The 72,089-nt window shown below is 41.5% G+C and overlaps 2 protein-coding genes across 3 annotated transcripts in view; both read right to left on the bottom strand.

Annotated features, from left to right (window-relative positions):
• The window catches only part of GCM1 (glial cells missing transcription factor 1), a 7,075-nt gene extending 4,026 nt beyond the window's left edge, over positions 1–3,049 (bottom strand). Inside the window, exons 1-3 of the mRNA XM_008495649.1 lie at positions 2,951–3,049; positions 908–1,160; positions 1–12 (exon numbers count right to left, since the gene is read on the bottom strand). The exon at positions 1–12 is cut by the window's left edge and continues 101 nt beyond it. Of these exons, the coding sequence (XP_008493871.1) occupies positions 1–12; positions 908–1,160; positions 2,951–3,049 (364 nt within the window). The remainder of the gene's footprint in view (positions 13–907; positions 1,161–2,950) is intronic.
• Positions 3,050–23,161: 20,112 nt separating this feature from the next.
• On the bottom strand, positions 23,162–62,463 carry ELOVL5 (ELOVL fatty acid elongase 5). 2 transcript variants are annotated; one of them, XM_030447771.1, is made up of 8 exons: positions 62,365–62,463; positions 41,292–41,357; positions 39,935–40,122; positions 31,115–31,192; positions 30,073–30,244; positions 28,483–28,607; positions 26,527–26,661; positions 23,162–25,077 (listed from the first exon to the last, which is right to left on the bottom strand). In XM_030447771.1, exons 2-8 carry the CDS (start codon positions 41,347–41,349, stop codon positions 24,946–24,948), a joined length of 888 nt encoding a protein of 295 aa, XP_030303631.1. In that variant the 5' UTR covers positions 41,350–41,357; positions 62,365–62,463; the 3' UTR covers positions 23,162–24,945. The 2 variants fall into 2 exon arrangements, with proteins under 2 accessions (XP_030303631.1, XP_030303632.1); XM_030447772.1 differs by lacking the exon at positions 62,365–62,463 and adding an exon at positions 61,537–61,961.
• Positions 62,464–72,089: the final 9,626 nt, after the last annotated feature.

Genomic DNA, 72,089 nt, shown 5'->3' with positions numbered 1-72,089 from the left:
GACAGCATTTCCCTGGAAGCAGAGATAATGGGAAATATTTTCCATGTAAAACCAAACACATTAATCCTGTGTGATATAAAGAGTCATTGGTGGTGGATTGCCATTTCTGGCTTAGAACTCAGAAACTACCCTGAAAAAACCTATGCAAAAAACTTTCAAATGTAAAAATCTATAGAAACAAACTAATAACAGTCTTTATTCTGTTCCATTATCATAATTTTATCATTTATTATCACTATTGGTTTTAGTTGCTTTTAACTTGGCAGTGTCTGGAATGTTGTGTGTATTTTTGTCTGATTTTTCTAGAGGACATCACTCTGACCTCAGCGAGTGCTTGAGCAATAACTCTCTTCAGCCAAATTGTTCATCAGATCCAGAAAACAGTATGTGCTAGCTCTGCTGTGCTATCAACAATTGTTTGGGATAGCCCTGTTAGGAATGTGCATGGAGCTCATATTCTCTATTTGCAGCATCTGGTAACATGACTGTGAGGCCTGTTTTCCAGTCATCATAGTTTATTCTGCAAGATTTGCCTATCGAGTTACTTTCAAGCCTATTCAATGAATCCAGCACTGACATCAGCAGGAACAGCACAGCAGGAAGCTGCCTGCACTGCACAGCTTTCTCAGTAGCCTCACTCATGGGCCTGGAAATCAATCTCTAACATCAGAAACAGAGATTAAAAAAGAAAAAAAAAAACAGCCAAGAAAACAAACAAGCAAAAAAATGTCTCTTTCAACAGTAAGAAACATAAAGTACACGTTTTCCAAAATCACTAGTTACATTTGAATACAAGGAATGGGAGCAAAAAGTTTGCAGAATCCAAAGAGTATCCTCTGCTTGGATTTCTTTTATGTAATGTTCACTTATGAAGTGCTGTCCATTGAACAGCCACATTCATACTCACGCTGTTGTTTTTGCCTAGCTTTATCACATATGGCTGGTCTTAGGTAGATCTTCCTCCCATCCCATGTTGAGCAGTCATTGCCACAGACCACCACCCCAAGGCAGGACTTTTTTAAGATGCGGGAGTTGTGGTTGTTTGTGTTTCTCATTGCCCAGCTGCTGTGGTGCCTCTGAGCATTTTTATCCTCTGAGCTATAGATATGTTTTACGTAGGAATCTGGCCATTCTTGAAACCAGTCTGTTTGTCTTACATCCTGCAGAGAGACCAAAATAAGATGTGTTAGGCTGAAGAAGAGATTTCATGCAGGAACCCAGTAGACCTGGTTCGCTATGCGGTGTTCTCCATAACGTGTTCTCTAGCCCGGGTGACTCCAGAACCCTGGCAAGGGATGCTGGTTGGCAAGAAGGAGTGGTGGAGCAAAGACATTAAAAAAAAGACACAGCTCTGAAACATCAGGAAAGCCTGGCCAGGAGGCTGATCTCACTCACCCACAGGTCAAGCTCAGTGCAAGACCTCCCAAGGAGAGGAAGGTGGAGTGACTGATGTAAAAGAGCAGATACTTTCCTTGCAAGCAGCACCCACCCCCTGACTAACTTCTGTTAGGTTTTGTAGCAGAGATCCTGCTTTGTCTTTCAGGCCATTACACTGGATCATTTGGCTTGATTTGGCTTGACTTGCTGGATAAAGGACAAATACTGGGTCAGACTGAGACTATTTGTAGGTCTTAAGGTATGAACTTTGTTTTGTTTTTGGAGCAACTGCTGTGAAAGACTTCCATGGTTATGTTTTTGAAGACCAAAACAAAAAATCTTGACATCCTGGTAAGGTTTTGTTTTCATTATTATGGACTAAGAAACAAACAAACAAACCCAAGAACAACACTGTAAGGAACAATAAAAATAAAACTCAATGGAAACTCAATGGGAAAAAAAAAAGAACTCAATGGAAAAAAAAAAAGACCCAAGCACACATCACCTCAGTAGGTAATGTCAACACAGCAAAATGCAGTACACTGTAAAGCACCTCACATACCTGCTGATGCTTTTAAGGGAAAAGGCCTTGTAGGAGTACAAAAATTGGTAGGAATTTCCTTGGAATTTCCAGCCACTGAGAGCCACTACAGCAGCAAGGAGATCAGCTGAGAAGAGAAAAACTCCTTTGCTCCTTTAGGAGCCATCAGATAGTGTTGGGAAGGGTGTGGAGGAAGCCTCCAGGCTGAAATGCAGGTGAAGGTGACCTTGGTGTGGAGAGCAGGAAAGGAGGCAGTCTGGGACACGGAGGCTTTGGGCAAAGAGCCGTGGCATAGTAGGGAACAGACTGCGATCAGGTAGAGAAGTCAGGGTAGGGAAAGGAAAGAGCTGGATGCTGAAGACCTGAGCAGGAGGAATTTGGCACAAATACATTGAGGTAAGAGACAGGTAGATGACATTTGCATGCAGGGTGCTGTGTGCTTCCATTGGAGACCGTGGTTAAAATTCCTAGAAAAGATTCCGTGGTTAAAATTCCTGGAAAAGGACAGAGAGAGGGAAAGATCTTTATTCTGTCTCTTGGCAAAGATCTTCAAATTCAAAGAAGGCTTCCATTAGGCTACCTCTGTGTGGACAGCCAGCCCTCTTGCCTGGAGTCTCATTTGCAGTGAGGCTGAGCACGCTGAGTTGCAAGGCAGCTGCGGGTGCTGTGCTCGCTTCTCTTAAAACACTACCCAGGGCTAAAAGCAAGTCCTGAACATCTCTAATTGAACACCCACAGGTATTTTTTCCCCTACTTTCTCTGCACCTCATCTACCAGTGGACTAGAAAGGCAGCACGCTGCAGCATTGTTATTTTTCATGTATCAGCAGCTCTTTCAATAATACATTTAAGAAAATATACATTGAAACTCCAATATTTGCTCCATACTCTCTAGACTTCCGCAAATTACTGTCCCATACCTCAATGTAGCAAAGAGAGCAAAGGCACTGAGGTGCAGTTGCTGATTTAATATCAGCAGTGAAGTAGAAATGATGGTCAGAGCTGGATAAATTTCTAAGACACAGACACATACCTGGGGAAGTTTGATGTCATTGATATCCCAGCTTGTCATTTCTCCAGGGGAAGCAGATTCCTTCTGCTCCATAACAACATCATCTGCACATTTCAGCATTTTTTAATTCCTTCCCAAAGTCAGCAGGAAAGTTTCTCCTGGCTGCTTTTGAATTTGACTGGCTGTCAGCACTCTCAAGCAGTTCACAACCAGGAAGCTGTTTCCTGAAGCTAAATGGTAGAGAGGCTGCTCATTAAAGATAAAAATCAGTGTCCTCCTGCCAGAAAAACTTGTTCCATGTAAAGTTTTGCAAGCCAGCAATGCAGTGGAAAATATAGCTGAGAGACAGCCTGTAATGTTAAAGAGACATCAATAACTGCAAGCAAATCGTGCCTTTGTCATCTGTTTTGTTTTGCTCTGTCTCCTCTCATACCAAGTTTATAGCCTTGTAACTCTGCTCGCAGGCTCTTTGTACATCTGATCCTACTCCTGCTCAGTATTTCCAGAGCCAAACTGGCTGAACAGCTCAGTGGCTGCTAAAGGGCTCTTTGAGTCACTACTACCCATTAGATATTTCACACGTTACACGTGACAAAGGTGAGCAACAAGAAGGGATGGCCACATCATTTCAGATGAAATGGTGCTCAACCATTTCAAGTATTATTGGCATCTCTGAGAGCTTACCAGCTGCATGAGGGAAGTGCAAAAAAGGAGGCTGGGCTACCTGATTTTCTTATCTCAACAGCAGACTGAAGGTAAAACCCCCACCAAGGTATGTTTGCTAAAACCAAGAGTTTTTTTCCTGAAATCCTGTAAAACATGTGGTTGCTCTACTCTGAATTTCAGCATCAGCCAAGCCTAATACTATATCACCAGGGAGTTCGTGCATTAAAATTTTTTTGAGGTTTGTTTCCTTTAGCAAGGAGAAAAAGGTGAATCAGAAAATGAAGAGACCAGTTTTCTCTTTCTGGGAACTGGGAAAGCTTCAGTGCTCTCAGGAAGATCACTATAATTTCTGCCAATTAAGGATTTTTAAAAGACTACTTAGTAGTAGGAGAAATGAAATCTATTTGATGAAATTTTATTTTATAGACTTTAGTATGCATAGTTTATTTTATTTCTTTCTCTCCATTAGCATGTATCTTGGAAAGTGACTTAGCCTTCGTGCCTTTAGTTTACTCACTTACAAAACCCCTGTAATCTTAATTTCTTATGTTATAATATCACCTCTAAAGAAAGAGTTTGCAGAGCACTGGAGGCTTTGGGCTGTATGGTTTGCTGGCTCTATTCCTTGGCTCAGGCTGTAGTGGTGGGGGAGAAAGCAAGCTATGGCAGAGCATCCCCTATGGAAAAGCACCCCACAGAAGGATGCTGGGGAGTCAGCACCAGTGTGCTCAGGAATATGAACTGAGGCTCAGTCTCAGAGGGCAACTCACCCATCACACATTTGAATAATATGTTAATAAGAGGAGGAGGGAACATCACTGCTAAGAAATACAAGCAGCTGAAAGAAACATCAGGGCTTCATATATTTTCATGTTGCACTGTGATGAAGATGCATATAGTAAGGTCAGGACAGCCAAAGTATGAGCTGCATTGGAAAAATGAGTTGAATTTACTAAACAAATGAGCCTCAACTATTATGTGCTGTAAAACATGAAATGAGTTGTTACATAATTCAAAATGATAGTCTCATTGCTTTTAAAATTACTTTTCAAAGTGAGATGGCTTAAGAATAGATTTTTTATTTCCTTCTTATCAGAGAAAATTTCTTATTTTATGTTGTATTGCTAGAGATTAAGCAATAATTAAATAAACCTTAAAATTTAATGAAATACACAGATATTTTCAGAACAATATGCAGAAAAAATGAAGTTACAGAGAATCATCCATATTCATCTACTTGCAGGCAAAGGCTGAACTCTGAGCATTTTAATATGCTGATGTGTTATATGATATTTCTGATTGTCATTTGTGTAGTTTTAATTACTAAAGTGTAGCAGCTTTATAAATTTGAATTTCTGAATTATTTTTCTTTCGTTCTTTTTCCTCTCCCCTCCCTTCCTCTCCTGTCTCCTCATGAAAAGGACCAAGGGACCCATAGGAGCAGGTCAGGAAACTGAGCAGCCTGCTGGAATACAGCATGAGAGCCGTGAGGATCCATACATATTCGACAGTGTGCAATGATCTCAGTTTTTCCTCTGTGCCAACTGAACAATACTTCGGTCAGATGCATTATTCTCATCTTCTGTCTACTTCCCTGGCTGTTTCCAGCAGACAGATTGCAGGAATGATTTCCCAGAGGCTTTGCCATATGAACTTCATGTCCACACACTTGTATCACATACAGCAAATACCTCTGCCAGGTGTCTCAGTCCCTTGTCTTGAGGAAACTGATATTCATCCACCAGTGGATTAGCTCCCAAGCAGTGTTCTCAGCTGATAGCCTGGTAGTTATATGACTGGCTTATCTTTTTCTGCCACATGAAGAGCACAGCTCCAACCTAATAGTCTGGGGCCTGAGCTCTTTTTAATCATCTCTTTAGGATGCTTGACTGTATGCAAATAGATGTTGCACTTTATTTTGTGGTAGCACTTTATGAAGTCTAATGAGTTCTAATGCTTTGGCAGTGAAGCTTTCTATTTACTTTATTGATCTCTAATTTATTATTTTTCTCTTAACATTTCAGACATTAAATCATGTGATGTTCTAGACCATCCATTTACTTTCTCAGCTAAAATTCATGGTAGGTATTCCACAGATGCAAAAACATCATGGTAATATCATAACAGGATTAATATTGGAATTCTGTGGTGGACTCAGGTTTGAATAAAATTTTGGTTTATATTGTGACAACTGTATAAATTATCTGGTTTGGGTTTTTTTTTCCTTCATGAAGGTCATAAATTCACATGCTTTAGATGAAATCACTGGCCTCTATTGTTTACCAGTTTTAATTGGAATACTTTTTGTGGGTCTTATGCCTAAAAATTGCAGTATCTTAGTGGAAATATTAAAATGTAATATATAAATTATGTTAGTTTATAGCCATTCTGCTTTCTTATTTTGCTAGTTTTCAGCCCAGTACGCTCATTCATGTTGCCTCTTGATCCAATTTATCTTGCCTTAGCATCTGGTACAAATACACTTAATTTTGCTGTTTTGCCTGTCATGAACACCATATGCATGCAAAATCTCAACTCATAGACTGACACTTGCTTATTGAATGTAGTGCTTTCCTCTTCCTTGCAATTCTGTAATTTTCCCTTCTGTGATTTAAAGACAGTTTAATTACTAAGAGTTGTCTTCCATGTCCATCTGCTACAGAACAGGAATTTTTTATATTGTTGTGATCACTGCTTTCCTTGTTACCTCTCTGTTGTCACAATATTCATTCTAATTTTTGTGGTTTCGGAGCTAATTTCTGGTGTGTCTGATGTTTTTCAAGGTCAGGTGAAGAATCATATCTACTGAATTCATCTGCAGCTGCAGGTAATCCCAAAATAAATTCCTATCATTTAATCATGACTGAACGTCAGAACAACCACTGTTTCTGGTATAATCAGCTGGTGTGGTGATCCTACATGCACACTGTGTTCTCTTTTCTACAGACTGCATTGTCTCATAAACTTTTGTTCAAGTATAATTAGAAAGCTTTAAATAATTTGGTCTGCTATACATTCAAGAATGAGAGGAATTTTTCCACAGACTGAGCAACTGAAGGAGCACCCTATGGGAGAAAATGAGTTTCATTCTGGTTGCTTGCTTTGCAACAGGACGTTAGCTTGCTGTATTCCTGAGAAAGTATAGATACTCTTCCAATTGGGCTGGGCTCAGAATCCAGGGGATCAGTGGAAAGTATAATAGTGACACAAGATCAGGTCTTTTTTCAGTTTTGGGAGTGCCAGATTATACTTGATTATCTATTCGATTCTAAATCCTGTCTCTGGTGCTCTTAGGTGAGAGGAAGCCCAGCTTTAATCCCAGGTTTGGCAGTCTGGTGTAGTCTCTGGAGATGGTTTCTGTCAGCCCTTGGAATCCCTCATCACCCTCCATGCCATTGGCCTCATCTGATCCAGCCCAACAAGAGCTGCTCCAATATCCTCTATTTTCTCCTTGGCCTTCATAGGAGTCCCCAGCATCTATTTCTGCACATCAATAACAAAACTTGGTGAAGGCTAACTTCACTTTTGCCTTCTGGGAACCAGAAACAAGCCAGATCCAGACAGATATGTGTCCAACTGCATGGGCAGTCCCTGCTTGTACTGATGAGGTGGTCATCATTGTCTCTTTCTTTGACAAAATTATGACCAACATGCTCTTATTGGATGTCCATCTATCTGTTAGCGCATTTCTTATCTTATCAAGACCATCTTGGAAAAATCTACCCTCATATAAAATTGGCCTCTCCGTGCTAACATATCTCACACAAGAGTAGGGTGGGCAGGTGAATTTCTCAGGCTTCTGAGCTGGTGTTTGATACCTGAGATATCCCCAGGGCAGGAGGTTACCCATGGTTTGCTTTCCTCTACAAAAGGCCTGTGCACCTGTATTCTCTCCTGGGCCTTCCTGGGCCTCACTTTGGTAGTCACAGACATTTTTTTCCTGGCATTGTGGGTTCATATTTGCACATCCGTAACTCAGATCCAACAACAAAATGGCTCAAGACAACACTTTGTTCTCCAACAATCCAGTAGGCTCTACTTCAGCTAAAGCCCTCACATGCTAACAGATGAATTTCCTAGAAGTGATGACAGCAGCATTGTGTCCTATGTCACGTGTCTTGTCCCGTTTTCTTTCCTCACTCACACCTCTCTTATCCCCCAGATAAATAGAGAACACACAATACAGTATCTGCAATAACTACAGCTTTTCCAAATTGTTTTCTTTTATAGAGTAATAGGCAACAAAACTAGTAGCTCAGGATGCCTGAATTGAGGCTGACTATCCCTATTTTTCCTTGAGTCACGTTTGCAGAATGACTGCTGTATCAAGCACTCGTGCAACCTGAACCCAAAGCTCACTGAAAGCTGGGTGTGTCTCTGGGTATGACTCTATAAACCAATGCAGTTGGTGAGGTACTGAAAGCTGAAAAAGGGCATTACCAGGTTACTCTGCCAAGATTGCTGAGCTCTGCTGGCTGTAGCTTCTCTGTCTTGCACTACATCATGACAGGGAGAATTTCTTTCTACCTTTCTGCTCAGTATGATGGATATCAGACCAGCCTTGATATAAAAATCCATTCACATGAGTCGTGTGGTATTGCACATTGTTCTGAGTCTGTTCTGAACAAACTGCTTCTCTCTCAGAAGATGGACCCTGTGTTTGAAACTAAATACAGTACAGTTTTCAGCATATCTAATAACATGGCGCAGCAATTTTCAGGTAATCTGATGACACGCTCCAGCGATTGCCTATGTATCCTCTATCATGCTGCAGCATGGGCTGCAGCAGGAGTTGAATAAGTAGCACAGGGTTTCATTACACCTCATGCTTCTACCAGCACCCAGGGACAAGCCTGTTTTTTATTTTCTCTGCATTTCCCTTGTCCATTTGTCCTTCACAGAGATGAATGCCAACAGCTTTTTCTGCCCAGGCTGTTACTTAACCAAAGGCTCTGGGCTTACCACTGTGACAGCAGCGAGGGGGGACACCATGTAGCATGATCCTGGCCCCAGAGATTTAGGGACCTTGCTATCAGTGTTGCCAGAGAAAAGCAGAGATGAAGGACAGAAGGCACTGCACAGTGTGCATTGAACAAATGTCCTGAAACCCCAGACCTTGACCCTGGTTCCCCTCTGTGGGGTCATCAGGAACAGGAAGACAAGGCATGAAGAGCAGCAGTAGAAGCCTGGAGGGACATCCACAGCCCACAGCCTTTGTTTGGCAGTATCTCCTGCTGAGTGTGTGATGTTTTTTATACATCTTGATTTTATGGAAAAAACCATACCTGTGGTGCTGGATGGCTCACTCCAAAGAACTGAGACCAAAGTAATTTTACAGCTGCTTTCTGAATTGCCTTTCTTCTAGTTGCACTTTAGCTAGGTGCTGCTTTGGAGACAACCTAATTCTGTAGCAAAAACGCTTTTTTTATTGTAGTTGTGAAAATTTTGAAAATAAGTGAAAATTGCTTTTAACACCTGGTCCCTCTCTTCCCCAGTAACTTCAAGGCTGCTAATGTTAAGTTCTTGCAAAATGAGAATGTCAGAGAAAGTCATGATGTTCTTGTTTATTCCTTCCACGGTATGTGCATGACTCCAATTCACCTTGACAAAGGAAGCAAATGGATCTGGAAAGCTCCATAAGAAGAATTACATCTTCAGGAGTGCTGCTAAAGTAGTGGTGCCCTAGTGCCTCTAAGTAGCTGAAGTTTTCATACCTGCTTTGAATGCATTCTGCCTGCACCCAGGTCTGACAGAAATTCCCACTACCCCTTCCTCACCAGCTGAGCTCTGCTTTCCACATGGACTGGCTTTGCAAGTGATGGTTTCCACACTTGGCTGCTCTTCACCCACTTAATTTTGCTGATCATACTCATAATTTAAAATGTAAAATACTTAGATATCTAAGTGTCAAATGGGTACAAACAAGAGATTCTCTTATAAATTCCTTTGCACACAAAGGTGATGTCTTCTAATCTTGCTGCCACTGTGCATGTTTGAGACATAAAAAGTTTCTAATACCTATTGTCCCTTAAAGCAGTCAAATCATCAAAATTAATTCCTGGAAATTTTGGTACAGAAAAAGAGAAAAGCAACATCAAGGAAAGGGGCAATAATGCCTACTGGCATTAAAACCTGCTCCTGCAGCTTTTCTGAGGGACATGTGGAAAGTGGTGATTGGGACTGGTTATTAAGCTTTTAAGAAGTAACCATCCCAAAGGTGGAGACTGATGCTTCTTTTTTAAGCCATAAAACTCACCTATTTGTATGCAGAATATTTGTACAAAGGGAGTTTTCAGATGTGACTACATCAACCAATACAACATCTACTAGCCACATACCAGTGACCAGAAACATTAAACTGCTTGGAATGCAAAGGTTAAAGGGTTACCCATGCAGGGAAAGCTGCCTCTTTCACTTGGATTCAGCAAACTCATCAAAAGGAAAAAAAAAGTTGAATCAGTCATCTCATTCACATCAAACATCTTAGAATTCTTAGAGAAAATAATCAAATTCTGTCATCTTAGAGAAAATAATAAAATAAATGGCTGCATTTGGGATAAACATCTCCCGTTAGGATAATAACCACCATGTTATGCAACACAGAAGGAAAACATGGCACAAAGCCCTTTCCCATCTTGTGGGGAAAGATGGGAAAGGGCTTTGTGCAAGTGCAGAATGCAGTGTGTGTGCCCTTACACATTGCTTTCGTTCCTTTTCTGTCACTGTCCTTTGCAACTTACAGAGAAAGTTCACAAGGTAAAATGACTTGCAACCATCTTTGAACCCTTCCTTGGATAAATAGTCCTGGTTAAAGTGCTTTGGGGCAGTCACCTCCCTGTTCCAGTTTTTCTACTTCCCTTTCTTCCTTGATATTGGCTCTCTGTTAGAATGCAAACCAGAATTTTGCCACAGTCTATATACAGCAGGAGACTTAGCCTGACCCTCAGAATCTTGAGGAAATAGCAGTTTCCACAGAGGCAGCACAGAGCTCCCCAGAGTGCTGCAGGTGCTCCAGTGTAACTTCAGGAGCCAACTGTCATGTGCATAGGGCAAATTCCTGTTTGAATCAGGTGGGAACTGGAAGCAGCAACTCCTAAGCACAAGTGTGAAAGGGATGATTATAAGGTGCTTGGGTTGTCCTGGGGGCAGGCATGATCTTCTTGTTTTGGTATTAGTAGTTCTTGTTTCATGTGATGTGCCATCATATTTAGCATAGCTACAGGAAATTTAAAAATTGCTCTAGAATCTTAAAAGTTAGGAGAACAAATTTTGAAAGTCACCTAAACTCACTGTGTAGCTGAATAACTTCTTTTTGATCCAAGCTGTATGTAGTTTGTTTTTCCTGTTTTGCCTTAGGGTGGATTTTTTATTTTTTAGAGGAAAGTGCTTTGACATTAATAAATAAGAAATGGACAAATACGTTAGGGAAGATCTCAAAAATTACTCGGGAAAGTAAACACTACACAGCTAAAATATGCTTCACACTTCTCAGTGGTGGCTGAGTACCAACCTTAGAATGATTTGAAAATATCAAGAACAATTTCCCAACTATTTTCAGAGAGGTGAAATGAACTGTGCGTGCTGAGATCATTAACAAGCCCAAGAAAAGTATTCAGTGCAGTTTCCCATCTAGTAGATTACTCTGCCTCCCCAGCAGTCTCCAGAGAGAGCCTCTGGCTTCTTCTTAAGGTCACTGAATCATTTCACTACAATAAAATGATCTCACTAGCTGGAAATGTTGGAGAGCCTCAGCCTTGATATATCCATGAAACACTTCAGTCTCTGTGCTCCTGGGTGAGAATGCACCCTGCCCAACCAGCCCACTGCCCTGGCCATTTTGTTCTTTGTCCTTTTTCATGTTCTTTTACTTCCATAAGTGCATTAAACCAGTAGTTGTCTGTGTATTTAACATGATGTGCACAGAATCAGAATAGAAACAAAAAAAAAAACCCAAAAAAAAGCCTGATCCCACCCATCACAGTTCAGCCTCCCTTCTCTTGGGAGCCTTTGGCTTTGCCTCTTACAGGCAATCACAGGAAGCAGTCAGCAATGTGCCTGTGGAGCCCTGACAGCAGGGGGACAAAGTGTCCTGGGGCAGGAACAAAGCTGTCTGCCGCTCCACTTGAAGCTTGGAGACAGCAAGGATTGATAGCCAGGACACTGAAAGGTGTGCCAGCTTGAGTGGATGACATGCATGGCTTGCCAAACCATGTAATCAGTAATAGAAGGAGCTGTAAGTCCCATCAGCCGAAACTCTTGTCATGTCAACCCTCTCCAAGCTGTGATGCAGCAGAGAACAGACAAAGAAGAGCAACATATCCTTGATAAATGCCCTTATTTCCCATGATAAGAGTTAGCAGGCTGTTCCCTTGATGAAACAAATTCCAAAAACATCACCCTCAAGCTCTTGGTAATATTTTTTCTCTTTATCCCAAAATGTGCAAGACTTCTTGCTTTGTCTGCTGTTTCATCTTTGTAACTTGCTTTTTTCTCTTTTTTTGAAGTTCAATTCCCTGTTTGACTGAATCCTTGGAGAAGATAGGTTCAAGAAAGCAGCATTCCTTTGGTAACAAAGTAGTTCAGTAGCACTGCTTACAAACCAGGCTGTTGTCACTTCTTTTCTTATATGCACTATATATAGCACAGGTGAACTTTGTTGTGGTCCTTGGGAGGCAGAGGCTTAAAATGGGGAGGTGTTTCCCTACCTGTAGGAAGCAGAGTGCAGAATAAAGAATTAAAGGAGCAAATGGACTACAAGTACAATCTGAATCTTTGGTAAAATGTTAAGGTAGCTGCACAGAGACAGGACAAAGAGTAAAAGAAGTGAGGATGACTGGTCTACCAACAGTTATTAACAGAATTTATAATATGCAAAAATTAATATGGGGCTGCTTGTCCAAGTAGCTGAGTTTTATTTCTTTATGTCTATCTTTTAATAAGAGAAGAAAATCAAGTTAATTTATCAATGTCTGTGCAAAAAGTCTGAATGGTGGAGCCTAACATAAACAAAACACTTGAAACAGATGTGCACAAAGCGTGAGCCATCACTGCCACATTTTCTGGATAGTGTCCTTCCTGAACTATCAAGGTGTCTGCTGAGGAAGATCCTGGGCAGAAGCCCCCCCAGCCTATGGAACATCCACTCAGACTGTTAAAAAGGTCAAGCTAAGTTTCAGGTATTATGAAAATTGTGATTTAGCCCTCCTGAGTGGCACTTAGTTGAAACATTCAGGAAGAGAAGACGTAGCTCTGGAGGAGACTTGCTGGTCCTGGAGCAGGACAGCCCAGAAGCATTAACTCAATGAAATTTAAAAAGAGAAACAGGTGCCAGCCTTTGAATCTCAGCAGTGCTCAGCTGGGATAGTGGGGGGAAAAACGAGGACATGGTTGTGTCCAATTATTTCAAAGCTCTTTTATAAAAGTTCTGGTTTCAATTTTTTCCTCTTTATCTATGCAAAGAAGTTCATGTGCTATGAACTTGTCACCAGCTTTTCACTGCAGCAGCTCCTCTGCAGGCTTGCTTGGCTGGGCTGAGGCCAAGGTACTTCAATTTTTAGGAGGAACAAGTCTGTTGCAGCTGCTTTCCCCTGTAAACAAGATCTCAGATGTCTGTCCCTTCTCACTCTCTCCACTGCCATAATCAGAGTAATTTGTGTTAGAGGGGCCCTTTAGAGATCACACATCAGGCTGCTCAGGACATGACCAACAGAAATTGGCACAACTCCAAGGATGGAAGTTTCACAGTATTTCTGTGAAGCCTGTGCCAGTCGCTGACCACTCTCATTGTGATGGATTTTTTTTCCTTATACATAATCTGAATTTCCCTTGCTGTGATCTTGCCTTTGTCATTTCATTGTACCTCTTGATCTCCTGCTGTGCCCCTCCAAGAGAAGCCCACTTTCTCCTCTGTAGCTGCAGCTAAAGACAGCAATGAGCTCTCCCCCTTTCCTCTGCAGCTCCAGCTCCCTGAATCTTGATGCTGTTTGAGAGATCTGGAAACAGATGCTTTGCCAGTAAGTATCTTTGAAAAGTGAGGACAATTGAAAGACTTCAGCCATCTTCAGTGCAGACAAACCACTTCAAAATATCTCAAGTTGCTTAAAAGCCCAGTGGAATCAGGGAAAAAAGGTCACCCCATTGAACATTAGTGGGCTAGGTATCCAGCATCACTCAAGTAGAAGTTAAAAGTGATGCTGCACTTATTCATTCAGTTCTTATGCTGCTAGGGGCCCAGTTAGGATTTGATCTGGGATCTTCAGTTTCAAAGGACAGAAGAGTCAATCCAGAATGTCCTCTAAGTTTGTATCTTGCAAACCTCCTAATTTCCCCACCAGATTATATTATTTTTAGAATGTGTTCAGTCTCCTTATGACTTAGTTTCTTCACATTATACCATCAATGATTAACATATAACCTTTCTCTCAGGAGGAACCTGCATCTCAACAGCCAGCGAAGTTATTACTGTTCTGCTACTCAAGTGCACTTCTGCACCAATCATCAAATATATTAATTATCATTATTTTGAGAGAAAACTGCTACGCTGAAGCGATTTGATCTTTCAGCAGTTGGGGGACAAGGCTTGCTTTACAGCTTTACAGGAGGCATGGCAAACATCAAGCAGGCTCCCAGACACCTAAGACTGTGTGTCCACTTTTATTAATGGTTTTGTACTTCTTGTTGGAAAGTATTTTTTGTGTTGTGCTATGATCACATTGGCAGAAATGGTAACATTCAATTTTTTCCACAGGGGAAACCCCCCTTGGTATTGAAAAAAAAAAACCCAAACAAAACCAAACTGAAAAATATCAGCTAAAAAAATTGTAAGGAAATTATGTCTTAAATGCTCAGTGGCACCTGGTGTTCAGGTAATAGACATGGTATTTCCTAAGGAAGGGTTCCTGGGCACTGGCTAGACCACTGCAGTGAGTACATCTGAAGAGACAGCATTAATGATGCAGGAACACCACAGAGAAGACAGAATGAAAACTTGCTCTCAACTGCCAGACATCCTCCTTCCCCCGGGGGTTCTCCAGCAGGGCACAGTGCTGAGGATTGCCTCGGGGAGGTCACTGGGACTGAGGAGAGGAGGAAGAACTAGCAACCATTTTTCTTCTCTCTCATTTCCCCCATACTCTGCTGGTTTTCATTTTTCCCCAGGATGGGTCTCATGCTAAGATCCCACTGCCCAGAACGGAATCCACTTGCCAGGAGAGAGATGTTCCCCTACAACTCTCAGTGAGCCAAACTTCTCCATCTGAAAGGTGTGAAGGGTTAAACTGACCACTAAGACTTGTGGCACTTGTTTCAACATCAGTATTGAGATGCTCTGCAATGTCCTCTCAATGCCTACCAATTTCTCCCTCTACAGATGTTTTAAATGATCCTACTCAGCATGACCCACTGGGGCTGGAGACATGAGCTGTAAAATGCAGAAGAGCTTTCAATATGCAAAATATTACCTTAGTAATTTACTTACTTATTACTTATTAAGTAATTACCTTAGTAGTTTACTCCAAAAGGTAAGCAAATATGTAGTTGAAGTCCACCAACAGCTTTCTGTAGAGATGAGGAGAGGCAGCATCATTGCCAGCTGACCTAGTAATCATTTGACCCAGACCAATGCCTTGAGAAGCAAAATCATGCCTATATGGTGAACATGGCTGTTTGACATAAGGCCAAAGAGAGACAGAAGTAAATTCAGAGAAGGTATGACTTAGCGCTGCACAGAGGAAACCTACCCTTGCATCAAGCCTGAGCTGCAGCTGCTCTAAAGAAAGCAAGGATAATTTTGGGGTATTCATTAAGCACCCACTGCTGACACAGCCAGCAAATGCAGCCCATCAAAATACTGATCTAGTGTCATGCTCACATCTATGCAGAATTTCCTTTACCTTGCTGAAAATGAAAGCCATTCAGTTCATATTCCCCGGTTTGTCTTCCTGTCCCACATCTCAAAATTGCCACCAAGGTGTCCTTCTTTCTTGCTTGATAGAGTCTCTCTCCTCATTACGTTTTTCTTCTGGCAGTTTGTTCTGCTCACTACAAAAGTTTTCCACTGATTTCTGTTCCTCACTTTCTCCTAAATACCCTCCTGCTTTGCTCAACAGAAAGGGGCTGCTGAGTCTTTCCCCAGTGCTTCATCTGTCATCTCTAGACAACTGCTGGATTGTAATTAATTCTTTATGATAATTAACAGTATTAATAATTAATGATTGATTAACAGAACCAAATCCCTCCACCCCTCACTCACCATGCTGTTTTAGAAGCTCACTCTTTCTACACTCCTGTTACTCTGCACATTTTTTGACGTTTGCTCACAGGTGAGTCAGTCTGATGCTCACAGATGCTGAGGTGTCAGTGCAGGGAGGATGCTTTGTGCTGAAATGCAGGAGGGCTGCTGTGTTGGCACCACCTTTCCTTCCTGGTCCTCTTTCATGGACAAATATTTTTGGTTTTGCTCACCCAACTTTATCTACTATAAGGCATGATAAATACTGCATGCTATTAAATAATTACTGGCTGGACAGCTGGTGATGTATTCTGTTAACAACTGTTACCTGTTAAGCTTTAATATAATAATATACTGGATTGGAGATGTGGGCTGAGTTTAGTGAATTTATCCTTTTTTTTCTTCCCTGTTTAAATGCTTACATTCACCTTTACATATAAAACGCTCTAAAATAGTCCTGGGTATCAGGATATACAGATCTGGTAATTTTAATCAGAACAGCTCCCATTTTTCCCCGAAAACCAGTGCTCCCAAGGTTATTTGTGTAACCAAGGTCAGACACTTTGTAAAAGCCAGTATGTAGGATGCATTTGCTTTTAATCTCCTCTTCCTTTACAACCCGTTTCCACACTAGGAAGAGCTCTTGATTACAGAGCCTTTGTGGCAGTGAAATAAAGGGCACGATGCTATTTTATTCTTATGTCTGTTATGCAAAATTAATTATACTCTGATCATCCGTACTACTCGGAACTCCTGTGCAGATGTTTCCAATATAGGCCAGGAGCACTGTTTACTTAATACCTACCTTTCTGTCCAGTCCTTCTCTTTTAAAAAGGGGCTAAACCTGGTGTTTGAAGAACATCCTGCAGTGCAATTGCAAGGATAAAGCCTCTTCCTGTGGAATCGACATCACAGTGGAAATATTTATACGCCATCCTCGCTTGTAGTAAATGCCAGCGTGTTTGTCACTGGTATCAGCTCGTTTTTTTTATTAAATGCTCCTGCTTTCCCCTTCCACCCCCTCGCACCCCCCCCCCCTAGCAATCAGGCATCATCCTGTCCCCAGTTGTCACCTCACAGGTGCCACCAGGAGAGGGCATCGCTCTGTAGCGCATCCCCTCGGGAGCACAGTCCCCGCTCCCGCGCCTCTGAATCTAACGAGGTTGTGTTTTGGGTTTTGTTTGTTTTGGCACTGTTTTGGTAGGGTGAGATGGATGGGGTTCGGTTGTGAGAGGCTTTGGGTTGGAGGATGCTGGTGGTTCTTTGTTTGAGGGCTGTTTTTTATCTTCCACTTCATAAAGTAAAAGTCTCACGCTGATCCTTCTTTAGGCAGCTGTAGCCAGGTAGCTGGTCCCACACTTTCGGTGATTTCTGAAAACCCTGTACCTCATTCCTTTCTACCCTAACAAGAGCTAGTTGTTAATTATTCTGATTTTCCTGGGTTGTGAAGGAACTTTAGGTAAATATCAATATTGAAAAAAATGTTGACAAACTCTTACCAAATTCCCTGGCCTGGTTTTAGGAGTCCCCACTCTTTTAAAAAAAATCTATGTATACAGCTTTATAACAGTGGGAACTGGCAGCAATTCTTTCCATTTATTTAGTATAGAAATCAGAGACAGATGTAAAGATCACTTCTTAGCTCTCTACTTAAACCTCTGAGGACAGAAGGGTCTTTCTTGTGATGACTTGCAAAAATCTGTACCAACAAATTAAAAAGGAAACAAAGCTAAAAATAGTTAGCTGATAATAGTTATGCCATCTGTATGCATGGGAGGTATTTCCTGGTCTTTTTGTCAAACTCATCACTATTCTACTGAGCAAAAGTGCATTTGCAAAGATGTCTCAAGTAGCTCAGCACACCAAGAGCTCTCTCTCCAAACTCCAAGTGCTGTGGCAAGCAAAGCAAATTGATAAATTAACATCTTCTCTGAAGGTACAGAAATATCTTTGGGACCTTGACCTAGGAAGGCCCTGAAGCACAGAGATCCTATTGATTTAAAGGAAGCAAGATACTTAGGTTAACAGCATAGGCTACAGATTTTTTTTCTTTTTTTCTTTTCAAAAAGATCCTGTTTCTGTTATGTGAGCAGAGATTCTGATTTCCTACAACAGCTGGTAAAATTGAATGATAACATTTAGTAAACATTTGGCTTCTAGTGGCAGACAGAGCAGCTCCTGAACATATTCTTCCTGCTTGCTAATTGGGAAGAAACACCACATGTCTTATCAGCTACACAAATTCCATGAGCCCTTGCTTCAGTATGCACAGAAAAAAATTCACTTTGTTTCACTTTAAATAAATTACACGTAATTTATCATCACATAGCATTACCTCTGGAAATGCTGTAAATACCCACTCAGGACAGACTAAGAGTAAGGGTACAATTGTGTCACAGGGGCTGTGCATTCCCCATTACATCAGCTCAGGAGCAGGAAATGCACAGGGGGGACCACTCACATAGGATTGCATTTTTACCTCAACAGATTCAGTCTTTTGAAGTTTAGCTATTTCCCAAATTAAACACCATCAGTTTTGCATTTCTTGCTGTCAGATCATCACTGTTTGAAAAACTAAAGCTCTAGCTGCCTTCAAAAGATGTCAGGCAATTCTTCTACTGAGGAAATTCAGGGCCTTTCTGCTGACCACAGACTTCCTCCACACATGGTGTCATTGCAGTACCTTCTCAGAGCAAACAGGAGATTCCTCCATTGCCTTTAAGGAATTATGGGGGATTCCTGGAGAAGGCTTTATCTTGAATTAGACTTGGAAGAAACAAGGTTAAAAAAAAGCAAGCAATTGCTTCACTCCAGGGAGCATGTTTTCCCAGACTACTACGAGAGTCTCCTGCTGTACCGTAACAACCAATTCTCTTTAGATTATGCTTTCTGGTGCCATGACACATCACAGCCTTTGACAGATCTTCCTTACAGCTGAGGAAACTGCCTTCTGCCCAAACTGCTAGAGCTGTAAAAACCAGTGCCTAAGTGGGATGGGGTGACCTTAGCCAGCTGCCAGACGCCCACCCAACTGCTTTCTCTCCCCCCTCCTTAATAGGATTGGGCTGGGAGGAATAAGATTAAAAGATTGTGGGTTGAGATAAAGACAGGGAGGTCACTCACCAGTAATCGTCATGGAAAAAACAGATTTGCTGAAAATTAATTTATTACCAATTAAAAGAGAGCTGATTGGTGAGAAACAAAGACCAAAACTAAACCAGCTTCTCCCAGACACCTTCTTCCAAGGCTCAGCTTCACTCCTTCCTCTACCTCCTCCCTGCTCCAAGTGGGCTTGTGGTCAGAACATCTCTCTGCTGTTTCATCCTCCTCATGCTCTAGCTTGGGCCCTTCCCGTGGGCTCCAGACCTTAAGGATAAATTTGGATCTCACAAACTACAGTTCCTCAGGGCATGTTCACAATCTCCACCATGTGGTGCTCCACAGGCTGCTGGGTGGAAATCTGCCTTGGTGTGGATCTCACCACAGGCTCCAGGGGAATCTGCTCTGGCACCTGGAACATCTCCTCTCACCTTGGTGTCTGCAGGGGGATTTCTCACACTTCATCCTCGCTCCTCTCTCTCCTGGGCCAAGTTTTGCCCTTTCTTAAATATAGTTTGACAGAGGCACCAAAGGCTGCTTTTGTCAGAATGAAGAGGAGGACACCAGGGAGTCTGGGACTGGTCAACAGCACGGTGGCCACTGTCCCATCTTTAGGCAATCCCCCTACAACCTCTGTGCTGCTTGTGGGAAAACTGCTCCAGAGCCATATTCCACTAACAAAGTCCCTCTACCAATTTCTTGCTTAAGTTTACTCTTGAATAAGTTTATTCTTAACTATCTTATACTCATTTGTTTTGTGTTGGTACAATTAAAACAGCTTGTTTTCCTTTATGCTGCCTACTATCACGGTGTCTGTGTAGGCTGCAACTACATTTCTACTCAACCTTGGCCTTGCTACACTCCCATTTTGCAAGACTTCTCCATTTCTTTGACCATTTGAGTAATGCTTCTCAATGGCTGATCTTTTAGAATCAATTTTCTTAAGAGCAGACGACCACATTAGGGGAAAACCACGTATGCATCAAAAAAAGTCCCACCAAAGCCTCACCCTCCCACTCTATCACATCCCTCTTTCTACTAAAACCTTGCTGATAAGCAAGAAAAATTTTTTTTTTCCTTCTCTCTTTTCATAGCAGGAGCTCCAAGCTGTTGAACAGATGCTTCTTAAATAGCTTTCCTTCTCTCCTCTTCAGTAAATTCCAATTAAAACTTCCATGAAAACAGCTGAAATTCTGTGATGGTCCCTAAGGGGATTTTACACTAATCCAGTCTCCTGTACTCCAGACATCAAGGTCATCTGGTCATTGCTGTGGGATATGTAATCTTCCGTGGCACCAATACTGTTTCCTAATGTTGTCATCTGCAAACATCACTACAAATATTCTTACTTATTATACCAAAGTCATTATTTTAAACACTGCTAATGGGCCTTGTTCAGGCTGAAAGCATTGACACAAACCATCTTGTCATCAGTTTGACCCTTCCTTGTCCATAGATCCTGTTGTTGGTCACCACTCCCTTTAGTTTAGATAATAATTCCTGCAATTAAAAGTGGTACCTATTCCAGATGGATGGAAGCTGTATTTCCTTTGTCTAGATTGTCCTACTGTTTATTAGACAACAATATGAGAAAGACGTGTGAACACTTCCAGAAAAGCTGTTATATTTTTTCTCATTTTCTGTTTACCTCTTCATACTCATTCTTCCCACATATTCTGAAGGTTTTCACCATACTGAAATCAAGACTATCAAGCCTAACAGTTACCAAGTACTACTTCCTACATTCTTCCTATAGAAAATACATCCTTGAAACACAAGCCAAGTGATTCTTCTCTGAATTCCAGCTTGACTGACTTGAACAAAACACTTTTTTTTTTTTTTCTGTTAAACTGGACCTTTGTTACTCATTTTCCTGCTGAGGTGATTTTAGCACCTTTGACTTAAAATATAATGCTTCTGATTCTGTCATGTCACACAAACCCCTTGGGACTCTAGCTTCCTCTGCTCATCCAAATTCACTCTACTAAAATGGAGAAACATACAGATCTTGTTTTATACATGTGTTTAAATTAAATGGGTTGAAAGTTGAAAACTGAATTCAAGTTTGCTTTTTACACCAGTTCTTGCAACATCCTGAGGACTACAACTAATCACCTTTGTTGGTTCAGTAATTCTTGGCAGGAGGGTGACAATGACAATGTAAGTTAATCTTCTGTACCAACACAACTCTCAGCAGCACCTCTCTAACACAGCATTTCTACTCACCCCCTGTACTGCTTTGAGGGGATACCTAGCAGAACCTGCACTCTCAAGATAATTTGGCCTCTGATTGGCCTTCCTTTCACTAACTTGCTTTCAAAACTAATTTTTGAATAACGCATACCTTTTAACAACATACAACATCCTGTACAGCACACACTCATTCCTATCAAGTTACACCTCAAGACAGCTACCAGGTATCAGAAATAGAGGCAACCCCTGAAGCCTCCATTAGTTTGAAGCTTTCAGGGATTCTTTGCCCCAATTTTGGTGGCAGAAGTTCTATGAGAGGCTCCAGTGCTTACTTAGTATCTGCCTTGCATTGGTAAAATACACACTCAACCAAAGATTTCCTGGATTTCCAGAACTGTTCACTGGCTTTGCACTACCCTCTGCCAACTGAGGAATCCCAGTGCCCGAGTGACCCCAGGCCAAGGGTGACTTGCACAGGACTGCCATAAGAAAAGCTATGCTCTGGGCATTTGGGCTTAACTTTCCCATTCACAGCTTCACAGAATGTTCACCTCCCTCTCCATCACTTGGACTGTAGGGCCCAAGTACAGCAAGTCAGCTCAAACTGCACAGGACCTTAAAATAACAATTTGAAGCTTGGTTATTCACTCTTTGCAAATAGGTACTGAAGTGTTCCATTCTCCTCAGACAAATTGACAGGATACCTCTCCACTGTGTTGGCAGCAGTCTCCACCCTTTATAACTAAAAAAATCCTTTTAGAGGACTCTTTTATAATCCCAAGCACCAATCACAGTTATATTTCTTAGGAAAACTCCAAGCAATTAGGGAATTGAGGTGATCCAAAGGCTGTTGCTTGCCCAAGTCAAGTAACACACTGGAAGCCAAGGCAAATAGGCAGACCCAAGGCTCCTGCCTCAGTCCATCAACTTGGCTGTCAGTTATGGTGGAGTGATGTCTGATCTATCCCCTGGATCTATCTATCCCCTGCAGCTCTGACACTTTGCAGTTGCTGCTGAGACTGTATAATAGTACCCAAACCCCACAATGTTCTACTTGCAGGCATAAAAAAACCCTACTGATAATATACATCTTCTTAAGACCACATCTCCTACCAGCTTTGGACAGTTGGTGGATCTGTGTGGTCTGCATGATGACAAACGATGACAAAACCACCATATTTTGTCACTGTGTGCTACTGACCTTGAAGGGAAGGTTGGGAGCACAGCAGCCCAGTCTCTGCTGACTCACTGGTGAAAAACAGGCTGGTGTTGTGGCTTCTGCCTTCTAGATACTCCCTGTAGATTTGTCTTATCATTCAAAGAACTGTGCCTTACTGAGCCCTGCTTAGAAAAACACCCAATTTTTAAGTTTAAGTCACATGTATGGGAGACAAAACTGTCTTAGCAGGGATCTTAGGCAGTTGGAGGTCACTCAGAAGGGGAGACCGGTATAGAATGAAACCTCTGTGCCTTTGAACAAAGTGCAAAACCCTTTTCCCTAGTCTAGGCTTCTTGTTTTAAGAGCCTGCAAATGAGAAGACAGACAGATATGTAAATTATCCTATTTTCACTAAGTCCAGCACCAAGCTATCTCGGCTTGTTGCAGTGGCCTGATTAAACATGCAAATCTGAGAGGGCTCAGAAATGGTAACGCAAAGGCAAGGAAAACTATATGGAAATTGCAAAAATGTTCCCATTTCTGAGAGGTGTATTATTCCCATTTTATGGGCAGGATATCTGAGGCAGAAAGTCCCTCTCAGCCACGCTAAGCTTTGGTCCCTGGCACTCAGCACTCGTAGCCATTTGAGCTGCTCCACATTCAGTGAGTCAGTAATCCCACTGGGAGGTTTAATCTAAGTTTTTCTACAGCCAGGCAAGGGAACAGCACTTGGTAACAGCCAAAGGTTTCTGTAAGGAATTTGTTACCAAATCTCTGGTATGCTGAATTTCTCTGAATATCTGCAGCTCTCCTTCCATCATGACAGCTCCTCCTTGGCCTGATATAGGATGGAGCAATGCACTGAATCTGTAAAAACCCACCAGAATTCAGGCAGAGATCATCAAAAGTGTTTTAATGATTAAACCATGTCAAACATTAACAATGTAGGTATATTCAGATGAGCCAAGGGTTTATTTCTAGCACATTTAGACAGCCTAATTTGAACATTATAGCTGCTGTACTGAGCTATGTAAAGACTCTGCAACCAGTACCTAGAAATGAAGACACACGCACAAGCTGTGATAATGTAAACATAACAGACACTGTCTCCTTCAAAACAAGGAATGAAACCCCATAAGGCTAGTAGAATTACTTAATTTCCTAAGAGATGTGCAAAAATTTTTAAAAAGATTTAATCTTTAAAAAAAATTTAAACATGTTATAACTGGCATTTATATAAATATGAAAAAACAAAGAATTAAACTTGAGCAATGACCGACAGAATGTCTTGCGCAATTCAATTTTTCAGAGCTTAATGAATAAAATATTCTTAAGCCAAACTCCACCACGGCAGATACCAGAATACCAGCAACAGATTTTAGCCTTGTAACCAACTCCTCATATGTGCAAGGCAAGATTTTATAAGGAGGAGTAACTTTAACACGCACTCAAACCAGATCCTCCTGTAACAAGCCAAAACATTACTGGTGATCTACTCAACTCACATTACAGAAACAGACATTTCCAGCACATATCAATAACATTTGAAAAACATTAGGTATGACTTAGACTGTTTAATTTAGCTTGTCTGGGAAAAAAACACGATTGTGTTAGGCACATTTTACAAATTAACATATGCTTCATGAAGAACAGTACAGAGACCAACTAAAATGCACACAGTTTCATCAGAAAAGCATCTTTCTGTCATCGTTTTTAAATACACTTTCAGATGTGTCACAGACTTAAACAGTAGCTCCTAAAACGTGGATATGGCTATGGTAATAACACTTGAAATTCCACCAGTTTCCATATTAAAAACTACTCTTTATTTAACATTGAGGATTTATCAGAACTAAGGAAAAAAAATAAAGAAAAGATGGGTCCACCCTGTATATACTCTAACCCTTAGAGACAATATTTAAATATTACTGGACTGTGTAAGCGCCAATCGATTTTACATTAGTGACACACTTCAAATAAAAAAATAAGATCTATTAAAAAGGTAAAACAATCTGGTTTGTGACTCTTTAGTCAGTTAAAGCCAAATACACAAAACTAAATGTGCCACTTCCAATTTCACTGTATTATGTAGGAGATACGTAACATTGTGTATCACATACAGAACAGTAAAATGCTCAATGGATTCTTCTAAAGTGACTTTTTAATAAAAAGCCAGACAACTGAAAGGTTGAAACATACCCTAATTTTGAAACCAGTAATAAGCTTTGGGCCCTGCTTTTTAATTTAAGGCATGTGTGTTTATCTACTGAAACCAGCATCATACAAATTACATCTACAATCACATGCATGATCTACAGTAAAAAAAAATGGAGGTTTAGATTACAGTGTTTTCAAATTGTGAATCATAATTCAGCACCTATCATATTGACTAGTAAGGCAACAGCAGTGTTGGATACTATGATAATACTCCCTTCCACAGTCTATAGCGGGGTCAGTGACAGCCCAGAATTATTTTAAAACTTTAACCTACTTTTATGTTCTGTATACAGTTTCTAGGGTGTTTGCACTGGTTAAGTCCTACATAAATCACACTATTCTAGGCAGGAATAGTTACAGTAGCTGTTAGAGTATTAGTGCACAACTCTTATTGTGCTTACAATCAGATGATTTCGTTGTTGGGGTTATCAAAATGGGTTTTCAGTTTGGTCTTCAATCCTTCCTTTGTTTCCTTTGTTTCACATTGTTCTCAAGGGAAGAAAAGCTGTTTGTGTATCCATTCACAGTGGCCGTGGAGCCGTTCTGATACTCTTTCCTCCTCGAGGATGCCTTCTTGTTGTAAGTCTAGAATATACAGAAAGACACATGGTTTTGCTTAAATAGATATAAATAACTGCTTCCTCACAGTAACTCAAGAAACTCACAAGTAAACTTGCATCCATCTTTTTAAAAACCTCATGCCGGTGAAAGAGTCTAACAAGCTCTAGGATTTTTTGTGTGAGCCTCTACTATGCTTTTCATTCATCACAGCAAGAGAATTAGTTCAGTGGAAAAGAAAAAGCCTTGGTAGTATGACAGTAGCACTGACAGTGTTACATTAACAGTGTATGAGAATGAAGGGAAATGGGTTTATGAGCAGATATGGCAGAAGAATATACTCAAAATGACAGGCAAGGAAAGAGGCTTGATGCACAACAGGTGACTATCTCAAACAATGCCTGAAGAGGCAGGTAAACAAGATCAGTGAGGGAAGACAGAAATGTGAAAGGAATTTGCACTGGCTGACATGGCAAGCAAAACCTGACAGGATCAAGGAGTTTTAGGACAAAAAAAATTACATTAAAAAAATATACATGATTAGACTTTGTGAGAGAGGCTCAAGCTTCCTGACAAGACCATATTTCCCAAAATATCTGAATGTGAATGTTAAATGGTAAAAAGTTAAAGTACAAGTAAAATTGATGAAGAAGGTCAAGTGATATCTAGAATATATCATCATGTTTAATTAGCATGTTCATGTACAGCTAGTGATATGAACCAGGGGACTCATTTTAAGCAGTACTGGAAGATCAGAAGGGGAAGCCTGCTGTTTCTCACCATGAATCACTTATTAGACCCGAAATGCTCAGATCTTTCAGTATTTAAAATATGCAACAGAGCTTGCTCGTTTGGGAGCAGTAGGCTTTCTTGGTTTGATTTTCTGAAGATGAGAACTTTTTTGCAGAGAGCTTGATGATGAACTACTCAGAATGCCACATGCCACATGTCTGTTCAGACACAAAACTTATTTTGTTTTGTAGAAACACAACTCAACCCCCTAAATTTTCCATATGGAAATACAAACATATATCTCTAAAGGTGAGTCCAAACCAGGTTTCTGTATGCTGGGAGTTTCCTTGGATACAAAACAAGCATTTCCCCTTGTAAGAGCAGAAATGAACAATTCCTTTGGGGTGCTTCACAGGTTCACAGGCCACTGTTTTGTTTAAGACTGGAAAGATGTTTTTTAGATAAAGTTCTTCCTATCCCTTATATGAAGTTAAAGTTGCATTAGTAAAACACATTTTTGATGCCCCTGCTTACTGCAACTGCTAATTGTTCTGAATTTAAGATACAAAACATCAGAGGACTTAAAATTGGATGGCAGAAAAACAAGTATGGTATACTTTAAGAACATATGTATGTTACTGGAAGATAGAAAAAGGATATTTGAAGCATATTTTTCTGTATACAGCTCTCCAATAAAATACAGCGACCAGAATTCTACAAAGAGTTAATAAATTCTACTTTTACCTGAATATAGAAATTTGTGAAGAGGATAATCAAAGAAATCATATAAGAAATCTGGAAATACAGCCACCCCTGAGGAAAAGCACATGGCCAAACAACACCACAGCTGGTCTGGAAGATTGTCAGGACAAACTGAGTCTGGAGAGAGAGAAAAAAAGAGAAATGGAACACATTAATAAAAGGAGGAAAAAAAACATTAGTGATCAAAATCTCATTAGTTATTTCCAAAACAATGAAAAAATATGTAATACTCTGACAAGTTTATCTTCTCTGTCTAACTAACGTTGTAAACTTAGTTAGCAGACATTCAGGTTGCAGCAGACATTGTTCCCCTTCAAGCACTGGAGTAATCTATGTGGATTTACTTGTACATATAGTAAGGAACAAAGACCATCTTCTTTCTACTGACAGCCTATTGGGGTTTGACTTCACTATCCTAACAGAGTAAACACGCATCTCACTGCTTCAGCTGCAAAAAATTTGTGGTCACTGGGTGTACCCACAGATCCTGTGATCCTCTTCAGCAGACAGGGGCTGCCTGACATATGCTTCCAGTGTAACATTCTGGGGAGAAAAGCTTCAGAAAAGCTGGGGAGGTAGAAGGATAGGCTTTTTATTATTTTCAAGTATCTCTTTTGGAAAAACAGTTTGGGTTTAAGTGCTGCAGAGGGCCTTAGGCAAATTGCATCCTTACATGAAGGCTACCAGATTAGGGAATGTTTATTTAAGAAGGGAAAGACTGCTGCCCTAACTGCTGTGCATTGGGAACAGGCTGGGAAGTGAAAACAGCAGTGACAATAGCCAGAGGAGCAACCACAGCACCCAGACACTTGCACTCAGTAGCACTCAAACAACCACAATGAAGAATAGAGCCTAAATCTGGAAGGAAAAAGAAAAACAAACCAACCCACAAAGAAAATACCTTTGCTCCCAGCCCCCCCTCCCGAGGAAACAATGATCCCCACTGCTACAATACTTAACCATCCTTCAGGAAGGAAGAGTGCTAAAAAATAAAAGATTTTGAAAGTAAACACTCCAAACTACTGCCAGCAAATATTAATCATCACCAGCAAATATTACTAAACCTATTCACAGCTCTGAGAAGGTGCTAAGAGGGGTGGGGGATGATAACAAAAAAACAAAACCAAAAATCTCTGTGTAGGCTTCAGTTTCCCCACCTGCAAGATGGGGATGACAGAACACCTTGTGTACAGATCTCCTTGTGGTGTTCTCTCATGTCATATATATTGAGACCTGGTTCTTGTGCAGTATGTGCCATACAGCTTATTTTGTTGCTGTTTTCACCTCCAAAGCATTTGGACTTCATCATTCCATGCACAGGAAACAATACCCATGAATGCAAGGAGTCCAACAAAGAATTACAAGAGAAAAAGATCTGTCCAATTAAATGGGAGAGAGACCAGAAATATTGAACAGTTTTTAATAAACCATTTGCAACTGCATGCAAATGTAAGAGAGAAAAGCCATTGTCCCACAGGACTAGAATGAAGGGCTTTGTTAGCTGTGGACTTCATTGCTCTTGGTTTCTGGTCTGTCATCTCAACATCAGCCTGAGCAACCAAACACAGTAGCTCCAGCAGACCTGGAAGAAAAGTTTCTCTCTCCTTCCCAGTTAGTGAGTCCCAGAAAACCCAGCACTGAGACTCCCAAATACATCTACCTACACAAGATGGGGAGGTAGAGAGAGATCCCACACTGTTCTCAGCACTGATCTGCATACACCATCAGTCCCCAGCTCCTCATCATTGTGAAAACAGAGAAAACAGAGGCCCAGAGGCTGGATTTCTATGGTGATTTAGGCACGTAAAGATGTAGAAGGAAATAGCCTTCATTCTCCCCTCTTCTACACCCTGCCAAAATTTTCTAACTCACTAAAGATGGGAGGATCCCATTGCTAATACTAGAGCCTGTTGAAGCCCTGAAGAGCTAATCACTCACCAGCTGCCCCTGAGTGATGTACTTCTTCCACCACAGATAAGGGCGCATTGCTGGAACAGCAGACAATCCGTAGTAGGAGTACATGAGGACGTGGATAAAGCTGTTCAGTGTGGCACCAAAGTAAGCTAAAAAGAGGGCAAAAGAAGAAGAAAGTACACTGCATTACCAGGAACATGCTGTTTCATAGGACCTACAAAAATAAGTTCAAAATGTTACTATTTAATACAATCTTTCTTAGAAGAAAGGCAAGAGATGAATTTTTTCCCTCCCCCTGGGGTTTTTTTCCTGCTAGCCCAACGAAGCGTCTGAGCTGCCTTGCAGCTGTGCAGTTTATATCACCCTTCTGGTTTTGTTTCCCTGGGTTATTCTTTTTCATTTCTTCTCAAAGGAACTGAGGAAAAGTAGACCCATAAACTTGGCCAACAATCGATAACGTCGCCCATCTAATTTTAGGCTTATTTCACTTCCTTCTAAGCAAGAGTCTAATTGTTATTTATAACCAAATGCAACAGGTAACTGAAGAAACTGCAAGTTGGCCTTTTCTTTGCCTTTGTTTACATCACCTTCAGTCATTGAAGAAACTTTTTGCTTGACAACAAACTGCATGACCAAGCAAAACATGAAGCTTGGAAAGGAATAAGAAAAACACACCACTAGAAATAGCACCGAAGTATTTTCAAGCCCACACAAACACAAGATTGACTCCAAGTATCTCCACTTTTGACTGTTGTATAAACAGGGATTGACTTCTTGGAGAAGAATGTGGTTCCAGATGCACACTTTTTATAAGTTCAGCATTACTCACTGTTGTGCTGACAACATGAAACAAATACAAGTTTCTATGTTGTTTGGCTCAGGAAGCAGACTCCTGAGCAACTCAGATTCTTGTTCCACACTGCTGGGAGTTCACATCCACTGAATTTGAAAAGGCTTCTTGCTGGATGAGCACAGCCAGTATCTATGGACTGCACATCTGAACCACAACTAAGCCACACTAATAGAATTAGGAAACTAGATGTCAGCTACCAGCAACGAGATTAAAGAATCAAAGCAAGATAGCCAGAGGTTAGCAGGATTTAGACAAGAGAGGCAGAAATCTTCCACTTAGAATTTATTTGGTGAAGTTCATTAGCATTTAGGGGACAAGACTTCAATTAAAATCATTTGTTATAGCTGCTGGTATTATAAGATTAAATTAAGAAAGTAACATCTCAAGTGATCTTGACAGATACAAGGACAAGAGTCACTATTAGCCATCTTGCAGCCAAAACAAGCTTCTGGTCCAGACTTGGAAAAGAATATTATTTCATTAGAGGGTCTGCAACCACCCACAAAAAGGGAAAACAAGGTTGACAGGTATCAGACCTGGACTATTGTAGCTGCCACATAAATTCTGCAAATTGCAGTCTTCTAGAGGCTCTGCAGGCAGCTTAATACCTGTGGCTATCGCAATAGATGTGTTTCAGCCATGCAGCTTAATATGAGACAATAAATTCTGCAGTTCAAGGTACCAGAGATACTTGGTCTGACCAAAAAAACCAAAATTAGTCCCTTTGCTGCTAGTGTTCTCCATCATAACCCAGTACTTACAGTGACCACAAGGCACCCAGTTCATGACAAACCACCAAATGTTCAGCATTGTTGCATGGTGGTAGACATGCAGAACAGTGATCTGATGATTATTTTTCCGCAAAATGAAAAAGAAGGTATCCATGAACTCAATGAGTTTGGAGAAATAGTACCACCAGAGGACACGTATGATCTAGAAAGGAGGAAACAAGTTTTACAAGAATTGTACATTCCAGGGGGCTTTCAACCCTTTTTGCTAATCAAAAAATGTGAGATGGGTATCAGTCTCTTCTTCCAGTTAACAAACAATAAGACAAGAGGAAATGGTTTCGATTAGACAGCAGAAAAAATTTATTTACTGAAAGGGTTGTCAGGCATTGGAGTAGTGTGCCCAGGGAAGTGGGTGGATTAGCCATCCCTGGAGGTATTTGAAAGATGTGTAGACTTGGTGCTTAGGGACACAGTTTACTGGTGGACTTGGCAATACCAGGGTAACTGCTGCACTTTATGACCCTAAAGGTCTTTTCTAACCCAAAGTATTCCATGATCTGGCCTTGCACTGCTGTGATCTTCTGTAATGATTCAGCCACAGCTTTTCCTGTAGGAGAGCAAGGTACAAAACCACAGCTACAGCTGAAAAAGGATGACGAAGACTTTTTTATGAGGCTATTGCTGTTCACCTGGGATGTCCTGGGAGAAACAAGACAATATTTAACCAGAGTTGGTCTTGCAGTGCTCTCTGTAAAGGAGAGGTCTGAACAGTGAGCAGAAGAAATCATCACCACATCTCAGAAAGAGAAGGGGAGTCACAACATGCAAGGGTTGTATACAGTCTGAAGACAAAGTCCTTTGTTCTTTGACCTTGGAAGACTTACAGATAATCACTCACCAAAATACCAACTGTGAATATATTATATATTAACTCTTATGTTTGGCAATGCCTTTGTATTGTAAAAGGAGGAAAAAAGCATATAGTTTGAGCAAAATCTGCATAATCAACTCTGTTCTGCTCTCCACTTACACACAAGTGGATGCTATTAGCTACAAGCCTCGATTATGTTACCTTCATATCAGCTTCTCCTCCACTGTGCGTATCCTGACAGAAGAAATTGTATCCTCCTTCCCATACTCCTGTCACCAGCTGAGAAGACCAAAGAAGAAAGTGTCATTTGGGGAAAAAGCTGCACTCCACAGCACATGCAAACCTCCCCATCTGGTGTCAGGGGACTCGTGGGCATTAGTCTGAATTCAAGCCCCAAGCAATGACTGAATCATGGAGGAGGGTGAATTAACAAATGCTTCCAATTGGGGTATACCAGTGTAAGAATAGGAGGTAGCATCTTATCCTCACTTATCCCACAGTGTGTTTGGTTTGCAGTCCTGTTCCAGACAGTATCTTAAGAAATGTCTTTCTTTCTTGGGTGATGATCTCATTATGGGGGAAAGTGAACCATCACAGTGAATAGAATTTTTCTTCTGATTATTTTTGCAATGGGAAATATTATATTTTTAAGAAATTTTATACATGCAGATCCGACTACAATTTTCTAAACAGTAACAGAGCATATCTTCAGCTTTGCTATTCTTAACAGCTAACAGCTGATCTTTTACCATGCTGAGGTTTTTCAAAATCTTTTTAAATAATTCACTCATTCCAAGTACGTCATATCCTTCCCAGTACAAGTGATTTCCTCCACAGGATGTGATGCTGTTTGCCTGACTTTCTGGCACAAAAAATAATAACACCTCAAGTACAATGTAATGACTTTTTAAAAATAATGACCAGCTATTAGTCATGAGAGGACAATGGAAAGCCTGCTTCTGAGGTACTGGCTGAAACCTCTGGAGAAGCAAGAGGCAAGCTGTATGTCCATGTCCCACCCCTTCCTCTAGAGCAGAGGGAGAGGAGCAGACTCTGGGACAGGGCAGATGAAGGGGCAGGATGAAGGTGTGATGGGAGGAGGGAGAAGGTACAAGGACAGGAGTCTTAATATCACTACAGAAGGGATCACTAGATGTTGTTTATGAAGACATTTTTCCTCTTGGGAATAACATGGGCAAAAGAGTAACAAATTCAGATTATTCCCAACTGAAAAAGAAAATTGTTAGGTATCCCAAAAACATTTTAAATGCAAAAACAGATACCCTGCACAAGCCAAGTTGTCTGATTTTGGCCTTATGCCAGATTAAAAAAAAGCTTTGCAAAGCCAAGGTCAAAAACTATTTGTACCATAAGTCATTTAAAATGATCACTTGATTAAAAGACTGCAATTATTTGTACATCTAAATGCTGCTTAGAGCTCTGAATGGGAAGCTAATTCTGAAAGGTACAATAAAGATTATCACTTAAATGATCTGCCTCTCTGTAATGTTATTTCCTTCATAGCTCATTTACCCCTTAAATTAACTTTTAAAATACACAGTGAGCCTCTGTCATTATTTTTGACCTTTTGAGATAGAATTACTGCCATGACTATAATAGAAAAGAAAGGAAAAAAAAAAAAAGGAGAGAGAACTTGTTATATCATAACATATAGATCTGGAATTATCTAGTATATTAGATATGTATCAATACCATTCTGCCACAGCAAGAGCAGGGCAACCGTGAGCATTGACACAGATCCAAGCAACTTCTCTATGCAAGCAGCAAAGGGAACGCAGCCACAGGAGGACTCTTCTCCAGGTGGTAAGGCAGACATGGCTGTGATAATCACACCAGTATAAAAGTGGCACCGTGCTGAAGTACCAGCTACATCCTGGAGCAAGCCTTGGACCAAATTGCTCTGAGAGCTGTGAGGCTTTGCAAGCACCCGCCAGTCCCTGGGACAGAAGACCACATTGTGCTGTGATCATGCTGTTAAGAGCTGACAGATGTTTTCATACAGTTCTCATAGTTCAAGGAAGTGTTAGGAATAGAGGAATAATCACAATGTTTATATTGTAATTAATCTAAATAGCATCTATCTATCAATCCAAACAGCATTCATCCTTAGCCCTGCAGTCCATAAACTTCTCTCAGCTACAGGCTAGCATAGTAAAACCCAAAAAGTGTTCTCTGCAAGTGACACAAGTTCACTACCTGAAGCAAAATGCAACCAAAGGTGTCTGGATGGACCTCTCTGAGGGGCAAAGGCACCCATGTGACTGGAGCTGCTTTCCAGAAGAGCATATAGTACAGTGCTAGGTGTTGTAATACTCTCACAGCCACAGGTGTTTAAATTATAGAAGCAATGCAACATTTCTAGGAAACAGCAACATCTTTTATCATTTATATAGTTACTACAGTTAGAAAAACAATTCAATCCCTCCCTTTCCAGAAGGAACTCAATGGTGAGAAGCTGCTATTGCTGCCCATTAACTGCTGCTGGTGCCCACAAACCTGGCTTGGTGGGACATAAACCTTGCTTGGTGGGACATACAACACACACAGAGAGCAGCTGCTCCTGGGCCTGACACCACTGTTTCTTACACCCATAATATGTTCAGCTTGTGCTCCAGCAAATGAAACCAAAGGGCCATTCTTGAGAGCTGACCACTAATGGTTCCTAAATGGCTCTGTGACGCCCAGAGCTGGGTGCACAGCAGCAGATGGCTGCTTACATGGCACCCAGAAAGCAATAAATGGAGGTGGCAGAAATTGCCAGCCAGTGCACTTAGTCATTGCTGTGTTTGTTGTGGTCTGCTTATAGGATGGCCAGAGAGTTTTTAACCCCTCTTTACACCTACTGCACAGCAGGTCTTGACTAGTCTAGCACTCTTGATCTTCCCAGAGATGGGCTGGTGGCTCCTCAGCCACCCCAGGCTTGAGACAACCTTTCCTTGCCCATTACTGTCCCTAAGAAGTCTTTCATCTTCAGGTTGGCAGGAGCCTAGGCTTGTTAATGGCACCACCACGGGCACATCTTCTATTGAGAAATTAACCCGTCTCAGGAAGGCTGATTATAATAATTTTCACCAGGGTGAAACACACAAAACCAGACAGCTCCTTCATAAGCCAATTAAAACCGTACTCAAAGTCAATGTTCAGTCCTTCAGCTCCAGGGAAAACCCTGCAGCTTGAAGTTGCTTTTGTGTGCAAGAAACTTGTATTACCTTTACCTGCACTGGAAATTTCCTTGCTATACCACTTTTATTTTGTAACTCTGTTGCTGAACTATTTAAAAATGCTGTGGCTTGTTCATTTTTATCAACTCTGCCACGAGCACAAATGACACTGACGCCAGTCTGAATGGGCTGTGGGAGAGGTTTTACTAGGGAGGATTATATTTTCTCATGGTAAAACCAAAGTCCTAGACTAGCTAGAGTGGGGCAGATAAGAGACCCAGCACTGCATCACACTGTCAAGGTATGATTGGTTTATGAGCTTCAAACCAGAGTTAGATTAGAGTGAAAAGAAGCAGAAGTTCATATGTCTGATCAAAGCAAAAGCCTGCAGAGATAGGAAATTTTATCTTTACATGAACTCAGTCACCTCAGGACAGAGATAAGGGCTCTCAGACCTGTAGAGAAAGAAAAAGGAGAGGGAAGAGCAGCCTGGCAGCAAGCTGCAACCCACAGCTCATGTGCCATGGCACCTCTTCACCAAATCCTCTCCTTCCTAAAACAAGGTACAGCTCTTAGGAAGCTTTTCCTACAGCATATGCAAGACCTCCCTTGTTAGTAAAATGTGAGACTTCACTCAGGCTAATTCAGTAGGAAATTGATATTTCAGACAAAGACAGAAAAGACATCTTTTAAGAAAGTGAGCCTTCACCACTGATCAGTTTTCTCAAAGAGAAGCCCAGGTAGTCCAGATCACTTGGCTCATTTTGCTAGCAAACATTTCCAAAACAAATTCCATATGACTAGGTACCTGCCACTCTACCTACTTCGTCAAACTACTCAGCTGAGACTCGAGCAGAGAGGTACTGGCCCTACTCATAGCATCACAAAATGACTTGAGATCCCAGTGCAGAGCAGTGATTCAGGTGGAAGCAGTGCTGCCTCTGCTGCTCCAACTACTCCCACAGCTCTTTCAGGTCGAGCCATGCCAGCAAGCAGGCAACTGACCCATATCCTTCAACCCCTCTGCCAGCTGCCTTGCTGCACACACCTCCTTCACCACACAGGCCCCTGCCAAAGGCAGAAGTGTTATTTCCTCTCAAAGCCCATGCACTGCAAATTTATATGGAAAAAACCATTTTTGTTTCCCCTTGATGAGCATCCCTTCTTCCTGAGGCATGGGCATGATGATGCTGACACTGCAGCACTGGTGGATCCACCTAGAGAAACCTCTCCTGCTCCCAGAGGTCTGTCTTGCCTTTTAGATTGTCTGGGACAAGAACTAATCTGTTCTGCTAACACCAGAACTCAGCCCAGTCTCTAAATACCCAAACAACTGATTTATAGAAGGTACACAGAAAAAATACTATCTTAGGAATTCCAAATAAGAAATATAAGACCTCTAGTGCTCTTCAAATAAAGCTGTATTATATTGCTTCAGTAGACCAAATGGTGCAAGTACACAATAACTAGAATTATACAAACCCCACAGCGTGAGATGACTTTTTCCCTCCACATCATTGCAAACAAACATTTAGACATAAAGGTCATCTTTCTTATTCTACTTGAGAGGATGCCTCACTTTAACACCTTGTTGTGGGCATGTAATATTTAAACTGAGCTGTGATGCTATGAATCATGACCTGAACCATAACAGCTATAACTCAGAAAAAACTCCAAAGCACCATTTCAGGTATATTACGTATAAGCTATTAAAGCAGCTTGTCTTCAGACATGCTACCAAACAAGTTTTTAAGTGGTGATCTTTTATGGCTTTCCCCAAACTTGGACTAAAATAGTTTAATTAAGATGAAATGCAAAGTCAAAACAAGGAAGAGCACAGGGAGTTTCATCTCTTTTTTGAACACTCCTCTTCACCACTTCACCTTAAAAGAGAGCATGGGTAGGATAAAGTGCTACTGCTGTATAGATAATCCTTCAAAGCCAAATTTCCACAACTGATGTGACCTGAGTGAGGGTATTGTCTGCTTTGCACTGACACAGATGACTGTGGAGGCAGTACAGTTAGCTAATGTACCTGAGAAATGCAGGAACGTGACTTTTTTTTCCCCTGTCACCTGGCCCTGCAAACATCAAGCAGCACAGTGTTACCTCATAAGAGCTCAGTACCTGGCAGCATTTCTATGGGATCAGTCCCTTGTTGCAAAACACCTTTTGTCCTCACATTCAGCTTGAAAGTGCTGCCAGACTCATTTCATTGCAACTATCATGAGTTTAATAGTCCTAATAACACTGTAGCTTTGGGTACTCCCATTTATAGAGAGAAGTATATTTACAATACCAATGGACACTTCCATATGGGTAACTTTACATAAAAACAACATTCACTTTGATGTAAAGCATTTCACTCTATAAGGATAAGATTTAATATTCACTGCATTATAGTTGTCTCACTGCTTAACAACATAAAAGCTATTCAGCTGGTTATAAGTATGAGGACTTCTTCAGTATATATTTATTATTCAGTATATATATTATCAGTATATATATATATATATAATTAATAGTCCCTTCTTGGTAACCACTTCATGGTTTGGAAACTTTGAGTATTATCCCATGGAAAAATTATTGGCTACCCTGAGAGAGTTTTATTCATACTCAGTATAACTGAAGAAAAGTCTGTTCTTGTAAACCCTCAGTAACACAACTGGAGGTGAAACTAAAATATTATTATTTAAGTAATATCTGCATAAAATCATGCTGATACTATCCCTGAAGTCCTGAGTGGCACTGCTTTTAGATAAATTATTCAGATCAACACATATTTTTTTCTGGATTATAAGATCCTGACAGGGACATCAGAAATGTAAGCACATCAGTAATACAAATTGTTCCAAGTACCTGCTGGATCCAAACCTGGTCCCCGTGAAGAATTAAGTATCAAAGTTGTTAAAAGCACAACTCAGTAATTTTTTTTACTAGAAAATTCATTACATAGGAGAAATAACCCTAAATCACTTCCCATCGAAACATTCCCCTTGTAAAACACTATGTAACTAAATAACTACAACATAAAGGAGAATTACAGCTTGCATTTTCTTCTGAGCACATGCCAAAAAAAAAAAAAAAAAAAAAGAAAAGAAAAGAAAAAAAAAAAAAAGAAAAAAAAAAAAGAAAAAAAAAAAGATTAGCAGTTTTAGCTCTAGCTTGTAATCACATGCTGAAAATGAAATCTCTCCTTTCTGAATGGAGGAAAGCTTCTGGCTAAAAGCAAGCCACACTATTCTGTAAATTAAAGCCCCACACTCAATCATTTGCTGACCACATTCCTATTTTCACTACCATAGTTCTTAATTTTCATTTTAGTAAAAAAGTACGCCCTGGGATGTGTAAACTTTTACAGAGCCTAAATCTTTGTTTTCTTAGAAAAGAAAGTCCACAGCAAGTCCAATTGAGTTTGAAAGACATTTGTATATTGAGATGTTAACTTCCAAGAAACAGATGAATCACAGCTGCATTGATGCAACTGTTTCAGCAAAAGTAGGAGGAAGCAGAAGAAGCCATTCCCCCCCCTTCCATAGGAAATAATCAGGAAAGAAAGAGGAGGAGGCAGGAGATCAATGCCTGGCTCAAAGCCTGGTATCAGGGGCAGAGTTTGGGGTTTTTTTGACCATGTGTCACTCTACACAACACCATACATACCTGCTGGGGACAGAAGGCACACACTTGTCTCAAAGGTAGGAAAAGATCTTTGCACAGGGGTTAGCAGGAGTCACTGAAAGAGCTTTAAACTAGATTTGAAGGGGGAAAGAGATTAAATCAGGCTCATTAGAGATAAGCCTGGGTGCAGCACACCAGTTTTTCAGGGAGGGTTCTAGTGAGGTTCTGTTGTGTCAATGTAGGCAATGGATTGAGAGCCATGTGACAGCAAAGACACAAAGGTTATTGATGGGTTAGAAACTATGGAAGTGCCTGACAATGGTCATGTAGGAATTAAGGTTTCTCCCCTCCAAAAGGTGGCAGGATCAGTAGCCCATCTGAAGAGCATCTATACCAATGCACACAGCATGTGTGACAAGCAAGAGCTGGAAGACAATGTGTAGCAGGAAAACGATGATACAGTTACCATAACAGAAAGGTGGTGGGATGATTCACTGGCACAGCTGGGCTGCTACAAACTCTTCAGCAGGGATAGCTGGAAGGAGGGGCAGGGGGCTAGCTGTATATGTTAAGGAGTGTTTTGATTGCCTAAACTTAGTGCTGGTGATGAGAGTTGAGTGTTTACGGGTAAGAACAGGGAGGAAGGCCAACAAGGCAGATATCATGACAGGAGTCTGTTATAGGCCACCCAGGATAAAGAGGCAGATGAAATATTCTATAAGCAGCTGGGAGAAATCTCCTGATTGCTGGCCCTTGTTCTCATGAGGGACTTCAGTTCTTCAGATGTCTGCTGGAAATACAATATAGCACAGAGGAAACCATGGAGGAAGTTCCTGGAGTGTGTGGAAAGTAACTTCCTTACACAACTGGTGAGTGAGCCAACCAGGGAAGGTCCCCCTGGACCTGCTGCTTGCAAAGTAGCGGACTTATCATTAGGCTATGCAGAGAGAAAATTAGAAGGGCCAAAGCCCAGGTAGAATATAACTTGGCTAATGCCTTAAAACACAACAGAAAATATTTATTTAAAAATTTAACAAAAGGAGGATGAAGGAGAATCTTGAAAGGAGGTTGTAGTGAGGTATATGTTGGTCCCTCCTCCCTAGTAACAAGCAACAGAACAAAAGGAAATGGCCTCAAGTTGTACCATGGGGAGTTTTGATTAGATAGTAGGGAAAATTTTTCCCATCAAAAAGTTGTTAAGCATTGGAACACAGTGCCCAGGGAAGTGGATGAGTCACCATCCCTGGAGGTTTTTAAAAGAGATGGAGATGTGGTGCTAAGAGGAATTGTTTAGTGGTGGACCTGGTGATACTAAAGGTTGGACTTGAAGATCTTAAAGGTATTTTCTGATCAAAACAATTCTATGATTCTGTGATCCTATTGCAGGCTTACAGAAATAGATGCTAAGAGTGTGTGCCTGATTAAACATTTAAATACATTTTGCACTCCAAAACAAGTATTTTGCTCAATCCAACAAAGCAATCGCATCAAGCCTAATTTCTAGGCAAGGAAGACTGATGAAGGAGTAGCCAGGTTCACCCTGAAAAACCAAGCTTTTATTTGCACTGAGCAAGAGAAGTGCATTTGAAACATTGCTAGTCAACGTCAGCATAGCTGTTTAGGGAAAGGTTTATTTTATACCATTCTTACAGGTAATAACATTTACAACTATGATTTTCTACTTTGAGAAGTGACATTGAAGAACCACTGCAACACTTATGCAGTTCATTGCTCCATCTTTAGGAGAGCTGTCCTCATAGATTATTTTGGAGATTATAATAATTCTAGATTATTAGATCTAATCCTTATCACTCTCTACAACTACTGGAAAGGAGGTTGCAGTGAGGTGGCTGTTGGCATCTTCTCTCAAGTCAGTAACAATACGACTAGAGGACAAGGCCAGAAGTTGCACCAGGGAAGGTTTAGACTAGCTACTTGGAACAATTTCCTTACTGAAAAAGTAGTCAGGAGCTGGAATGGGCTGCCCAGGGAGGTGATGTAGCCACCATCCCTAGAGGTATTCAAAACCCATGTAGATGAGGCACTTCAGGACATGCTTTAATGAGCATGGTGGGTTTTTTCCCAGGTTGACAGTTGGACTCAGTGACCTCCTAAGAGGTCTTTTCCAACTGTGACAATTCTGTAATTCTGTGATTTTCAACATAAGCCAATATACTTAAAACAGATACTGCAAAATAAACCCAAACTTCTTTTCTCCTACCTCATAAAACATATACAGAGAGAGCAGTGTAAGTCCAAGGTTGTAGACCACTAAAATACCCCTGCATGAGAATGGTTGCTTATTCCGCATGTACTTTGGTCCTAGCCACACGATTAGTAAGTACAATACTGAAAAGATGAAGGTAGGTGTGTAGTTTTCCAGAAGAAGCCATCCTTTTACTCTGGGATCTGAAACAAACACAAATATACAAACATTTAGATTTTGAAAGGGAGGAGTTCAATGCATCCAGAAACAGCTGCACTTATTATGCATCTAGCACTGAAATTAACAAATATGAAGGAAGAGAAGCAAGCACTTTCATTAAGAACTACAGTGCTCATTACAAAAAAAGATTCACAAAGCACAAGATTTTAGTTATTTATTTGGTAAAGAGCAAATAATTTTCCTAAAGCAGAGATATTCCTAACTTATTACCATAATTATTTTTAAGTACTCATTATAAATTAGAACATCCAGACTTATTTAAATGGACTTAGTATGAAGAAGAGGGTAACAAAGATACCAAGCAACTAAAAGCAAACAGAAAACACACTTTAAAGGATCAGAGCTTTGTTCCTCCTCCTATGGACTTTGTCCTGTAGGGAAGTGGCATCGCTACTGGAATTTCACTGGTACAAAGGCAAGAAAGATGCTAATGAAGCAATCAGGAAGAAAGCACACAAGGCACAAAGTTGCATAGCTATGCACATTCTGTATAGAATGCTGATACTTAATGCCCCTTGGTCAGGACAGGGACATCCCATTCTAGCTGGAAGTCCTCACCATGAGGCTACCATCTCTCCTGGTACCTCTGCCTCTCCCTTGTACTGAGCAGGGTTCCTGATCTCCAGCTGTAAACCTTTTCCCAGTGCAAACCCTACCACAACCATTGCTTCTTTAAAAAGAATGGTTTCAAAGAGTCAGTGCCTTCCAAAAATTTACAGATTTTTTTTCACTGAAAAATTTCTGAGCAGCTCTAGTTATGAGGGCAAGACTACTTTCATTTCATGAAATGAAAATTAAAATAAGATTTTTTTTTAAATACATGCTATTATTAACTTATAAAGAAACCTCAAAGATTTGAGTGAATTGTTCACCAAGACTAACAAAACAGAGCTTAACTGAAAGTAAGAATATCATCTGATTATCATGAGCTAATAAATTAACAGCTCTTCATGTCAAAAGATCAGAAGCATTGACTAGACTTTTCTATGTAGTACAGAATCACACATTTTTATGCTTTTCAAAATAGTCACCTGTCAAAGTCAGGATGTTAGAGCGAAGCTGTTTCTCATGCTCTAGTATTTGTATTTTAACACCACTTTTACTTGTGCAATTATTTTTGGACAACACTTACCTCTGGGCCCAAGCCAAACATCAAGGTAGCTATTGATTGTTTTATCCAGAAGTTCCATTCTACAACCTGTTGAAATAGGAAGAGGACAATGTTCGTTCTTCAGCTCATGGAAATAGTTTGATGGCCTGAATAAAACTTAGGACTAACAAAAAACCCCTAATATACAAAAATCACAGAATACAGATACTGGACATGACCACCATATATACAGTACATAAAGTTTATTTTAGTGTCAGAGAACCACTGAAATAAGAGTAGTATTTCCCATACATAACCATGGATCTGGATACAAAGAAGCTTAAGATAATGTGTTTGGATTAACCTGAAGTTCTTTTTAATGCTGTATTTTTGAGAGCAAATACAGGATGACATCTTGCAAGATCCCTCCTCAAGGAGGAGGAGGACTGGATCTTGAGAAAGCCAACAACATTGAAATTCTCAAATAAAAACTGTGACACCCTTTTGATAGTCTCAGATATCTGGCAGCACTAGCTGGGGAGGAGGAAAGGAAAGAAAACAAAGAAAACTGTCTTGGCTGATATGTTGGCTGTCTTGCCTAATGCTTTTCCAGATAGGTGACTGATTACAGCTCTGATTAACAGCCCAGGAGACCAAGAGATCAGCAGTCACCAAGTGACAAAGAGAGCTGCAGAGGTGAGGGAGGAAAATACTGTGGTTTGTGACAGCAGCATCTCCAGTTCCAAAAACTGCTGCAAGACATTACTGGATAAAACTCATACAGCATGACAACAGAAGAGTGATTCAAATGCCATCTGCCAGGTCCTCACACAGCAGTACTTATTGGTAACACCTGATATCTATGCTGAGGTACATAAGGGGCTGTAGCTCCCCTAAAGTTGAAGCAGAAAAGAAGTAGCAACATTTTCCATGAGCCAGGACAACTGCACATGAAGCTCTTCTCAAGCAAAGAGGAAGTAATTTTCTTCTTGATTAAGAAAAAGCAACCCAAACCCAAAACAACCCCTTCAGTTTCCTCTTTTCTATCCAGAGCTGTATGGAACTTTCACTAAAATTATTCTATTTTCAATAGGATAGCTTTCACTTCTTGATATTTCTCACCCTTGATGTACTAACAGCAGTTTTTAGTTACAGGAAAATAAGCTAAGCAACACATAAGCTGTCAGTCTACCACAGCACAAATAGAAATGCTTACACAAATTTACATGTAGTTGCCAGCAATGAAAAAGTTGGCCTTTTTGTTATTGTTGTTTTTTGTTTGGTTTGCTTGTTTTTTCCATTGTAGCTAAAGAAACATCTCACTCCCACCTGTGAAAACCCTGACTCTAGGGGATTTTTGATTTACACAAGCAAAATAAATAGTAAGTCCTCTGGTTTTAGCTATCTGGGACTGATGCCTCCATTTCTTTTGAGTCTAGCATGAAAAGCCAAGCAGGATGCAGTGTCTCCAGTCCAAAGCAGGGGCATCAACTTCCCATGGGACAAACAGAATACAATGGGTTTTGATACAGGGATTTACATAGCATGGTCTTCTAACCCTTCCACCCTCAGCCCTTCCACACCAGGGCTCCAGGCAGAAGGGTTTCTGGCTGCAATGCCAGCCCATGGTTTGCCATGGAGCTCTGGGGCACATAAGCATCAGAGGACCTCATCCTCTGCATGCATCAAGCCTTTCTACCACTTTGGATTCCACAAAGGAACAGCAGCTTCCCTGGAATCTGGTCACCAGGCACAAACAAAAGAGCTTGATTAAAATAACTGGGAGTCTTTTGCAGTTGTAATTCATACCAGTTTTATTTTCTGTCTGAAGAAGCCCAGCCCAAATAATTACACACTTCACAAGAAGGAGCATTTTTGGGATTATATCACCTTACCAGCTATGATACACAGAGTGCTTGCATGATCAGCCACAGCACTGGCATGCTGGTATCCTAGGAATATAGCAATTTAACTCAAAAACCTATGCTGTGCTACCAGAAGCAAGAACATCAGGAAGACTGCAAAAAATTAGTATACAGTTTCCAAGGAGTAGAAATAAAATTATCCAGAGCAAGCTGGTTGGTTTTGGTTGTTATATGGTTTTGGTTGTTTGTTTTTCCCCACCTCTTTTTTTTTTTTTTTTTTTTTTTTTTTTTTTTTGTAATCTGTCAGCTATTAAATATCACCAGAGAAAGCATTCCCCAGCAGATAATTCCTTTTGTTGCTTGAAATACCCATTTATTCAATTTGTCTGTTACTCCTTTGATCCCGTACCAATTGATTTAGTTATGCAGCACTGCACCATTCAATAAGCCAGCATCTGCACCTTACTTGAAACTCCCCTCTTTGCAGAGGAAGACTTCAGATGGAAGAGTCTGTTTCACCTACAAATGTTATACAAATTTATACAAAAAAATCTCCATTCAGAACTGACTAGATATATACTTTCATGTGCTGGACACCAAGAAAATGCAGATATGAAACTATTCAGAATGTAGTAACAAACTATGCCCAGCTATAGCAAATACAGCAAGAAATGGAACTAAATGTTCAACCCTTTCACAAAACAGGAAAAAAACCCCCTCATTTTCCAAGAGGAGGATGCTTTCTGCAGAGATCTCATCTTTTTTGGGCTGCTACCCCAAAGCACATTCATGTGCCAGCATTATCAGACAGCAGATAGTAAAAGGCATAGTGAAGGAAAGTGAAGGCATAGTGAAGGCAGATAGTGAAGGAAAAACTACTCCTAGTGTCAGTTTCCAGAATTTACAGAAATTGTTTCAAAAGGAACTGATTTGTGTAACAGAGAAACAGAGGGAAACAATCTGCTTTTGTTCAGAGGGGGTCATGTGAAAATGCATCAAGTCTCCTGCCAACAGCCACACAACATTAAAACACTGCTTCAACAGCAGCAACTACAAGGCTTCTTTTTTAAATTAGAATAGTTTCCCAATTCAGAGGAACATCGACTTCCAGAAAAATTAAAGCAGTTGCCATTTGAAACACTATAATAGGCATGTTTCTTAATACTTAAAATTACCAAATTCTGCAGCTCAGCAAATACAGGAGCAGATTACTAGCAATGCTGCTTTACCTAGAAGTCATCCCACAGCAAGGCAGACTATTTATTACCTATGGTCAGAAAAAAACCAACACACCACCAAAAACCCAATTATGTCAAACACACTGCTTTCTAAAATAGGTACCTCTCTATATACTTATTTTTCCAAACCTGCCTTTCTACAATGGGCAGTAAAGAAACCATCCTCTACACAACCAAATTTTATGGGCCCTGAACATGAGGGCAAGCAGGATCCAAGTCTGGAAGTCCTCAGGCTTGCAACCTGAAAGACATTTCTGTCCTTCAACTACAAATATTTAATCCAGGAAAATGCATATCTAGTGTTTTAACCAAAACCAAATCCATCTGATTTTTACACATACTAGCTAGTCTTCAATACAGGCATGTGGAGAACTTCTCAGAGTTTCCAGGTGTTCACATAAGTGGACATTAGCCAGATCTCCAATATAGTTTGGAAAACATATTGTGGTTTTTATGCTCTACAGGTACATACAAAGATCATGGTAGTGCACCCAAAAAACCCACATGAAGGTCAAAAGGACTGCATTCTTATTAACAGATGATAAGAAAGGATCCTTTGTAAATTCCTGACTTTATCAATTACATTCAGTAGCATGAAATCAGCTCCGAGTTTCTCTGCCCCTATAATTTTTAGGATCATGAGTTAGTAAAGCTTGGGAATCCAACAAAAAAACACATGAAGGGTACTAATAAAATGAAGTTTGTAATGTGTCTACTCAGAAAACCAAGTGCTATGCTGCAGCAAAGCCAAATGTGCATTTGAACTCAGAAGTCTACCCTTTGACAGGTGACCACCCAACCTATCAAAAGCAATGGTTCAGGGGACCATGAAAACTTGAACTGAAGCCAACAGCTTTGTAGGGAAGCCACTGGCACACAAGAGGGCTGTGAGATGCCACTTCATGTTAGTTCAGAAGGGAGCTGCTACTTGAAGGCTGGAAGAGAAGAAGGACCAAAGCCTCATCAGCCTGGAGAAAGCTTTCTCCCTGTTTAAAAAATACAAACCACCTGCAGGGAAAAAACATGCACATTGCTAACGTGTTATTATTGGGCAGAGATGTGTCCTTCTAACAACCTGATACTTCAACAGTACCAGCTGTCTCAGCTTCCTGGGGTTTATATCCAACTTCATCTACACCTTGCATGCTATAGGCTGGTATACAGCACTTTTGGGCTGCATTTATGCCTTACATATGAGAGGTTGCAAGAACTCTTCATAAAACAATCAAAACCACAGATAACCATTAACTTCTCAAATTGAGAGGATATTTAAAGACTTAGGCTAAGATAGAAGGGCCTGCAGCCTTGAGGCTTGCATAACATCCTTTGCCATGGAGATAACAGTGGAGCAGGAGGTAAGCATGCAAAGCTGCTCCTAGAAGGACTAAATATATTAATAGGAAACTTAAGAGCAGAGCCTTTGCCTTAATGTAATACAAAACACTACTCCAAAAAAAGTAACAAACACACCGAGAAATCATAGATTTGGCACTCTTTGTATTTTGTGGCCAGCATTGATTTTCATAAAACTATTCCAAGGTCCTTTTAATTACTGGACTTCCAATTCTGCAACGCAAACACAGAAAGCTAAAATTTCACCTTGCTCCGACAGGATTGAGCCCTGTCATTAAAATACTACTTTTTAAAAAGTTCTCTGGACTTAGATATAAACAGGGATTTTGTTGATGTCCACAGAACATTTTGCACGCTTGGTCCACTTCTGGTGCTATGAGGTGGGATATGCACTGTACCTCAGCAGCCATCCACACCTGCAGGAGACAGGAGCACTACCCTGACCTTTGGTCAAGGTGTGGGTGGTGCCAGGGAGGCAGTCAAAAATACAGACCAAAGGCCACACAATGACTTGCTTTTCTTACAGTAATTGAAATTTACTTACAGAAGCTTTTCATACAGAATACCAACAGTGATAACCTGCTCTTCCAACACTGCTATCTGAGGAATGGGCTGCTAAATACTTAAGTATTTTACCAGCTCCTTGCCTTCAAAGGAAATTCTCTCCTACGTTTTCCACAGAAAACACATTCATGGGGGGTTTATGCCAAAAAGTGATTTAAGAATTCTCATTCACTTTTCAAAGTTGTTTATTGAGTTTCTTCTTGGACTAACCTCAGTTTCCATGTACAAAGACTGGGCATGAAAATCTAAAGGTTTCCCAACCATTCCATGCCACCCTTTTTACGTAAGCCAAATAGTAGCAACAAAACATTTTGGGCTAAAAGCCCAAAGCACGAGGAGCCTGCTCCCTGTCTGCAGAGCCCTCCAGTTCTCACTCTGCCGCTCAAGGACTCCCTGAAACAACAGAGCCCAGTTTTCACATTTAAAGTTCTGAACCCAAGTTCCAAAAAAATCCCCAAAATAGGAGTCTAAATAATAGCGCTGGCTTCTGAGAACACTGCGCCATCAGGCCTGCCTGCTCAGCCTTCTTGGAAGAAAGCCACTTTCTCCATTCTTAAATTAGGACTTCAAAACCTAATTTTAGGCACTTGATTTGGGAAATCTTAAATTGTGTTTTCTTGTTGAAGTGACGTTTTCCCAGTCCCTGCCACTGCAGAGGTGACTACTCTTTTCCCTCCTCCAAAAACACAGCAATCATGCTGCTGTTTGCTTTTGTGAATGTACTGGAACTGAAAATCCTCAGATGCTTGAGAAATGGAAGACAGCACCAATAATCAAAGCTGTCAATCATTTTCTGTACATTTTCCAAAGCTATCCAGTTTCTCCTTTCTGTCCCCAAAGCCTGAACTGCCTCTTGCATACATTTGTTTTGACTTTCAACTTGTCACCAGCCCCAGACTCCCCTTTTTCATCTTCTGAATGATCTCTTAAGTGTCGGGCATGCTTGTTGTTAGAAAGAAAAAGGAATTTAGAGTAAGTCATTGCCCATATTGATCTGAAAGCACAAGTATGTTTTTTATTGGAAACCAGGAGAAGCACCAATGCTGTGGATTTTGCACTTTAGTTTTGTTAAGATGAAATAAGCTATTTTTAAACTTTATTTTGCAACTGTATCTCTAGCAAAGCCATGCAGATTTTTGGCCCAGCTTGTATCAGTGGCAAATCCTTCAGCCTGCTGCTGACTCATGGGGACCCACAGTGCTGAGCTTTCATGCTCCCCTGCAGCAGTGGCATAAGGAAGTTTAGAAATAAATTACTTGTATAAAACTCAGTTAAAAAATGCAGGACAAAAGATAGAAGCTACTCTCAGTTTAACCTCAACAATATTTCAGAACATATAAAATTGCATGAGGACTTAAAGAAGATTTTGACCAGTTAATAAGAAGAGTGATTTCATCCCATTACTTTTCCCATCATTCTACCCTCTCAAATCCTTCAGTAATCATTACCTTCATACAGAAACAGAATTGTGGTAAATAAAGGAATTTACAGAATATAAGAAAATATGCTAGAAAACAGAATAACTAATTATGCTCAATACCCAGCATCTCATAATGCAAAATCTAATAATCTGCTAATAGGTGATTTAAGACAAATCGAAGGTCCTTGCAGTTTTAGTAGTATTTTCAGCCAATCTAAACTAACTCAAAATAGGATCTGAACCACCTAGGATTAGGATATTCATGTGTATTTCAAGCTCTTGCATTCAACAGATCTTGCTGCACCATAAGATAACTTCACCGTTTTCCCAGAATAAAATGTTTGAAGGGTGTCCTGTGCCCAGCTGCTGTGCCTGTACCCCAGCATTCCAACACTGGAAACTTAGCATGGTGCTGTTAGAGTAATAAAAAAGTACAGCTTGCAAAACTATTTACAGAAATAGAACAAGGAGCAAGAAAAGGCAAAGCCTGCAGGTTTATTCAACTGCTGTGTTTGTAATAGCACACAACTATAAAATGCACAAGGACACAGCACAAAAAACTCCTGGCTGGGGTTAAAGAACAGTTTTTTTGTTTTTTTTAAATGGGAAAGAAACAGAAAAGAGGATCTGTAGCAAGCTAGATTAGATGGAAACGGGTAGAATTATCTGTGTGGCACAAGAGCTACAGGCTGGCTTCTCTGGAAGCAAAGTGCAGCATTTGCTATACAGCTTTGCTCCAAAGCCCTCCTCCCCAAGTGGCATGGGAATGTTTATTAACTGCTACTGTTCTACAGCAAATTAGCCTGAGGAAGCCTGATAAGCTAAAGAGAGAGCTAGAACTGAGAAGATGGAGTAAAAAGCTGAGTCCAGAGGGACTTCAGCTTTCACTTCAAAGAATGGTTTGGGTTGGAAGGGACCTTAAATATCACCCAGCTCCAATCCTCTTGCCATGGGCAAGGAAACCTCTCACTAGACCAGGATGCTCAAAGCTCCAACCAATCTGGCCTTGAACAGTTCTGGGAAGGGGACACCCACAACCTCAACTTGTGCCAGTGTCTCACCACCCTCACAGTAAGAATGTCTTCCTAATATCCAATACAAATCTGCCCTCTTTCTGTTTGAAACGATTCCCCCTTGTCCTATCACTACATGGTCTTGTGCTAAGTCCCTCCTCAGCTTTCCTGTAGAACCCCTTCAGGTACTGGAAAGCTGCTATAAGCTCTCCCTAGAGCTTTCTCTTCTTCAGTTTGAACAACCCCAACTCTCTCAGCCTGTCCTTGTAGGAGAGGTGCTCCAGCCCTATGATCATCTTCATGGACCTCTTCTGGACTCAATCCAAAAACCTTCTTATGCTGGGAGCCCCAGAACTGGGGTCTCCTATTCAGGTCTCCTTTCTTTTACTCAATTGCCACCTCCAAGAAGGTCTAAAAAAACCCTCTCTGTTTTTCAAAGGAACTCTTTCAATCTCTGAGCACTTCACTCAAACCAACTTGCTACTTCTACAAGAGAAAAATAAAGGTACAGTCCCCAAAGCCTATTTTAATTACAGAATCATAGAATGGCTAGGGTTGGAAGGGACCTTTAAGATCATCTAGATCATCTAGTTCCAACTAGTCATCTAGTTCCAACCCCAGGCAGGGTCACCTCCCACCAGACCAGGTTGCTCAAGCCCCCACCCAACCTGGCCTTGAACACCTCCAAGGAGGGGGCAGCCACAGCTTCCTTGGGCAACCTGTTCCAGTGAGCCCTCTTAGTCAAAAGGCTGCATTTTCTACCAATAAGACAGTAATACCACAGCCAACAGGTCCAAAGGATGGAGACATTCAAGAGCAGCGTGCAGCTTCAAGATAGTAAGCTTTAATCTACTTTTTTTTTTTTTTTTAATCTTCTTTGCATTTATTAGCTTGACATATGAAAGCTTCTTGACATGTGAAGCACTGTACAAAGCAAGAAATGTCTGTGTGCAAGTGATCCAGTGAACAAGGTTTAGCTATAAGGTTATCAAGGGTTCACATGCTGACTAAATACAGCAATCCAATAAAAAGCTGAGAAATTCGAGGTGACAGTAACAAAGGTAATACTACACCATGCAAATCTGACTAGTACAAGGATAACAGTGCACAAAACCCCTGGATCGAGATGCCCTGATGAGATGTGTAGCCACAACCCTGTGTTCAAATGGATAAATGATACCTTTTGATCAGTCAGCTCAAGTCTGGGAAACTGATCACATGGAAAAAGCACACACAGAAGCCACCTCTAGGCAAGTTACAGTATGTTAAGTATTTGTGTGCTTATTTTTATTTCCAGTGAGCACCAGGATAGCACCTGGAATGCATGGGAGAAGTGAAATACCCTGGTGGGCCAGAACACACAAAAATTCCCACAGCCACATAATACACTGAGAACTGGTTACAATCCCCAATAAAAGGGATTTTCTACTTCTTACCAAAAAAAAGTGCATACTGACACTGTAAGTGCACACCATATCTGGAGAGTAAGGATTACACATCCCCACAACGGGGCAGATGATGAGACAGGAGATCCTTTACAGATCTATCAATCAGATCATTCCCCTCTCTTCCCTTCTTAGCATGAGAACTTAGCACATCTGTAAATGATGTGGTGCCAAAACTATGCAGCCAGCTGACAGCATTTCTGTTCCAGAAGCTCAGAGCTGAAAAGCCTGGTGAGTTCTGAGAACCTGAATGTCCTTACCTGCACCAGACCTGTGCCAAAGTAACCACTGCCAAGGATCAGCAACTTTCAGGGTACCAAATCATTGCTGTAACAAGGGCCACTGAAAAAGATGACTGGATCCTGCAGTAGTTAGGAAAGAAAGGATTTCTACTTGTACATTTCCTTGGTTTGATGTTAGTTGCACTGTTGTAAATACTACTTCATCAGAATACCCTGTTCCAGGATTAAGTACTGCAGTTTCTTGTATTTTATTCCTTGTTCTAAGAAGAGAAAGATCAACCAGCAACTAAAAAGGAAATAATGCAGTGGTAAAGCTTGGTGTGATCTTATAATTGACTCTTTCTATGAACTTCAAATATACTACTGGAGGAAAAAAAACCCACAGTGTCCACACATCAGGCAGCCGCCAAGCTGTTTTCTACAAGCTCATAATATAAAATATTCAGGTACCTGCAAGTCAATTTTCTCCAAAATATAGTCACTGTCTTTTAAAGAGAGACAGCAAATTCCTGGTGCACTAGAATCTGTTCCAGTAAAGAGCCAAACTAGACGGAACCCCCATCTTTACTGCCCTGGTGCAGAAAGTTTTATGACATCGCGTTTTATGCTTTCAAAAGCATCAGAACAAAGGCAGGGTCAGTACTGTAACCTGCTGTATCTCTTTCAGATACAATGACCAACCAGTAGCCCCAGAAGCAGCAGGCAAGGAGTTTCCTGCCCCCCCCCTACAGCTATTCTGTCCTCTGCAGGCAGCAGTCCCCTGGAGAAGGGGCTGTACCAGATACACTTTCTCTGCCTTGCCACTTGTGCAAAGCCTCCCTCAAGCAACACCTTCAGCAAATTACCCATTCCTAAAGATAAGAAATTTGCTCAATAAAGACACTTTCCCAGCACATGCCTTGTTACAGCATCAGCTTTTAACCCTCAGGTTGACATGTCACCTGTCACCCTACCCTCACTCCACCTCCTCCAGTCAGCCAGGTCCATAGCCATAGGAACAGACCCAGGGCATCCCAGGTGAGAAGGAGCATCCAAAACCAGATTTTGCTGCTGCAATGGGTACCTTCATTCTCTTCATTCCTCCCCTACCCTCTATCTTGCCTGAGAGGAAAGCAGGATGAAACTGAGGTAGCCCCAAAAAAACAACCAAACAAGATCAGCTTTCAGCTGATTCCTTGCAGAAGCACCAGCATGAGGCAAGCACATGGGGTAACCAACAGGTCCTACCTGACTGAAGCTGATCAAAGCCATCCCACTGCACCAGGCAAGAAACAAAGACAAGAGCAAAAAGAAATATAAGTAAAACAGATAGGCAAAATGGTGAAGAATTTTTAAAGCAGAATTATAAGTTACTATTTTGCATTGCACACACATCATTTTACATATAGGGATGGCTCTAGTGAAAAGTGAAAGAATTGTAGAAAAAAACTTGAAACAACAAAAGGTCATGCAAGATATGTTAATGTCATGCAGAGATTTCTCAAGTATCATTCAAAAAGCATGAACTGGCAGATTATTGTACTGTAATAAACAATTAAAAAAAAAAGAAGAAAATTGTGGACAGATTTAGAGATCTGTTAACCATTTTTCTGTCTTGAAACCTGCAGGACCTCTCAGATGTGAGAGGGCAGAGACTCAAGTGGAAAGAACATTAACCACTGAGACACTCAACAGAGATCAAAAACAGAATTTAAAAAAAAAAAAGGCAGCTTCCATGTTTTATTATATCTAAACATAGCAAAAGTATTCTGATAGAAACAGAGCTAATGAAAAGAAATTCACAAAGCCAGATTGAAAGAAAAAGCTAAACAGACAGCAAATGTGACAAAGAACTCTTACTACACACTGCTCGTCCTTTAGTTAAGGACCCTTAAGACAGAGGGGAAGAATCCCCTTCAAGCATGCTGTATTGTAAGAAATAAGAATCCGTATGAAACCTTACTAGTGATTTGAGACACACTTTGAATGCAGTAGCCTTAATTTTCAGAGAAGCTTCATTTTCTGATAATGCCAAACTTTTTTCACTTTATGCACATTAAATTAATTAGATGAGAAAAACACCAATAACCAGAAAGTGATTTACACAAATTAAAAAAGAAAAAAAAAAAAGAAAAAAAAAAAAGGTTTTTCCATCATTATGCTGCTTACAGAAAAGTGAAAACCTAACTTACAGTGCATTTTATGAGCCCTCATATTTTGCTAGGAATAAAAGATGGGGAAGAATTAAGCTGCGTTTCATCAGCCACACTTGTAAAGCAACTCTTTAAACTTTTGGCATAAGATAATCTCTTTAGCCACTACAATAAAACTCTTTTGCACACCTATTATACAGATGGTGATACAATAAAAGTTGCTCAGCAGAGAAACCCAAACCTTTAGATTCTGAGCACACCTATTTTGTGCATGTCTTGTACAATCTATGTAGGATACAGAATGATGCTTCAGGCTATGAAATTGCTTGTCTATATTGGCATCTCTCTGAAAGTCCCCCCTCCCCATGTCTCTTGTTATTGCATGTTAAAAGCAAAACCCACTTTCATGCAAAAAACCCTGTTTCATGAACCAATTTTTCAAACATCAAAAGACAATTTCAGTGGTTGCAGGTTATTTTTTTTCCACAATGTTTTCATCTCCCTGGAATACAACTCCTCCACACAGATGTGTCATCACTACAAAAACAGCAGCAAAGGGACTCTTCACTTCAACAGACCTGTTATTCTGGACCAGCAAAGCTAAATGCTCAAGTTCACAGCCTCATGGAGGAACTGGGAAGTGGTGGAGGAGCAGAGGGGAAAAAAAAACCAAAAAAAACACCAAAACATCCAAACCAGATTTGGTTAACGTTCTGGTCTCACACTAATGACTAACAGCTTAGGAGGAAACTTAAGAGGAGCCTCAGCAGAGCGATGCTGCTGGAAGGAAGGACTTGTCAGAGTTGCCAATAGCTACTAATGCTCTTTCAGCCCAAACCCCAGTCCTGTTCCTCTGTTCTACAACACCTCCTAGGGTGCCAGGTGAAGAAGATTTTAAACAGCAAGGCTTGAAAAACAGCTAGAGTGAAATATGAGCCTGAGAAAAGGAGCAGCAAGGAAAAATTAAGGGGCAACAAGGGTAGAAACCCCCTTAACTTCATTGTTAAGCTCCTTCACACATGCAATTGGCATAATTTACATGAGCCTGACATGTTTTTTGAAACCAAGAAGTATTCATTCTACACAAGGAGAAATTCAAGACAGGTCTGCAGTTGCTCAACTAGAGCTTAGATCTGAACATCTTACCTAATTAAGCTCTCCACTGCATTTAGAAAGAGTGAGCCAATTTCATGGGACTTCAAAAAATGAAAGAAAAAACCTTTGAAAACAACATTAGCAGTCCCTTCCAGTACCTTAATACAACCACTTAGCAGTGGCAATAGAACAAGAAATCAATATAGAGAAGTATCAAAGGCTGTTATTTTTGTTCTGCAAGGCATGGCCAGACTCATAGCCTGCTTTTGCTTGCTTCAAAGGCAGATGATGATTGTTTTGAAAGGGTAGAAAAAAGGTAGAGGAAAGTTAGAGGTTCCAGCAATCTGACAAGTATAAGTAGAAGATCGAGGATGGCCTCTGGAGAATCACTCAGGAACCTGGGGAAAGCTGCAAAAGCAGAGGATAAATCTATAGCCATTTAAACTTTCATGACAAGTGATCTGACACCATCATTGCCTATAAAAATGGTTTATGCCCCTGCAAAATTTTTACCTCTAAGCAAGCAGAGGCAGCAGCTCGTGTATTAGCAGAATAATGATCTACACTAAAACGCAGTGGCCCTAATGTGATTCACCTGCATTATTCATTTTTTTAGCTCATTCCTAACTGAAGAGAGAAAGCTTCCCAAATGCAGGCTTCCTTACTGACTTGTACAGTGACATCTATCTCTAGCTCCATGTCTGCTACCCTGTACATGGCCAGTGTACCCTCACACCTGTGTTTTCCTTACATTGCATTTTAACCTCTTGCAGGAGGTGATGGGGATGCCCACCCATAATTTCAAAAGTTGTTGTTGAGTCCAGCAGTGAGGGTTGGGCAAGCTTAGCCACTTCTGCAGTAGTGGAAAGCAAATGAGAGGTTGCAGAGATTACCAGCATGTAAACTATGCCTTCTGGGTGGCATTTCAGTGAGAAATCAATAAAACATGGAAAAAAAAAAAAAAAAGCTCAATTTTTTCAAGAGTTCTTTCTGCTTAAGCCTGTTAAAGAGAAATAGAAAAATCCATAAGTAATCCAGCTTGCTGTACCTAGCAGCTTATTTTCTGTCACTGTATAATGCATGTCAAGGAAATAAAGAATTCTGAACCATGTTACAAGTGCAGGTAATTTTCCCATTAAGGAGGCTTCATGCCTGCAGTAAGTCAGGCTCACAGGACTAATGTAAAGCTTAACGCCACTCCAAAAGGCTGCTGTACATGAGTGGACTGAGGGGTAAATATATGATGCAAGGGATAAACGCATGACCCTAATTCAGGACAAACATCTGAGAGTTTGCACCAGCTCACAGGGGCTGTGACCAGCTAGGAGGGACCTCTCCATGCCAGTAGTGCCACAGAGACATAAACCAGCAAACTGGAGACGCTCCCCATGGACACCTGCTACCCTGCAAATCCACATAAGCATATACATAAAAATGCAGGCACTACCATTGTGTCCTTCAAAACCACATCCAGATTCCTGTGCCTCTACCAACACTGCCCTGTAGCTACCACGTGAGGTCTTGCTCAAAAGCCACAGGAATGAACTGAGCACGCAGCTGCATTTCAGTAGCACGGATGCCATGCACCCAACCCAGCTTGCCACTGGAATTTCAGCATGCAAAAAGGTTTCTCAGGTTTATTCTTCTAAAGGGCACAACGACGTTAGGCTTTGGAGAATGTCATCCTCTGAACTGGTTAAAAGGCTTAATTATTGCTATTTAAGTCAAAGGTTCTCCCTACTGTTTGGCTGGGATTTGATTCTCAAAATAATGATTCAAAACCATCAGCATTTTTAAAAACCACTGGGGAGCTGGAGATAGTCCTTGAGAAAAATGTTAACAGAAGCTTTCTGATTGAACTATGAGCATAGAAATAGCACATTTAAGGGGAAGTCTGTAAAATTTAAGGTATAAAACTCTATAGTTTCTCAAGTTGCTAGCATCTCAAATGAAAGCAAATCTGAGGACATGGGACCAGCTCAAAAACTAGATCCCCATGTTTGCATTCCTGTGTGGGCAACTGACAAAGTAGTGACAGATGTACAAGAAGACTTCTTTTGCTCATTTCTAAGAGCCTGAGGACCTCATTTGATCTTCAAGGTTTCTATCTGAATACAGATGTCATGGTTTTAACTCTGCAGAGGTAGAGGTACCCCTCCACCAAGCTGGGGTCTGCTCCAAAGTGGCAACTGTAGGGCACTTATGGGAGGCATCTTCCCCTAACCAGCACTTGCTAGGGGCTCCTTGGCCAACAAGGGCACAGCAGAAACAGCTTCCCAGTAAGTTCGTGACAGCATACAGTAAGGGGATGGAAAAAAACAAAAAAAAAACCCAGAAAAACCAACCAACCAACCAAAAAAACCCCAACAAACCAGACACCAGTGCAAGTTTACATATTTATGATTTAATTAGCTAAACAGACGGCCTAAAACCATAAGATACTTTGAGGTGTATTTGGTTTAATAAGCTAAACCACATTATTCTGCAAATGAATACTCGTTAGTTTTCATCTAACATAGGTAACTTCCTTAAGAACCACCACACCAACAAAAGCGCCCATCAGCAGCACATACCTGCCTTAAAAGCTGGAATGTTACTTGAAATCAAGACTATATCCTTTTTGAAATCAAGTCTGTGTTTTTCAGCAGAGAGCCTGAACTTGCACATAGGAAAAAAAGCGATTAACCTCCAGTCACAGCAGACAGTCAGCAAGTAAAACAGTTTTCAAGGTCACTTAGGGAGAGTAGCACTTCCAAGTAATAACAGGAGAGTAAGAGTCACTTTGTTCAAATTGCTGACCCAGCACCTCAACGGGTAGGGTTACATAAAGATCAAAGTGCAGGGCAGAATTTGAAAATGCGGGGGAAAAGGTTTGTTCCACATTTATTGCAGCTTCGCACAACCAAGTTTTTGTCTTCTGTAAATGTTAGTGCAACTCTGCATAATTTAGTCATCACCCAAAGCCCCTCAATTGGCAGGGAAATGTTCCAGTATGAAGCTTTGACTTGGAGGTCAATTAAATCCAGACAGCTTTAACATAAATACAAGCTCATGGAAGTTTTTTATATTTCTACCTACTCAGTATGCTGCAGGTCATCAGCAAAGCTATTATTAATGAAGCACAAGCTCTACAGTTTAATAACTCTCTAGTAAGCACATGCAAAATATCCAGATGCAATGGGATGCTGAGATCAACTCTTAATTTGCAGCACTGAGCTCAGCATAAATAGCGTGATTCATTTTTTCTTGGAAAAGTGACAATTACTCTTAGCAGCACGCATCTATAAAATCTCTACACCTGGTAAAGGAATTTATTAGATTGCCATTATGCTTGATGCCTTGTGTTTTATACAAGTCAGCTATTTCATAGAGGAAATTAAAGTTATCCAAAGCACCAAACATGGCCACATACTTGGGAGAAGTTTGCTCTTGAGCTCTTATTTATCCTGTAAGATAATATGTCCTAAACACCAAAACACAAATAGAGAAATCAAGGCAAGAAATTTTAGGAGGTTAATTCCATTAAACAGCTCTAGGCAGAGCCACTGTGTACACAGTGTACACAGTCCACAGCAGCCTTGAGTTATCTCCATATTAAGATTGAAGGGCAGCAGTTATTTGTCAATTAAAAAAAAAATAAAATCTAAGTCACTACATTTATCAAACAGATATATAAATGCTCTTTTGTTGGATATGGGGAACACACTTCAGTGCCCTCAGGAACCTATATACATATATACACACACCACCTCTGCCAATCAGCACTTAGAAACTCCAGGGATGTCGGCCTCAGTGATGCCTTCTTAACTGCACTGCTGCAATACCAAAATTAAACAGCCTTAGAAAAGGTTGTAGCAAAGCAATTTGAACTGGAAGTCTCTTTTTTATCAGACTAACTTCTAGGTAATTCATTGATTATCTTTTTCATTAGTCCCAGTGTCTAAACTTACATCTAAGGGGAAAAGTGTTTCTAGTGCTAGTGTGCATAAACCATTTGGATTCTGCAACTTTTAGCACATTTAAGAATCACAAAAATCAGCAATTATTTTTTAGATGACAAAACAGCTCCAGATTACAAGGATTATTGCCAGTTTTGTGAGGTGTTTGGATGCACACAGAGAAGTGTGCTATGACTGGCATGCAGTAAGCATCTATTTCTTAAGTCTATTATACAGACAAACAGCTTTCATAAAGCATGCATTGCATCCCAGAAGAACACAATTTTGTGTATTGTAAAAACAGAAAAACAAAAGCACTACCACAAAGAGATAAGGCCAACAGCCCCCAAAGCATTCCTCTGTTTAAACAGAGGAAAACAGTTTTATAGACCTCACCCCCATAAGACTAATTGCAGACATGACAATGAAAAAAGATAACAAAAGGGGAGTAAGAGGGCAAAAAACCCCAAGCTGTTCAGTTATGCAGGGAAGGCTAAAGCAAACAGTAGCATCACCTACCTATATATCACAGCCTATATGCAGGGCTGCCAAATTAAATGGAGGTTTAATAGCTTTAAACAGGCAACAGAGTTTTGTCAAGAGAGCACAGCATTTATTGGAGTAAAAACACCACCAGAAAATAACAGGTAGAGGTATCTGTAGCTCTGCCAGAAGAGCACCCATGCCTCTCTGCTCCTTCAGAGAACAAACTCTCAATGAAGGAAACAAACAAACAAAAAAAAAACCTGCCACCAAGAGTCCATGTGCTCCAAAAGGCTTTTCTAGTCCACAGGAGCCTCTCCAATAATACCCATCCCAGGAAACAACTCTGTGCACAGCATGACAGGCTTCTTGCCACTGTGGCTGGAACCCCTGGTCACGCAGCCTGCAGAGCACTGCCTGAGCTCTGCTGGGGGCAAGGTGATGCCCAAGATGCTGCTGAGCCCACCCATCCTCCAGCCTGATCATTGCCCTGCACCACCACACTGCTCCCACCCAGTCCATCAGGCAGTGGCAGGCAGGAGCAAGGATGAAGGCTCATCACTGGCATTCTTTTAACACTAGCCCCAAGAGGGACCAAGGGGAGAACAGGACACGGAGGAATGACACTGTTTTAATGTGGGATCATGAGCAATTGCTGTTTCTCTCCCCAGAATATGCTTTAGGTTGGACACAGATGGTGTTAATTCAGAGACTGGCTTCATCGGCCACAGAACAAGGATTGCTGAGACCAGTAGAAGACAAGTAGAAGATGAGCATTTTAACCTTGTAAGCACTACCACTTTGATCTGTACTGGTGGGTTTTTCTCTAAGCTCAGCAGAAACAGAAGCATTTGATGTTGCAATGTTTGCCACCCTTAAAATGAGGAAGGTAAAAGGAGTGAAGTCAGCTCGGTACTTGAGAGTGTTTAACCAATTACCAGCTGAACATAACTTACAAGAAATTTTCTTCCCAAGGGGCAAATCTGGATCATTCAGCACCAAGCTTTCCACCTGTGGCTACCAGACTTCAGCACTAGGTCAGCCTAAAATCCTAAAATACCACCATTCAAAAAACCTGAATCTTGAAACATATTTCCAAAAACCTGCTCCTAGCAAGCCACAAAAGAACAAGCAATTACAGGTGCTAGCCAGGGGCCTAACAGATTTACAGTATTATTTCCAATGTAGATTTTTTTTTTCTTCTATTAATCATATCTTTTCTAAGTTAATTCCTGTTGTAAACAATACAAAATGAAGGTCAGCAGGGGAAGAGAAGATTAGACTGGAGAATTCAAAATATTTTATTTCAGCTCTGGCTGTACTAAAGGCAAGGAATGCAACACCAGGAATTCTTGCTGAGAAATGTAAAGACAACATCAGCTTACTAAAAATACTGCAATAAGTATACCCAGAGACCGGTTAGAAGGCACATAAACTAAGTATCCTTAATGATGCTACATTTATGTACTAAATATGCGAGAGTTTTAGTCAGAGATACTTAGTTTGTTCAGCTGCTGCTACGTAAAAGATACTAAACCAGGAAAAGTCCAATTGCTTTTTAAAAAGCACAGGGAGGCAAACAAACCAACAGCCAGCCTCTTCCTCAGCCTGTAAGACAAAGCTCCACAGCATATTAATTTCACTGCTGGTCTCTCTGGTTGCATTTGAATGCTACAATACAGGACACTTAGTTGGATCACTTATGATAAATTCGCTTAACTACTTATAGATTAGAAAAAAAACAAGAAGTCCCTAAGGGCTTCTAGCATGCATTACACACATAACATGTACCTTGTAAGAAATTTAGTAAAATTCAGCAAAATCCTGGTACGCTTTTAGCATTCTTGATCCATGAAAAATGGCATCAGCATATTCAATGGCAAACCTACTCCTAACTTCAGCAAATTCAGCACAGTGGTCCCTTTCATCTACTTCTCAGTTCATGAAAAGCTGGAAAGGGATTTCCTCCCAGCTGACCCCAGCCACCTGCAAGCACCACAAGTTTTCAAGGGAAATCCTCACTCTGTGTATGGAAGTAAAGCTGCCCCCAGGCAGAGTATGTACCTTGGCTATTCACTGCTCGGCAAACAGATTATGTACAGGGCACCCCAAATACATAAATACTTTTATAAGAACCAACTTTCGTTGCTAAACAGCATCAGATGATCACGCATGCCATAGGCTTAAGCACCCTGACCCAGCTTCCAAGCTGCCACTTGTGTTAGCAGTGCTGAGGACACACTGGTATTTATCTCTAGCTGTGGAGTTTTCCAACAGCAGAGAAGTCCCAGGCTGCAACTGCACCGAAAGCACAAGCGAGGCTTAGAGCGAAACATCAGAGTTCCGTCACAAAACTCTTCAGCATTATCCGCAAGTCTGTATTAAAAAAATAAATAAGTATCTTCCCTCTAAGCTAGCAGCTTAATCCTGATGCAGTAACACCATTAGCCAGCCTCTACAAAAACTTCACAGATGCAAAACCCTCCATCCAGCCAGGGCCACCGGCGATAATTTAAGCCAACCACTTAGAGCAGGCTCGCAGCTGCCAGGTCCTGGCAGAGAGCTGCTCTTGCAGAGATAATAACCTCACCCTGAGAGCAACCTGGCCCAAAACTCTTGTCGAAAGGCTGCACTGCGCCGCCGGAGACGCCCGCCCTGTTGCCCTCCGCTGCTTTCAACTCAGGGCGTGTTTCAATTTTCGCTGAGCGGTTTCGGAGACTTCCTGATCGGAAGCATCCTAAGTGCAGCTGTGTCCCTGCCTTGTTTTCCCTCGCCATCGCTAGCAGCTGACCGAGCTCTTTCCTCACGTTTTTCGCCATGGCCCCAAGTACTCTGCTGCTGTACGGAATCCCAGAGCACCAGAGATCACCCGAAGCACTGAGAATACATATCAGCCATACGGGGCACTGGCGTCCAACCCCGGCTGGGACGCCGAGCAGGCAGTCAGTACGCGCAGCTGCCGGAGGGAGAAACGCCTCTTGTCATCTGCCCAGAGCCCTTCTTGCTAAGCAAGCCAAGATGTTACCGTTCCTGCCCTGAAACTGTTTTTTTGTCAGCGGATTCAGAGCACGGATCAGTGTTGGAAATCTCTTCGGAGTCAGATCCTCGGCTGCTGTGACCCTGAGAAATGGGGAAGGGCGAAGGGCAGAAAAACAGCCAGCGCAGGCTAGGAAGGCGAAAACACTTAAATCGCTCAGGACGACGCTCCACATAACCCCGAGCACTGCCAACTGCTAATGCTGCTGATGCCTGAGGGTTTCCAGGAGATGGAAGAGACAAAAACAAAGTTTCTAACACAGTCGCTGCATACGCATCTGACATACTGACACATTTTTATCGCATACCCTTACTTTTGCACTTTTTTTTCCTAATGAGTGTACTCTTTAAACATTGAGATTTTAAAACGGGTGGGCAACTTTTAGAGAAGCATTGCCCACCTCCATGGCGCTAGCTTAATGTGGCGTCTGCCCCGTCCCAAACAGACAAACCCGGGAATTACCGTATCGGCGGCTCCGTTTCTGAAGCGGTAAGGCGGCCGAGGCGGTGAGCAAGACTATGGGCTCAGGGGGGGGAAGAAGAAAGAAGAAGTCTTCCTTTCCGAGCCCCACAGGACCTCCCGCTAGCACCCGGCCCCGCTCTGAGGCTGCTCACACCCGGCCCAGCATCTCGGAGAGCGGAGCCGGGGCGCCCATGGGGCTGGCGTGATGCAGCCCCGCCACGGACACACACACACACCACGGGGGGAAAGAGGGTCGGGGGGGTTTTGTTTGGAGCCGTAGCAGCGCTCAGCTCCCTCACCCTCTCCCCCGAGCTTCTCGGGGAGGCCTCGTACGGCCAGGAACCGCTTCCTCGCTGCAAACGCTGCCCGGGGGGGTAGAGGGTGGGGTTCCCACCTTCCTGCCCGTATTATTTCTCCCGACCGTGCCCCGCCACGGCGGAAGGAGCCGCCGCCGCCCGGGGATGCAGTAGCCATGGCAATGCGAGATTGCATCATTCTCTTGACTAACTGCACCGGAGAAAAACGATCCCGGCGAAAACCCCGTCCCTTCCGCCGCCCCGTCCCCTCCCTCCCCTTCCTCCCCCGGCCCTTTTGCCCGCCGCTGCCGGCCCCGGCTCCGACCCCGACCCCGCCGCTCTCCGCCGGCCGCCAAGCCCGCCTTCCGCCCCGCTGCCGCACTTGTTGCGCGCCCCGCGGAGCGGCGCCCCCCGCGCCCCCCTTGCCCGGTGCCCGCCCCTCTTCTCCCGGGGGCCCGGGCTGCCGCTCCGCATCCCGCCGGCGGGCGGGGAGCCCCGGCGCTGCCCTCCCACCCGGGGGACGCGGCCCTACCTGGTGTCGGCGGCGCTGGGGGCGGCGGGAGGGCACCGGCCGGCTCTGTCACGCTGCGGCGCCGCGGGGGCGGGGCCGGGGGCGGGAGCGTGGCGGGGGGGCCCCGCCCCCCATCCACCCGTGGGCTGACTGTGACGTCAGAGTGGTGCGGGGGGCTAACGGGCGGAGGAGGAGGAGGGGGGTGCTATGACGTCATGGCTCCCGAGCGCCAATCCGGCAGCGGCGGAAGGTTCGGGAGGGGAGCGGGGCTGTGGGGCTGTTGCCGCGGGGGTCTTGGTCAGGGTGGTCTGGGGATGGGGGGTGTCCCGGCAGGTAAGCCCGGCGGACCGGGGAGAAGCCCCCCGGCAACAGGTCAGCACCCCCCGCACCACCCCGGGGTCCGGGCGTGAAGATGAAACGAAGTGAAGAGCGGCTCCTCGTTAAGTGAGAGATTTCCAGCCCAGGCGGTGGAAGCTGGAGGCCCCAGTGAAAAACAATAGGGATTAATGTAATTAAAGACTATCATGATGAGGCGAGCTGGGGCCTAAATTAAAGGTCATCAGCAAACATCGTTGATCTATTTCCTGTGTTTTGAGTAATGGGTTTTGCAGCATCGTCATGATTTTGCACGTAAGCTCTGGGTACGATAAATATGGAGGATTTTAATGCCATGGTATAATTTATAACACCCTGGGTTTGTGGTGTAATTTGGATGCATATTCTGAACTTATCCCAACGGTGTCAGATGTCTGAGGAAGGAACCTTCAAGCTTCCTCTGGCTCCTCTCCAGTGGCCAGGACACTCAACAAAAGGAAAAAAAGTCCCTTATATGCTCCAGATGCTTCATTACCTCCACAAGGTCCTAATGGGGTAACAGTGAGGGAGTCCTGACATTAACAGAGCCAATGTGAAGAAAGTGGTTTTTCTTCCCCTGTCTGACGTATTCCCTTGTGCTGGTAGATGGCCTTTTAATTACTTTTTTTTTTTTTTTCCCCTACGAGTTTGTTCCATCTCTTTGCTAATTAAATAAAAATGTTACATAAATAAAGAACAGCTTTGCTTTGCAAAGGAGAGGACTCGAGCAGCAATTTACATGGGGTTTATTCAAGATCAAATATCTGTGCTAGATGGGAAACAATGATCTGTGCAGTTAGCAATTCTGGAAAGTTGGAAGAGGGTTTTCTAGAGCTTCATCTGTTGCTTTAGAAGAAGGCCATGTAGATGAAGCCATCAAGGCTAATCATGACAACGCAATAATGTCCATTAGCTTCTCCTGGTCCTATGTCCATGGTCATTTATCTAAAGCAGTGTGTGTTGTAACCTCACCTAACCTGGTTGAAAATCAGTGTGCAGTCCCCAGAGGTGATGCTGGGCTGTAAACAGGCAACACAATAATGAAACGTTTGCCCAGTGGGATCAGAAATTATCTTCCTTGAGCTCTTACTGGGACAGCAAAAAAAATATCTCTCAGAGTAGGTATCAAGGCAATGCCATAGCTTTTACTTAATTTTATTTCTGTGTTAGAGTATGATGTTAATAGGAATGCCTTTTAAGTTGGGTTGAGGTTTTTTGTTTGTTTTAAAGCCCAAGATTCCATTTTGCTTTCTCTTTGAAGGAGCAACCCCCTGTATGATTTTTGTGTGTGTGATTTTGAGGCTTTGTAGCAGTCTTCAGTAAGGTATGAGCACTTTCAACTGCCTGTGGCTTTAACAGTATGGGGGGCAAAAAAACCCCAAAAGCCAGCACAACTCTCAACTGAGTATGCCTTTCTGAAGGCCTTTTGCCCAAGTTTGTGTTTTGGAGTTTCCAAGGCATCCCTTCTTTTTTGAGGAGAGCAAAACAATCTTGTTCTTAGCAAAATTAATGTAATAAGGCAGAAATCCCTTTTTTACTCACTTGAGCTAGAATGCCATGAGTTCATTGAAACATGGCCAGCATTAGGTCTTTCCACATCTGTAAATCTGAACTTGACTTTCAAGGTGCTTTAAACAAATTTTCTTTCCAACAGGCATACCCATTTGTTTCCATGGTTTATTGATGAGAAATGATTGCACTAAGTGTAACTTTCACAGCCAAAACAGCTTTCTAAATCTAGAAGATGCTTAAATAATTAAGACTCAGTCTGGTGATTTAAAAATAAAAATTGAGCCGTTTGCAACTTCAGATGAAAAAAGGGATAGAGCAGGGTGTAACAGTGGCATGGAGGGGATTGGTACAGCTGGGAAGCAAGTAGCACCCTGTACAGGAGGGGGATGTGCTGCTGCCTGGTATCTGCACCATGTCCTGCCTGCCTGCTTAGTGCCAGAAGGCAGTGGACTGTGCTTTCAGCCCCCCTGAGCCTGGTATGGACCCCTTTTGGCTCCCTGTCCTGGGGAGCTTGCTCTTCTTCATGTGTAGTGGGGTTTTCATGAGGCTCTGTCCACAGTAGCTGGCACTGGAGAGGGGACACAGCTGCTGATGGGGTAAAGGATGAAACTGGGGAGACTTTGGCTTTGTCAGCCTGATTCCAGTGTGTGACTCCCTGTCTGCCTGCTGAGCTGCTGGTCATTCCCTCTCCTGACCTCTCCAAAGTGCTTCTGCTGTTATTAGCCAGAGAACAGGTCACAGTATGGGAAATGTTATTTCAGAATTACCCACCTGGGAGAACTAAGTAAACAATGCCAAACGTTTTGGTACTAAACTTTTGGCATTTAACAAGAGGTAGGGGCTGGCCAGCATTGTTCTGTGCTGAAGATGTACTGAGTGTCAGCCTTCTACCTGTCCTCTTGGAGCATCTGCAAGTTGGTCCGGAGCAAAGACATCACGATTGACCTCTCCACTGAGTGCTGATAAAATTGCTGCTGGTATGTTTGCTCAGGGCAGGCTCATTATCAGAGTGGGATCAAGGATGCTGGACTTCAGAGAAAGGCAAATAATTAGGGATTTAGGCAGAAAGATTGCTAGGATGGTTTTAAAATAAATTACACCTTGCATTCAGTTTTCACCTGTGTCTTGTGATTTGTAATTCTGCTTTTTGAGAGAGAACAGGCAGAATCTGAGAAGTACAGAAAGCCTTGAGTGATCAAGCCCAGGTAGGTAGCAGCAGCAGAGGTGACAAGAGGTCACAGCAGATATGGTTATCATCACTAAATCAATGGTAAGCAAAGGGAGGAGGTTAAATAGATGCTAATGTTTGAGAATACAGGCAGGAGGAGAACAGCTGGAACAACTGGAAGTAGAGTGAAGGGTCAGTGGGGCTGCAGTACTGGGGAGGTGAAAGAGTTTTCAGGAGGAAGTCCACCAGTATGGCTTTTTTAATTAGCCTGGATGAAGTGATGGAAGTGTGCATCACAAGTAAAGAAGCCTAAACTCTTTTCTTTTTTGGGGGAAGGGGGAGTGAATTGCCAAATATTTTCTTTCTTCTTTTTAAAAAATGTATTAGAAATTCCAGCTATGCCTCTTTAGTAGTGATTCATCATACTCATTGTAATGAATAGGCCCTTGTTTTGATTAGAAATAAATTAATTCAGTTTTTCCAGGAATAAATCAACAAATTGATTAGAATAAATAACCATCATTTGCCACTCAGTCATCTTAATGGGAATTTTCAGTTCTGCCTGAGTTTGCCTTGGCTTCCCTCCAGGCTGACTGTGGCAGCTCTATGTTCTTTATCAGCGAGGTAAGTAGGATACAATTATTATTGTCTTTAAATCAAACACCAGACTGGAGTATAAGACTTGAAATTTCAGCATCTCTTCTAAATATGGCATTTTCTTCTGTTGTGTGAATACAAATGTTTCATGCTGTTGTCTTCCTTTTAATTACTTGTTCCTTGTAGAAAAAGCTTCCATATGAGGTTTTCTTCACAAATTCATACTTGGCAGGTCTCATAAGCAGGTGGCTGGATAAAATTGCTGTTTTGACATTCCAACACAAAACTAGTGTGAACACACTAACTCTCAGTTCTGAGAGATGATTGCATTATGAACTGTTGTTCACTTCTGAGGGTGCTTTTGCGCTCTTTCATTGATGGCAAAACTCTCACAAGCTTGAGTGGAGGCAGGTTTTTGGCCCTAACTCTGTTTGTAATCCAATTTCACACATATTACCTTAACAGCTACTTTTCTGCATTTCCTCTTCCTACATCATTCTGCAGTGTACATTGCTGTAGGTATATGATTACTTTCCAAGACTGAAGACCTGCACCAACTCCCCATATTTGCCATGTATTTTAAGAGCCAGGTTTACCTCATAGGTCAGATGGTGTCCTGTGAGAGGAAAATATGTAGTTTATTGCCTAATCCAGGTCAAATAATTTACAAGTTTTCTCTGACATTGGAGTTAACATGTTTGCCTCTTGCACCACTCTGCTTGTCATCTCAGAGAGAAAATTTGATTAAAGTCCACCTTTGTCAATGCTGCTTACCTTAGTTACTTGGGATATATGCTTTTTTATTTGGTGTCATCAATCAGCTACTAAAGCTTTGATTGCTCTGAGCTGAGAAGGTGACAAGCCCCAGGGATCTTTCCACTCTGCACTAGGTAGTTTGCCCCAGTGGCACTGCTATACAGCTGTCACTGGCAGCTGCTGCTGGGGCTGCTAACAGGGCATGCACAGAGAATTAAGAAGTGTTTCTGATGAGGAAGTGATAAAAGGAACAGGTAGTTTCAAAATGGACATGAAGAAAGTGGCCACTTTAACCTAGATGCACAGACACTCAGCTAACACCTGCAGGTAGTGCCCATGCATCCTGCTCAGTCTTCTACCTTTTTGGCAGTGTCTGCAGTAGAAGTGACTACAGGAGCATTGCATTTACAGCAGTGTACCCAAACTGTACCTCTGCCTCTGGGGTAAACAGTTTCTGGTAGGGCATGACCCCACTTTAGCCCCTACAGGATTTTTGGTGATGGTTGCAGTGTGTAAGGAAGAGAGCAGGAGGTAAGGATCATCTTTACCCACAAGCAAGGACCTTGACTGGATCTCACCCTGGAATTCCCCTGTCCTGTTGTTTCTGCTGCTACCCTAGAGAGTCCCTGGAGCCCAACCCTGCTGTCTCTTGCCCTTCTGCTTTTGGGTATTCCCTTCACAATGTGGGCACAACTGCAGTTAAGAGTAGAAGCTCTTCAAGGGGGAAAGTGTACTTTAACTTCATTTAGCAAGCAGCTTCTGCTGTTGTAGAATGATTTTTAAGATGTACTGGTAATCACAGTAGGGTTAATAAAGTATAAATTGCATTATTTTGCATGACTAATTGGATGCCTGCTCCTTGCCTTTTCCTCTTACACACCTTTTTGTTAATTTACCGAATGCATTACAACTTCTGTTCCTTCAAAATAACATTATTTCTTTCACAAAATCATAAACTCATCATTTTCCCCTGCAGTCTGTCAGCAATTTTCTGCTTTATCTTAAAACTGCTGGGGTCAGGATTTGGACCTGTCATGTTACTCAATATAATGGAGCTGATAGGAGTACAATGCTATATTTCCATTAAGATTATTAGATGTTCTGGTTTGGAGGAGCAGTTAAGGGCAGCATTTGCAATCCTTCTTCATGTGTCATGCTCCTTATCCCTTTCTCTTTAATCACAGCCATTGTAAATTGTGTGAGATAATCCTGTTGTTGAGAGAAAACATTGTCTTGCTGCTTAGAGCAAACACTAAATCTTACTGTCTTAATGCAAAACAAGAGACGAGGGAAAGAATTTTTGTAAATGTTCTGCTTTATGTGAAAACACCTACACGTGTCTAAATGGCTGTTACTGTTGGATTTTTTCAAGTATTAAATAAATTCAGATTGCCTTGATTCTGAACTTTGTGACACCAATTCTGACTTGATAGTCAGGATAGTTATTAAGTCATGATTGCAGTCATGGTTTGGAGGAGCCTTTCCTTACAGAGCACTTAGACCCTGCTATAGCTCCTTTCCTTTCTCAGTCTTAAGTGTTCACAGATCTTTTCTGCATTTTTAGAAAACCATTATATACAGACATTTATCCTGAGTTAAAATTATTGCACAAAATTTTAACATTGTGTTTTATTGTGGGTGCTGTGTTTGTGCTGAGCAGCCTGAAGCATCCTTTCCCTTCTTGGCTGCAGGATACTAAAGCCTCAGTCCACAGCACTGAGCCCTCCCCTGCCCATCTTCTTCCCAGGAGAATCTGTGAATCCAGTGAGCTGTTTCTCTTGCTTACTCAGCCCATGTCCCAAGATCTGAGTAACCTTTGTACCTGATATAAAGTGTTCAGATACCCTTTTCCACTCCTAATGTTTGTTCCAGCTCTCACTTGGGAAGGCCTTTGGTCTGCAAACTCTGCAGCCCTCTGCTCACATAGCCTGGGAAGAAGGAAAACTGGAAATGTATTTTACAGGCAATTGGGAAGAAAATGCCAAGTTAAAGATTAAACATTCAAAGTAACCAGTGTTTAAGGGCTTTTCACAGTCTCTGTGACTATCTTCAAAGAACCCTCTGAAGATGTGCAGCTGAGAAGTGAGCCACCCAAACCAGTGGCTGTTGTTATTTCCAGCCCTGCTGCTGGCCTCAGAACTGTGAAGGGACCCTGGGTGGGTTCCCCATCTGTGAGTTACCAGCAGCACCCTGCCAGCTATAGGGAAAAATCTCTGGTGAGGGATATAGCCAGCAACCCAGCTCACTTTTTGTGCAGAGGATGTTTTAGCATAAGCTTACTTCCTGTTAGAGGAAAAGTAGTTTGGTTTTCCCAGGGAAGGAGAGGTGGTTTGGCATTTTTTCTCCTAGAAATGCATTTTTTCCCATCTGTGCACAATACTGGATATAAGTAGGCACTCTGATAAATAAAGGTGAATGTTCATCTCTTTCTCCCTCACTGTGCTTGTTTGCTTATACTGTAAATTCCTCAGAGCAGGAACTCTTTCCTACTGTGTGCATGCAGAGTGGACTCCCAATATTTAATAGATAGAAGTATCTATTCTATGGAGTAATTTTGGTAATGACCCAAGGAGTTCTCAGGGAAGACTGAGCTCATCATGAGGTCCTAAATAAGCAAAGGTCTTAAGGGTGTTTGAATCCACCCCCCTACCCTTAGGCACAGTGAGATTTTCCTGAGCATAGTCAAAGCCCCTAAGATGTTCCTGCTGTGCAAGGTTAGCAGCCAGAGGGAACACCATGTCCCAAATGTATAGGCTGACACTGTGGCTGCAAACCAATGCCTTGTGTGGAAATCCCCAGGAGGTCATGATGGGGTCCTGGGAAAGAAGAAGAGTTCTCGCTTCAAGCAGAGGCTGCTGTCTCTGGGGGCATGGAGCTGCTGGTGCTCAAAGGAGCAAGCCTAATGGACACTTCTGAAAATAAATTATATTAAAACCAAAACCCTGGTCAGTCTCACTAATTTCTTCCTGAACCCACTGTTTCCCTTGGAAGTCTTTCAGTCAAAGAAATACCAATAATATAAAGAACAGTACAGTCACAAGTGACTATTTATGATTTCAGCATGAAAGTAGTATTCTAATATACTCATTCCCACTTTCAAAAGTTTGTTGGGTTTTTTTGTTTGTTTTTTTCTTTTTTTTTCCTGCTGCTGATGTGACTTTTTTCCAAAGACTCTAGTCTTTTATGAACAAATGCATTTGAATTTACAGTCCTGTCTTTTAGTTTTACAGTTTTTCATTGAGCCTTTTACCTGTTCTGATGACACCTAACATTCTTCCTTGGTCTATTTGGTCTATAATCTTAATCCCAACTTCCTATTTATATAGGTTTTTTATTTAACACATTTCAGAGCTGCTAAAACCTGTTGATTTGCTTGCTGCAAAATTTGTTTCCAGTCTTTTGATGCAAATTTTCACTTTAGTACTTGAAAAGTCTTACTAACAATTATTAGGGTTTGTTGGCTGTAGGAGGATGGCATGATTACACTATTATCGGAGCTATGTTCTAGCCTCTCACATCAATACCCATCCTATTTATCTGCAGTGTGCTGATGATGTGTTGTGTTGACTGTTTTTTAAGTAGAAAACTGGTATATCTACACCTGTGAGCAGCCATTTTTATGAAGATAACAGAATTATGAGACCCAGTCCTTGTTTTTTTGTCTGTTCTTATTTCTCTCGTGTAACTCCATTTTAAAGGAGGCCAAGTCTTGTCCTGTTACAATTTAATGTCTTGCATTTAAGAGTAAATTTCTCAGTGATTTCTGTGATAGAAGATTCTGCTTCTGAACTTGATCTCATTTTCTGGTTTGGCTCTATCAGTGTTTAACAGCTGAATTGTTATTATTTGATAAGTCTAAATACCAAGTTTTTATCTAATAAAATTTAGAGGAACTATGTGTTCTTGTAGTTGTCCTTTTCTCATTTAAAATGAAGAGATTTATTATGGTTGGATTAGTAGCTGTTTTTATTTCATTGTAGTAATTTTATGCACTGAATTTTTCTAAAATTCAAAGCGGTAGCAGTATATATCCAACCTCATATTCTTCTTGTGTTTTCAAACAGACACCTCAAGTGGGGTTTTTGTGCTCTACCAAATTGAATTAAAGCCCCACAAATGTATAAAAATTGGCAATTTATTTGAATTTTGCAGTAGTGGCAGTTAGTGTCATTATCTCCTGCAATGTGACAAAGCTGAAGACTCATGGGAGTTTCTTTATTTCCTATTTCAGGTTGTCAATTAAATTAAGAAGGTTATTAGGTATCTTAAGGTCTACTTCACTTCATCTGGGTGACCCCAGACTTTCTGAACCTTCATCTCATGCTAGGCTTGTAAAATTCCTGCATTAAGGCCTCCTTTTTATCACATATATCATTAGAACCTGATAAGAACCAAAAACTTGTGAGAACTCCCTGTGTCTCATTCCCTGCTGCCTCCAACCTCTGTGTGGGAATGGCTGCTGTGAGGCATCCCCAGACCCTTCCATCTCCGGGATGGCTTCCCTGTGTCAAGACAAAACAACTGGAACTCAGAAATGCCAAGTTACTGCTGTTTAATGAGTTACCACATCTCTTCAACCACGGAAATGGGTTGTTTGTGCTCTTACTTCCTGTTGGAAAGGAGAAATGAAGTACATCAGCCAAAATCTTTGCAGATTGAAGCTCGCACACTTTGCTTTTGCTGTAGACTGAGAGCTTTTAGCTGCTGCTGTTGCTGCTGCAAAGGGACTTAGGCTGCTGCAGGGACCACTGAAGTGTCTGAGCCCTCACATATATTTTAACAAGGACGACATTAGCTCGGTGTATACTGGGGACACATATAGTTGCTAACAGCTCTCCTTAGCACCAAAAGTTCTTGTAGGTGTCCATGTGAGATTGTCCTCTGTTCTCATAATAATAGTATCTCTATCAACATGCTATAATTAGACAAGCTAAAAATTATCTGAGCTGTTACTTATTGCTGAAATGTGATAAAATCTGGTTCCAGTTGTCACTGGGAAAAAACATTTTGAAACTTGATTTTCAGCATAAGTGTTGCCTTCACACCCTCATCACCTTTCACTTCAGTGGAGCTTCTTGTATGAACTTAATATGCATGGATGGTTGTAAATAGCTCTTCTTGTCCTCTTACTATGCACAGGAGAAGTACTAGAAGCTCAATGAAGTGTACTTTCTGAAATAATTCCTTTATGCCATCTGCCAGCCTAAAGACTCAGGTTGTTTTATTTTATTACAGAGTTTCGCACTGAATGTGTTCATTTTCTGTGTTGTAGGCTATGTAGAGTATCCTGTGGAATGCAGGGAAGATAATCAGTTAATTCCTTTATTCCATGTGGGGTGTCTGTGATCCTTATCCCTTG

Source organism: Calypte anna, chromosome 3 (genome assembly GCF_003957555.1).
Source record: "Calypte anna isolate BGI_N300 chromosome 3, bCalAnn1_v1.p, whole genome shotgun sequence".
Classification (NCBI taxonomy): Eukaryota; Metazoa; Chordata; class Aves; order Apodiformes; family Trochilidae; genus Calypte; species Calypte anna.
The sequence above is the reverse complement of the archived record's forward strand: the minus strand, read 5'-3'. Positions and strand labels throughout refer to the sequence as shown.

Excerpts from the sequence above, each read along its gene's own strand:
- ELOVL5 (XM_030447771.1), bottom strand. The coding sequence starts at position 41,349 with ATGGAACTTCTGGATAAAACAATCAATAGCTACCTTGATGTTTGGCTT. Across the intron at positions 31,193-39,934 it reads CTCTGTATATGTTTTATGAG|CTGGTGACAGGAGTATGGGA; the intron begins GTAGGAGAAAAG and ends TGGTCTTCTCAG. Across the intron at positions 30,245-31,114 it reads GAGGAGAAGCTGATATGAAG|ATCATACGTGTCCTCTGGTG; the intron begins GTAACATAATCG and ends CCTCCTTTCTAG.